The sequence below is a fragment of the Danio rerio genome, chromosome 19 (genome assembly GCF_049306965.1).
Source record: "Danio rerio strain Tuebingen ecotype United States chromosome 19, GRCz12tu, whole genome shotgun sequence".
NCBI lineage: Eukaryota > Metazoa > Chordata > Actinopteri > Cypriniformes > Danionidae > Danio > Danio rerio.
In genome coordinates, this window is record NC_133194.1 from 15907475 (window position 1) to 15979563 (window position 72089).

The 72089-nt window shown below is 37.5% G+C and overlaps 1 long non-coding RNA gene across 1 annotated transcript; it reads right to left on the reverse strand.

The window, feature by feature from the left end:
- Positions 1–24566: 24566 nt before the first annotated feature.
- LOC137488486 (uncharacterized) lies at positions 24567–27400 on the reverse strand. Its single transcript, XR_011007532.2, has 6 exons — positions 27292–27400; positions 26385–26468; positions 26209–26263; positions 26034–26109; positions 25783–25959; positions 24567–25447 (listed from the first exon to the last, which is right to left on the reverse strand). It is a non-coding gene; the product is annotated as an uncharacterized lncRNA (long non-coding RNA).
- Between the last annotated feature and the right edge of the window lie 44689 nt (positions 27401–72089).

A 72089-nucleotide genomic window follows, 5' to 3' on the forward strand; every position in this document is an offset into this window, starting at 1 on the left:
ATGGGTTGCAGATGTAAAGGCATCCACTGCGTAAAACATGTGTTGGATAAGTTGGCAGTTCATTTCGCTGTGGCGACTCCAGGTTAATAAAGTGACTAAGTCAAAATGAAAATGAATAAATGAATGGATGAGAATAGAATTATATTACTGTAATTTCTTAATAACAGATTGACCTATATAAAACACAAACTAATCAATTGATTGATCAATCAATCAATTTAATAATAACTCTATTCATATTCGCATATTTATTTACATCCAATAATTTCATTAGGAATCCACACAAAGTGGAATTTTTAATTTACAGGACAAATTTATGAAAAATACGAAAAAAATGATTTTAATCATGTGAGTAAAATATCAATACATAGGTTGCACTTTAATTATCTACAAAACTTGTGACATTTGAGAGGGCATCAAAACATATAAGACCCATTAGTTCTCCTGCTATTAAAAGTTCTGCTAAGTCAGTTGGTCTAAAAGCCACGGAATTCTCTCTCATCCCATTCATCAGCACGGTCAATAAGATTCTGAAGAGAAAGAGGTCACTTGTGCAAATCTTAAGGCTGATGCAATATCTGACATTTGAAGTGGCTTGTCTTCAAGGATGACTGAGGAGAAACAGATTCAGTCATTAATTTAAAGGTCACCCATTGATGATTTTTTGATGAAGTTGTGGCATTTTTGATAAAAGGTGTATCTTTGAAAAAGACTCAGGATTTTTGTTCTGCATTCTTCACAGATAACTTAGTCCTAAAATAATTAAAGTCACAAATTGGCTAGTGCCATTTACCAGCAATAGCTTCATTTTTTTTTAGCACACACCGGCCACACTGATTTAAAAATGTTCAATTTCACGGTTCTTCACGTTCAAGTTCTTTAAAAGAAGAAGAAGAAGAAGAAGAAGAAGAAGAAAAAAGAGATAATTTGCATTCATTTATAGGCACACTGCATTGCACCCTGAACATTTCGCTTGGATGGTGTGTTGTTCACTGAAGACATTCTGTGGCTAATGAAACAAGTCTGAAAACATTCCAAATGCATGAATGCTTGTGTGAACGTAAAATGTTTAATAAAGAAGGCAATCTGAGCCAGTGTACAGTAGGTACTGTATATTTACATGCACAGATTTTCAATAATACAAATGAAGCCGATTCTGATAGTTCCGTTTATATGAACCTTAAGCATTCTGTTCTCATATTAAGGTTTACTTTGATCATGTTAATCGCAAGGCATCATGCTGGCACAGTGGGTAACACGATCACGGTTCGAGCCTTGGCTGGGGCATTTTTGTGTGGAGTTTGTATATTCTCCCTTTGTTCGTGTAGATTTCCTCTAGATGTTCCAGGTTTCCCCAAAGTGACATGCACTAAAAGTGAATTGAATAAGCTAAATTGGCCATAGTGTATGTGTGTTAACGCTAGAGTGCATTGGTGTTTTCCATTGATGAGTTGTGGCTGGAAGGGCATCTGCTGAGTAAAACAAAAGCTGGATAAGTTGACGCGCTATTCCACTGTGGTGACCCCTGATTAATAAAGGGACTAAGCCGAAAATAAAAATGAATGAATGAATGAATGAATGAATGAATGAATGAATGTATGTTAATCTCAGTGCATGCCAGAGAACCTGCCATCCTTTTGTCACTGGATTTTTTTTCTTTTGCCTTCAAAGCATATATAAATAAATAATAGATGTACATGTCAGAGGAGACGTTTAAAATAAACATACAGTCCCATTATTTCAGATCTGCACAATCTGTTTCCTTCAAATCATGATTACAAACACACACACACACACACACACACACACACACACACACACACACACACACACACACACACATACACACACACACACACATATATATATATATACATGATCCACATATGATCCAAAATGTGTTCTAGTCACAATTCTTATGTGATTTTAAGATGTAAAGCTGATGTGACATTCACGTTGTTTTTCTGTAAGGGCCGTTGAATTAATTAGGGTCATTACATGTCATTGGTCAGATCAATCTCATTTATATTGACTTGGATATTTGCATAAATGCTTTTAAGCCTTAGACATCAATTCAAATGATTCAGTTACAAATGATTTTGGGTGCATTTAAATCAAGTTATTTACATAATTCCTTCATACTTTTACAGTGTTTAGTAAGTAAGGTGCAATATCTCCATTTTGAGAAGATTAATGTGAACACTCTTGCAGACTAAGGGGTTATAAACATGAAGAAAACTGTCCGTTAATGACCAAATGCACCATGATGGTGCTTTTTTAAATCAGTAAACATACAACATGCATTTAAAGAATATACTGCATGTAGAGGTATTTCAAAGACTTCACTTATGTACTAAAAGTAATGTGAAACATGTCTTGTACAGAGAAGAATGTTGTCAGTGCAATTCTGGTTCACACGGACTAGCAATACATACAGTGAGAGTAAAAAGTATTTGATCCCTTGCTGATTTTGTTGGTTTGCCCACTAATGGAGACACAGAATAACAAAAAGAAAATCCAGAAAATAACTTTAAAGAGGGAAATAAGTATTTGATCCCCTAGTATGCATTAGGAGTTCTGGCTTTCCCAGACCAGTTAGACACTCCCAATTAACTTGTTACCTGAATTGAACACACCTGTTCTAACTAATCATTCTGTTCACAGAATCAGACAATCAGGCAGATTCCAAACTCTCCAACATGGGTAAGACCAAAGAACTCTCTCAGGTCCTCAGAGACAGGATTGTTGACCTGCACAAATCTGAAATGGGCTACAAAAACATCAGCAAGATGCTGGGTATTAAAGTAACAACCATTGGTGCAATTGTGAGAAAATTTAAGAAGTATAACCTGACCATCAATAGACCTCAGTCTGGTGCTCCACAGAAGATTTCACCTCGTGGGGTGGCAATGATCATGAGAACTGTGAGAAATCGGCCTGCAACCACACAGCGGGAGTTAGTTAATGACCTCAAGGCAGCTGGGACCACAGTCACCAGGAAAACAATTGGCAACACTGCGCCGCAATGGATTAAAATCTTGCAGTGCCCGAAAGGGACCCCTGCTTAAGAAGGCACATGTGAATGTCTGCCTAAAGTATGCCAGTGATCACCTCAAAGATGTATAAAGTGGCTGGGAGAAGGTTCTGTGGTCAGACGAGACCAAAATTAAACTATTTGACCTAAACTCTACTCGTCATGTGTGGAGGAAGAAAAATGCTGTCTATGACCCCAGGAACACTGTACCCACCGTCAAGCATGGAGGTGGAAGCATTATGTTTTGGGGGTGTTTCTCTGCCAAGGGCACAGGGCTACTTCACCGCATCAGTGGGAAGATGGATGGAGCCATGTACTGTGCAGTCTTGAGGGACAACTTCCTCCCCTCTGCCAGGAAGTTGAAAATGGGCCGTGGTTGGGTCTTTCAACATGACAACGACCCGAAGCATACATCAAAGGCAACAAAGGAGTGGCTCAAGAAGAACCACATTAAGGTCATGGAGAGGCCCAGCCAGTCTCCGGACCTCAATCCAATCAAAAATCTATGGAGGGAGCTGAAGGTCCAAGTTGCTAAGTGACAGCCCACCAACGTTAATGATTTAGAGAGGATCTGCAAAGAAGAGTGGGCCATAATTCCCCTTGATATGTGTGCTAACCTTGTGGTTAAGTACAACAAACGTCTGTCCGCTGTGTTTGCAAACAAAGGCTGTGCCACCAAGTATTAGGTGCTTTTGGCTAGAGGGATCAAATACTTATTTCCCTCAATGAAATACAAATGAATTAAAATATTTTCTTTAAAGTTATTTTCTGGATTTTCTTTTTGATATTCTGTCTCTCCATGTTAGAATACATCTATCATTAAAAGTATAGAATGATCATGTCTTTATTAGTGGGCAAACCAACAAAATCAGCAAGGGATCAAATACTTTTTACTCTCACTGTAGTTCTGTGGTCTGCTGTTATTATTGGTTTGGCTGTCAAAGACATGGTTATTTGTATGTTTATATCTTGGTTAAATGGGCTTGCTAGTCACTTTTTTGTATGTATGTATGTATGTATGTATGTATGTATGTATGTATGTATGTATGTATGTATTAATAAATCAATACTCATAAAAAAAGAAAGAAAAAAAAAAGAAAAACATTTCAGGCCCACATCGTAAGTTTTAACCTTTCTTAACCTTAACATCTTTCTCATTATTGAAAGCAAGTAGTTCAGGAAAGCAAACCAAACATATTTCATATAGCTGAATTATTAACATCTGTGCCATTCAACACAATTTCAACTGCGCTCCAAAAACATTCCTGTTACGTATTTATTCAGCATTAAATGGCAGACTCATTTAGAAAAAAGAAAGGAAGTAAAAGAAAAAAGAAACAAAAGTGTCTTTCTCATAATGCGTCACAGTGGCAGTTTTTGACACCTCCCAAAGCCACACACCTGTTAACTCTGAATTTCAGTGTATCATCTCCATATCATTCTTTTAGCTTCCTGAATTAGAAAAGCCCAGTGAGAAGCCTAAGGTTTTTTCAGTTTGTCTTTCAACCCGCCTATAAGTCATTGAAGCAGTCCCATGCATTATTCACAACAATGCACAAATGCATCCATAACCATTCAAAGCAAATGCCATTTCAAATAAATCATGTTCCACATCAAGCACACCGACAATCATGGAGAATTTTCAAGGTCCCTCTCCCACAGACAATTCTGATTTGATCAGTGTTTCCACCACACAGAAAACCATACTTTATTGATTTTTTTTCTCAAAATTATTCTTGTTTATATGATTATATCCAGCCTAAAATGGTTTGCAACTGTAACTGGTTTCAGGGCTAGTCTTGCCAGGTCTAGTCTTGCCAGTCTAGTGTTAAGGTGGATTGATTGATTGATTGATTGATTGATTGATTCATGAGAGCAAACAGGAAATGTGTTCTATCAGACAATATATATATATATATATATATATATATATATATATATATATATATATATATATATATATATATATATATATATATATATACTCTTGCAATAGAGCAATATAGACTGTGTTAAAAGAACAGTGAACTGATCACAGTTGAACCAATCACTGATCCCACCATTGCGAGTATTTAATACATTATCAGCTGTTTTAGTGTGCATTTACAATTTAAAACCCCTAGTTTTTATTTGATGTATTTATTTATTTTTTCATAAGAGCAAGTAAAAAGGAAGTTTTACAGAGCAACTTATCTTTTTTTCTCATTGCAATAGAGCAATGTAGTGTGTGAAAAGAGTGAACTGATCATTGAACCAATCACTGATCACATCAATTACTAACAGCTGTTTTAGTGTGCCATTGACAATTCAAAGCCCCTAGTAAAAACAAGGAAAAGACTACATGAAAGCTGGTGAACTGAGCTACTGACATCTGTGTTGTGTTCACATGGGTGTATAATCAATTTGTTTTGAAGGTTGTGCTTTTTTCTGTATTGTATTTTTCCCCAAACTCAAATTTTGAATATGATTGTATACTTATAAAGCTTTTCTTTTCTCGTTACGATTTTCATCCCTGAATTGTTGGATATTGAATTTGTGCCATAAGAAGTTCAAGAAGTTTCTAGACCCCATTACAGGTTATTGTGGTTGAACAGGCCTAATGGTTTTGTTGTTCTCCTTCAGCATCAAATGAATTTTGTTATAAAGTCTCCAGGGTCATCAGTCAGAAAGTAGATGTAAAGGCTATGTGTCCACCTATTTGTTCATTCATGTGGTTCTTACCCTATCACTATTTTCCTACTACACTTCTTGTGGAAACGATGCTCAAATGTATTCTACAAATTTGACTTTAATGTTTTTTTTTTTCACCTTTATTAGTTCATCACCATTATAGGCTACTAAAAATGAATTCAGTTGTTTTACCTTTTTGATCTCTGCAAGTTTCTTTTCTAATTGTTTAAACTGCTATTACTTGTTGTGAGGGACTGTCCGGCATAAAGCAATTTAAGTATGGAGTGCTTCAAAGGTCTGCTCTTAGTCCACACTCAAATAATTTAGTTTAGCTGCTTTGTACTCCTACTTAGCTGCTTGTTCAAACTACTTATTTTTAATTAGTTGAAACGTTCGAGGTTACAGAAGTAACCCTTCGTTCCCCGAGGAGGGGAATGGAAGTGCCATAAAGTGGATTGATTGAAATCCACGAAATGGGAGGATTCGGATCAGAAGCCGCTTGTCTGAAAGAGTATTGAACAGGCCAATGAATGCGATGAATTGGCAACGTAAGCTTGCACAGGTGTGTTTCATTGCCAATTATCCCAGCATATAAGCACACCTGGAGCGAGCAAACGCCATCCTTTTAAGCTGAAGAGACTTTCAAACAGCTAAGGGACAGTCATTATGGCGACGGAGTATGGCACTTCCGTTCCCCTCCTCGGGGAACGAAGGGTTACTTCTGTAACCTCGAACGTTCCCCTTCGGTTGGGGAACTTCAGTGCCATAGAGTGGATTGATTGAAATCCACGAAATGGGAGAAGTATGGAAAGCGCCATAATGACTGCACCTTACCAACGCCCCCGATGAGGGGATTGTCAAGCAAGCGTGACGCACCCACATCATGGGAGGCGCGGTCCTCCAACGTGTCCCTGGCCCTAATTTATCCTACTTCAACAGAAGTCTTACGGATTTAGATATATTTTTTGGAAAGTCGTGAGCATCTAGATAATTCTAGGAAAATACGACAGTACGTTGGGAAGCGTGCAATCCCGATAGGAAGGACGCTGCGGAGGCCATCCGTTACTCAAGGGGGGATAGATGGCAGAATTTGCATATGGACTAGCCCTAAAAAGGGGGAGTACGCATAGCAAAGAGTGGTTAGCGAAGAGGGAAGACACGGGTCCACCCAGGGGGGTGACTTAACCGTGGCGGAATGAGCATATGGGATCGCCTAGTGGGGATCACGCATAGCAGGCACCTATACCCAAAACGCGGCTGACCAGCGGGCAGACCTGCAACGTAGTGGGCCAGCAAGTGACTCCTCCGCTGAGTCAGTGCTGGGGGCCATGGAGGAATCTGCAGGGCTCACCTGACGGGCAACTTTACTGACAGATAAAAAGGCGCACGTACCTCCGTGTTAGGGAGAATGTCGCAGCAAGCGTGTTTCAACACCCTACCGAATTGTTTCCTCAATCACCAAGGGTTACCTAATACCCTTGAGGAAACCGGCTCCACTCGCAGATTGTAAAACCTTGAAAACGTGCTGGGTGTCACCCAGCCCGCAGCTCTACAGATGTCTGTTAGAGAGGCGCCGCGTGCGCGCGCTCGAGAGGATGCGAAGCTCCGAGTGGAGTGCGCACGCGCTCTCGGGGTACGCGGCTCACCTCGGCTCTGATAGTGAAAGAAGGCATCCACAAATTAGTGGGAACTTATTTTGGTACGGCACTTCCCAGCTGCCGACCGCCATAACAGACGAAGAGCTGCTCAGATGATCTAAACTCTGAGTGCTGTCCGGATAATACGCAAACGCGAACTGGACAATAAAGAAGGGCTGGGTCTGCCTCCTCCGAGGGCAGCGCTTGCAGGCTCACTACCTAGTATTAAAACGGAGTGGTAGGAACCTTGGGCACATATCGCGGGCGGGGTCTCAGGACGTGAGAGTAAGCCAGCCCAATTACAGGCACGAGTCACTGACCGAAAAATGCCTCCGGGTCCCCGACCCTCTAATCGATATCAACGCGACCAGCAGAGCTGTCTTAGGGACAGAAGATACTGAGTCGAGGATCGAAAGGATCTGATGCGGCTTGCGAGATCCTAAGAGGGCATGAGAGGGGATTAATTCGCTTAGCGACCCTGAGGAACCGGATGATGAGGCTATGCGTTCCCACGGTGCTGCCAGCCACCGCGTCATGACAGCGGAGATGGCAGCCACGTAACCTTGAGTGTGGAGGGCGACAGCCTGCTCTCCAGCTTCTCTTGGCGTAAAGAAAGCACAACGCTGATCTGGCAAATTACGGCGGTCTTCTCTGCGAGACACACACCATTCAGTGAATAGACTCCACTTTAGGGCATAGGCGCGCTCGGGGAGGGGGCTCTAGCCCGAGTGACGGTATTAGCCACCGCAATCGGAGGTTACCTAAGTCTTCCTCGCGCTCCAAAGATCAGCGAGGGTGCCAGATGGTGCCCTGTCCCTGAAAGAGTAGGTGCTCTCTCGAAGGGACTGCCAGGGGAGGGCTATCGCGAGGGAGAGCTCTGACATCCAGGACCGGTTGAGCCAGAGGGGCGCAACCAGCAAACTGTTCCTCGTCCTCCCTGACCTTGCACAGTAACTGCGCGAGCAGGCTCACTGGGGAAAACGCGTATTTGCGCATGCCCCGAGGCCAGCTGTAAGCCAGTGCATCCGTGCCGAGAGCACTCGGTCAGGGAAAGAACAACTGGCAATGAGCGATCTCGGGGGAAGCAACAGATTGATCTGGGCTTCCCTGAATCGCGCCCATATCAGCTGAACAGACTCGAGGTGGAGTCTCCATTCTCCAGGACGTAAGGCTGCCGTGAGAGCGCATGAATGACGTGCAGCGATTTTAGCCACGGATGACTCCAGAGGAGCAGACGGCGGGCGAGCTGAGACATGCGGCGAGAGCGCATACCCCCCATACAGCTGATATACGCCGCGGCTGCCGTACTGTCCGTCCTGACCAGCACGTGTTGCCGCTCCAGCACCGGAAAAAAACGGTGGAGAGCGAGGAACACTGCCAACAGCTCCAGGCGATATGCCAATGCAACTGGGTACCTTCAACAGGTCCGCAGCCGCATGCCCGCAACGCACAACCCCCCAGCCCGTGTTGGAAGTGTCTGTTGAAACGACAACAAGACTGAACGCCTGTCCTAGAGACACCCAGGACTGTAGGAACAAGGGGTCGCTCCAAGGGCTGAGGGCGCGGCGACACAGCGCAGTAACAGAGACTCGGTGTGCGTGCGCATGCCATGCACGTCTGGGGACTCGATCGTGAAGCCAGTGCTGAAGTGGTCTCATATAGAGTAATCCGAGCGGCATGAAGTGGCTGCGGATGCCATATGCCCCAGGAGCCTCTGAAATAGTTTCAGTGGGACCACTATTTTACTGTCAAGCTCTCTCAGACAGTACAGCATCAGCTGAGCGCGCTCTCTGGAGAGGCGCGCTGCCATGGTGACCGAGTCCAGCTCCAGCCCGAGAGAAGAGATCCTCTGCACGGGGGCGAGTTTGCACTTTTCTCGGTTGACCTGAAACCCCAACAGGTGGAAGTGCCGGAGCACTTTGTCTCTGTGCATAATCAATTGCTCCGAGAGAGGGCAAATCAGCCAGTCGTCAAGAAAATTGAGTATGCAGATGCCCGCGAGCCGAAGGGGCGCTAAGGCACCCTCCGCGGGCTTGGTGAGGACCCGCGGAGACAGAGAGAGCCCGAAGGGGAGGGCTTTGTATTGCCAAGCTCGACCTTCAAACGCAAACCGCAGAAACTGACGGTGGCGAGGAAGAGTGGAGACATGGAAATACGCGTCCATCAGGTCTAGTGCTGCAGACCAACCCAGAGGACGAACGCACCGGAGTATGCGCTTCTGCATAAGCATTCTGAACGGCAGCTTGTGCAGACAGCGGTTCAAACCGCAGATCTAGGATTGGCCATGACCCACCGCTCATTTTGGGCACGATGAAGTGTGGGCTGTAAAACCCGCTCTCCATCTCGGCTGGAGGGAGCGGCTCGATTGCATCCTTCGCCAAGAGGACAGCAATCTCCTCTCGCAAGTCAGGGGCGGACAGGGGGCTGACCCTGGTGAATACACACCCGTGACTTGGGGGGCCGTTTCGCGAACTGAATCGCATAGCCGAGTCTGATTGTGCGTATGAGCCACCATGAAGAGCTGGCCCGCGCTAACCAGGCAGGCAGAGCTCTCGCTAATGGACTCATCGCTACAATCGTTGATGTACCAGCAGTGGGGCAGTGCGGAGTGGGTGTGCTGATCCGGGAAGCGCGCGGGTCCCACGGAAAAGCTGGAGGTGAGATATTTGCTCTCACTCCGCACCCGAGCTCCGGAGGGGAGGCTCGAGGGGTGGGAGAAAGGAGACCGTCCTCCCAGCGCTCGTGAGCCACTGGCGAAACGCACCGAATCTGCAAGCTAGAAGGCATAGCGTCCCAGACTGGCAGATTTTGGGCTGTCACATCCGAGGAAGTGGAAAAGTACTCTTTCATGATGTTTTGGCATGATGTGGCAGTAAAAAAGTGCCGTTGGAAATGGGACCCCGCCCGAGGAAAGAGAAAGTTCCCTCTTCTCCAGATGGCCTGTCCCAGGGACACTTCGCGGTCCGTTGCCGGACTTAGCGGCATTCTGGGCAGGGGGGCTGCCTGCTTCCGAGGTGCCCGACGCGCTTGCTTCGCCAGAGGCGTGTGCGGGGGCGGAGCAGCTCTCGTAGGCGGGCGCCTTCGGCGAGGAGCAGGTATGAATGGCACGGCGGGCGGAGCGGGCCACGGACCGCCGATAAGACATCACCCACCAACTGCTCTCTCACCGCCTTGAATTCCTGGGTGAATTCACAGACAGTGTCGCCGAACATGGCTTGGGATATGGGGAAGTCAAGAAAGCGGACTTTGTCGACTTCGCGCATATCAGCCAGGGGTGGCGCTCCTGGATCACTAATGTGGACATCGTCCTCCCCAATGCACACGCAGCGGAATCAGTAGTCCGAAGAGCTAAGTCGGCGGCGGTGCAAAGCTCGTAAGCCTGGGTTGGACCCACCCTCGTGCAGCTCGGCCAGCGCCTGCGCTTGGTAGCGCTGGTAGGTGGCTATCGCATGCAAGGCGGAAGCAGCCTGGCCCGCAGCAATGTAAGCTCTAGCTCCGAGGGAGGCAGATAACTTACATGCTTTGGATGGGAGACGAGGCGGACCCCGCCAAGAAGAGGCGCCGCACGGATTGACCGCCATCGCGCACTCAACCTGAGGAATCGCCACATACCCCCTGGCTGTTCCACCGTTAAGAGTGGTGAGGGTGGAGGGACACGCAGCACGAGCAGAAAAAAGTGCTTTTCAAGACCGCGTGAGCCTACTGTGCACCTTCGGGAAGAAGGGAACGCCCCTCTAGTCGGTCCGGCCACGGAGCTGGGGGATAAACCATCTCCAACCCACGGCCGAAGCAGCCCGGGAAAGCACGGCTAACATGTCCGTTTCAGGATCAGCCCGAAGGGGGCGAGCGGGTCTGGATCATCATCGGACAATGAAAGCCCACCCTCCGATGCCGCGGTGGACGTCTGGTCTCCGGTGTCATCGGGCGTAAGGGCTACCATCTGTTAGACGGATCGCTTCCCCCGCTCGAAGCTTGGATGGAGCGCTTAGAGGAGCGGGAGGTCCGCGGGCCCGTGGGCGACGGATTATCTCTCGCTTGAAACCCTCAGATCTGCCCAAGTGCCCGCTGCAGAGCAGGGGACAACTGGGGTGGTTCGCCCTTTTGCAAAGGCTAGCCGCGATCTTGCGCAACAGTCATGGCATCGCAATGACGACATGAACTGCCCGCGAGCAGCGCATTAACATGCTGGACCCCCCAGGCATGTAACGCAGTGCCCGTGCCCATCATCCGAGGACAGGAACCCACCGCATCCAGAAACGCACAGTCGGAGCGCCGTCCTGAAAAGGACGTGCTGCACGACTATGTTGCTCTTTCTGTGAAGTTTGCAACTTTATACGCACTGCTCTGGAGGACCGGACCCAAAGAACGCCAGGCAAGGGAGAAACCCAGCTCGACCGTCTGCCGCTGCGTGTACACACTCTGGACCGGGAGAATGCTCTCGTTCGCTCAGAATCGCTGGTCACAGCAGGAGGAACCCTCATCGACTCGATCAGAAAGTCTCTGCAGCGAAAAGGATGGCGTTTGCTCGCTCCAGGTGTGCTTATATGCTGGGATAATTGGCAATGAAACACACCTGTGCAAGCTTACGCTGCCAATTCATCGCATTCATTGGCCCGTTCAATACTCTTTCAGACAAGCGGCTTCTGATCCGAATCCTCCCATTTCGTGGATTTCAATCAATCCACTCTATGGCACTGAAGTTCCTCTACCGAAGGGGAACAACACATTTCTTTTTTACATGACAACCTAATTGTTTTATGCTCAATCCAATTAAATTTGTAAAAATGATTAAGTTAAAGAGCCCATATTATGGGTTTTTGAAAATTCCCCTCCATGTAGTGTGTAACACAGCTCTAAGTGAAGTGAAGTATCCAGCTAAGGCTTAAATCTGTAAGAATACAGTGTTTAAAACTGTTGATTCATCTATAAAAGAGTCGAATCATAGTGCTTCAAACGAGTCGCCTTGATACCGACTCATTAGGTGTTTCGCCATGACGTACGAACGAAACAAAGTTTTTCACGTGCACGCGCAAACCCGGGAGATTTCAAACCTGAGGCCCCGCCCTCTGACGCAGTAACCCAGACACACACACACACACACACCCACAAACACACGCACACCCACAAACACACGCACACAAACATGCCGGTCGATTGAAGTCACACTGCAGATGGATATATTGAGTCTCTACCCAAAGATGAAACATCAGCATTATAACCAAGCAGTTGGAAACTTCTGGAAGCTACATGCTACAAAGAATACTTCATCTGAGTTTGTTAAAGGAAGGATCAGTAAAGAGTAACTGATGGACGTCAGGATGGGTTTCTTCCTACATTTCTCAAGTGTAAGTACGTGCGGTTAAAGTTGTTGCCTCGTTTACTCTAGCTTGCAAATGTATTTAGTTGTGATTTGTTACTTGTAACCGCGTGTACTGTATCAGGTTAACTGGATATATTATCTTATCGCGTGCAAAGTCACGTTAAAAACGCGACGCGTGCTGTTTGTTTATGGAGCTCCGTGCTAGAGTTCTGCTCCCGCGATTTATTCGGAAATGTATTCCCGCGCCGCAGAAATCTGGCGCGGGGAGAGAGAGAGAGAGAGAGAGAGAGAGAGAGAGAGAGAGAGCGAGAGAGAGAGCGAACGAACGAACGAGCTTTGTGTACTTTGTGCTGTGTGTATGTGTTTATACAGACACCTTGGCTGTCTGGACTGTATACTGGGTGATATTTGGTTGTGTTCTCCGCTCTAGCGGGACCGGGCGCGGCGGGCAGAAAACGGAGCGGGTTCTCAGGCTAAAACCTGGCGGGTGCGGGCTGAAGCGGGAGCGTTGTCATCCGGAGGTGTGTGTGTGTTTTTGTGTGTGTGTGGTATGGCGAGTACACGACTGTCTCCTTCGTTCGGTTATCCGTGGCACTATCCACTCGCCATAGTGTGGCAGCTAAAGTCCACGCCTACACTATCGAGCGTGTATGAACTGTGATTACTTTTTAAATTGCTGATTAGCTATTGGCCATTTCCCTCTCTGACTGAAGGCAGTCGACCAATCGCGACAGACTGTCATCGGTCCAATCAGCGCAGATTAGCTCCGCGCTAAGGAGGGGTTTGGGAACAAATGAATCACTGGACGATTCATACAGGAGTCGCTGGGATAATTAGATAAAAATAAATGCAGATTATAAGACCATGAAAGTGTTTTTTGACCTTGCATGCATATTAGACTGTTGTTGGAGACCCTTACAACCAAGATATGACCTTATTTCATGTATAATATGGGCTCTTTAACTCAGTTTGTTTTGGGACAACATAAAGGAATTGCATGGAACCCAGCATTTTTTACAGTGCATGTGTAACTTGTCTGTGCTTCTTGTTGACAATATTTCAAAACATTGAGGTAGTTGTCACTGTTATGCGGATAAGGCTACAGCTTTATATTTAACTCCCCTCTCAGGTCATGGGAGGACTTTGGAAAAACACATTTATATTTCATAGATCTATATTCTGATAAAATCCCAATTGATTTAATTGGTCACATGTGGTGAGAGGGCTGTGTTATTTATTTTATTTTTTGTTTGCACGTTCACTTTTTTGTCATTTATCATAACCACTAAAATAAAGCAGTTTCACATAATTGATGTGTGTGTTTTTGTATATATGTTTAAAGAAGAGCTATGTACTATGTATGGAACACTACAAGGATCAGACCACCTCTTCCAACCCGGGTGGGCCTGGGATAGCTTTATACAATAAGTTTGAGATTAAGACAGAGTTGCAGAGTCTCTCTATAATCTTTGACTTTAAGTTTTGAAAACTTTTATTTGAGAAATTGTGGGATTCTTGTTGAAAATATTACAAGTCACTTTTTAAGATTGAACAATTAATTATCAGTTTATGGGTCTGTGTGTTCTTTCTGTATGTTATGTGTTGTGGTGTGTGTGCATGCGTGGGTGGGTATGTCTGCTTACCTTTTCATGGTAATGCGCATTCTGATCAGCTGACCTAATCAGAGAATCCCAGCTGATACCTGTTTTGTGGGGTATGTAACGGTCTGTGTTTCACTGCTAATTATCAGTCTGTTGTTGTTTTTATCCTATTGTCTGTGTCATGTCCAGATATTCTCTATAGCAGGGGTCACCAAACTTGGTCCTGGAGAGCCGGTGTCCTACAGATTTTAGCTCCAACCCCAATCAAACGCACCTGAGCAAGCTAATCAAGCTCTTACTAAGTATACTTGAAACATCCAGGCAGATGTGTTAAAGCAAGTGGGAGCTAAACCCTGCAGGGTCACTGGCCCTCCTGGACAGAGATTGGTGACCCTTACTCTATAGTCTAGATCAGGCATGTCCAAGCTCGGTCCTGGAGGGCCGGTATCCTGTAAAGTTTAGTTCCAACCCTAATCGGACACACCTGGGCTAACTAATTAAGCTCTTACCAGGCTTTCTAGAAACATCCTTAGAGGTGTGTTAAGGCAAGTTGGAGCTAAAATCTGCAGGACGCCGGCCCTCCAGGAACAAGTTTGGACAAACCTGCTCTAGGCTGTCGGATGACGTGTTTGTTTGCACCTGTGGGAGCTCTCTGTCCTGGATGTTCTTCAAGTCTCTTTATCATTTTGAACTCTAAGACTATGTTTACTGTTGCAATTCATTAGTCTTTCACTTGCAGTTGGATTCTCCCGGTCTCTTACATGACATAAAAATGCAAGTGAGAAATTACATTAATTACAGCATTACTTTTTTATTATATGTGCCTTCATTACAGCATCTTTTTCGCACTATTGTCCTTTACTTTTCCATTCTCTTTACACTAACCCTGTTCTACTCACAGGTGAATGCTGTGCATGCTCACATTTTGTAATATTATTCTTTTTGTAAAATAACTTTTTGTTTGTTTTTGGCTTAACTCTGTGTGGTATCAGCACTTATTTATTGATGATACATACTGAAAGTGGTGATAAATTGCACTAATAATGATTATTTGGTTCTTAATCACAGAGAAACCACTTTAAGTACTACAGTACATAGCCCCAAATCTCCTAAGTATGATTACTAGTGGTATATAGCATTTAAATTGGTTCCACTGTAATTTTGAGCTAAATAACAGCTTAGTGGTGCCATGCATTTTTTTTTTCTATAGTGCTTTTTTTGTATTTAGAGAGTTGCTAATAGTACTGCAGACAGATTTTGTCTATAAGTCTAGAAAGAGGTCATCTTTGTTCCGAAGCACTTAACCTTGTAAAGTCCTTCTGATTTTTTTTTTCTTTTTTACTTTAAAATGCTGCAGCTAGGACAGTTTTTCTCCATTGAGTTAGCCTCACACATAGGCAGTTTTAATAACTGAACCATGTTTTTTTTTTCTTTTTTTTTTTGCACATCTTGCTGTGGTCTCATTTATTGTCACACTTTCCTTTTGTAGGTAGGCAGTATTCATTAACGTTTTTTCATTCATACCTTGACTTTGGGTTGTGGTTTTATATCTGCTTATTCATGCTTGTCATCCTAAGTCATCCATGTATTGTAATTAAAATAATCCTGAACAAAGAAACAGTGATCAGACATCTTTATTAAAACATATACTATTTTATGCAACGTAAGTAAACCTCTTAATAAATGTCAAAATAATAATAAACAATTATTCCAGCTATTTATATTTAACTCCATACTCACTTTAAAAGTTGTCGAAATGCATTCTGGAACAGAAAGAACAATAAACATTGTGTTTGCAGTTTAACACCCAAAAGGAAAAAAAAACAAAAACATAAAAATTAATTAATTAATTAATTAATAATAATAATAATACATAAAATGAAAGTGACACACTTCTTCTGGAGATGCTGTCATGTTAAATCTATTGATCTACTATTCACATGCTTGGTGAAAGTTGTTTTGGCACAGCTTTGCTTTGGCAAAGGTCAGTGTTGACAGAACCAATGCATCTCCAGTGGAAAACAAGCAAATGTAAGGTGCCATAGAATGAAAAGAGAAGACAAGGAAATTAAAGGTGCTGTAGAGTGAAAATCTGGATATACATTGACATAGCTGAATAATAAGAGTTCAGTAATGAAATGGAAATGACATACCGTAAGTCTTGTTTCCTCATTCTCATGTAAATCTAATAAGTATAAAATCCCAGTAAAAACCAGGCCAGTTGGAATAAAATACAAATTCTGAGGACCCACATGACATCATTAATATGCATGCCCCAAGGAGCATTTGATTTCCAGAGTGTTTCCTAATGAGATTAGAACAGTTTTATTTATTAATTATTTTTTTACTAAACTTTCCCCCTTTTTTATTTTCAGCTTGTATAATACTATAATATGTATGTGGACTAACAGTAAATAAAACAAGAAAAGCATAATGGACCGCAATTAATGACAATTAATTTTAATGTTTGCTATGTCTGAATTTATTTAGCAAATGCATTTACATGTACTTCCAGAGTTGGCTCATGGCATAAGCAAGCTAAGCGGCTAATCTATTGGCATAATGTATACATATCCTTTAAATGAAAGACATGACCAAAACCCTTCCTAGAAGTGACCGTCCGGCCAAACTTAGATTTCTTTGGTGAGAGAGGTAAAGTATAACCCAAAGATCACTGTGGGCTGAGCTCCAGAGATGCAGTCGGGAAATGGGATAAAGTTGTAGAAAGACAACCATACATGAAGCCCTCCACCAGTCGGGGCTTTATGACAGAGTGGCCCAACAAAAGCCTCTCCTTATTGCAAGACACATGAAAAGAAACACCTGATAGACTCCTGGATGGTAGGAAATAATATTCTCTGGTCTGATGAGACCAAGATAAAACTTTTTGGCCTTAATTCTAAGCAGTATGCGTGGAGAAAACCAGCCACTGCTCATTACCTGTCCCAATAGTGAAGCATGGATGGTGGCATCTTCATGTTGTGGGGGTGTTTTCAGCTGCAGGGACAGGAAGCCTGATTGCAATCGAGGGAAAGATGAATGTGGCCAAGTACAGGGATATCCTGGAAGAAAACCTTCTCCACAGTGCTCAGGACCTCAAACTGGGCTGAAGGTTTAACCTTCCAACAAGACGATGACCCTAAACACACAGCTAAAATAACAATGAGGGATGGAATCACAGTTAAGACTTCTTTAGTCTCATAATTTAAGTTATTAAATGCAAAAAAAAGATATGCATTAGACTTTAGCAGTTGAACTTAAAGGTGTTAGTTAATGAACAGTTATTAATCAGTCTGACAAATCATGATTGTACACAAAGCATATTTATTCATTCACTTTTTTTGTTTGTTTGTTTATTTGCTTGCTACAGGAACCAATATAGTCACTGTGCTAGGCAACTGTTCATCTGTGTGTCGTAACTCCTTCAGGGTTAGTGCATATTTCATGAAAATGATCTTCATCGGTTACCTGTCTCCATCTTTCCACCCTCATACTCCTACTCTCTGTCAGGGTTCAGGCATTTTAGCTTTGTCTTTTGATCTTTTCTCAATTCATAATGTTCGCTGCCTCGCTGGCTTCTCTGACATTTTTATACCTGCTGTAAGCCAGCAAAAGGAAAGGGGAAAAAAACAAAACAAAGTTCGATTCGCCTTGATGTTTTCAAAATGGACACTTTCCACCAAAGATTGAGTTCTTTCTCCTTTTACTGTCTTACCAAACACCTGCTTTGATGTACCAGATGCACAAAATTTTTAAATGTGTATAGTGTTCATTCCTGTCTCAAATGCTTTAGATATTAAAAGTCACACTCAAAGCTTTGAAGATCTGTCTTCTGTGCATACTTAAATTAAATAAGTACACAAATATAAACATTTGTGTAGGGTTCCATTCTATCAGCACAATGATGCAATCTAATGAATGGTTGAAGGTTAAATGCATGTAGGCCTTTTATAGTGCCTATTAAAATAATTATTTTGTTAATTGGAATTAAGTAATTTATTTGTTTCCAGGTCCGAACTGTAATCCCAGTACAATTTTAAGTGATCATTACATTTAGAATTATTATTTTTTTTATTAGAAATGGATCACATTAATAAAAAGTTACAGGTTTTTATTTATTTTTTTATTTATGTATTTATTTATTTATTTATTTTATTTTTGCTTTGGTACATGTCTCAGATCAGAATTGAAATTTGCAAAACAGTAAGTGTATTTCTCAATGCAATCCCAGTCTATTGCTCAAAATCCATAGTTCCACAAAAGACATGACTTGATGATTGAACAGGTTATCTTGAGAATTTTTGTCAGAACTAAAAACTGCACCAAAGCGACTGGGGAAAACTGTAATAAACCTGAATACACTCTACCTTCAGTTATTCATTCATTACAAACCAACTGTAGTATTGACTATGTGTGTCTGCACCACTTGAGCTTGTCAGCTTGATTCTTAGTGAGAGGTTTGCAGGCAACTGGCACATTTAAAGCCAACTGCCTGCTCCTTGTTCTTTGACAGAAAAGGTAGTCTACCTATTTTTTTACCATGCAACTTCCCATATCAAAAATTGTCACCAATGAAAAGGCCAACAGTGAAATGAAGTATTCATTAGCCGCATTTCCACTGTCGGGCCAGTGCAAGCCAGGGTTTTTATCGAGTTTAAGTAGTGTGGCCAAAATCATGTTACTTTTCCACTGTCAGGCTAGTAGCTCACAGCGTATCATGCAAACCCCGCCCCCAGAACATCCCCCGAATCAAACATCACACAACCCGCCCACTTTAGCAGAAATCAGGCAGATACAGCACACAATCGCATCATCACGAAAGGAGTAAAATAAAAACAACCAAAACAAACTAATGACCCGTTACTGTACAGCATTACATTATATTTCTATACGCACAAGCCTATGAATTATTATTCATTATATTTATTTACTCACAGACCGACTGTTAGCATCGTGCATCGAGTGGTCGCGCCACCAACAGAGGAACCCAGCGCAGTGAGCGCACCCATTCATAATATAAAACAAATGAAACAAATAACACATAATAACAAACATAATAGTGCAGTTGAGTTATTTACTGTAAATAATATGCTGCACTAAACAGAAACAAATTATAGTATATAACATCTCCCTCAGTCATCTTTCAATCAAGCAAGTTTCTCGCGTCAGCCCAATGAATGTTTGGCGACGTCACCAACCAGAGCGAGAGGTGGCAGTAACACACCAAAAGGTTTGTTGTCGACCACCGTAATACAGGAAGAAGAAGAAATTGTCATTCTTGTCATACTATTGATTTACTTTTATCAGCTAGACACCGGCCTAACAGCTCTGTGAATGTCCATGCCATCACTTATTAATCTGCGATCGGTAAATGTAGCTTGTGTGGACGCTACTGTGCTACTTGCTTAAAATAAAAGCTACTTGATTTAGAAAGAAGTGACGCTACCACCATGCTACTGAGAAATGTAGTTGAGCTAGTAGCAACACTGTGTGGTGGCAATGCTTCTAATGTAGAAATTTCTTTATTACTGATAGCCAAAGCTGTTTCAGTAACCGATAAGGGCTTCGGTGCACAGAACTGCACAATAAGTGGTTGGCGCCGACGAGCAGTACTACACACGCTGTGTTTGGCACCCCTCACATGGGAGTCCAGGGCCGTAACACCCATTGTCGCTAGCTTAAAAGATTTCCGGCATCAATAGCAGTCGCAGCACAGGCACAGGCTTGACCCAAAAGTAATTCGGATTCCTTGGCCACAGCGAATTAAACAGACACTTTCTCATTTTAGCCGACAAACTTGGCTAGCGACTATTTTGTTCTGTACCTCACCTCAAGTAAACATAGTAATGGGTGCAAACGCTTTCGCGCTTTCTGCTATTACGTGGAGCTTGAAATGCACTCAACATTACGCTGCATGAATTTTTAATTAGCTTACATTAGTAACAGTTAATTTTGTTATGGTATGAACTTAATCCTAAAAGAGGTAAAATAAATGAATAAAATAAGACCTTTGTAACGAAATCCAAGACTTTGTATAATAATTCAAGGCTATTAAGGCCTTCATTTGAGATTATCAAATTTGAAACTTTTTCAATGCTTTTAAGACCCCGCGGGTACTCTGAATGTAGCCCTCCTAAATGCTATTGCAATAGAAGAAAACAGTTCTTCAAATAGAAGGAAACACAGTGTATACAAATTCCAACTAGTATGGTAAAGTTTCACAAAGTGCCAGACTGCACTCACACGGCACTTTGCATACAGGAACAGCTATATCAATATGATGAGAGAGAAGAGCTTGTGCTCAGCAATGTGAAGTGCATGTTTGACAATCAGTGACACCACTCCAACTACAGTATATATATTCCTGAACAGATCAAGTGCTTTTCCCAATCGTGCTGCACATATCAGTAGGTTTGCAAGGTAGCAGCTGATGTTCAGTGACAAATTTGCAGCTTTAACAATCAATTATAGTTCCTGTTTATTGATAAGGTGGGAATGAATTATGAACTCAAATGGCCTTGAGCACATTAAGCTTCCTTTTCCAGCTGACCAAAAGTAAAAAAACAGACAGACTAACATTAGCTTAGATGCCATAATTATTGTAACCTACAAATCCTTTTTAAGGTTTAAATTTTAAAATGGGTTTTATGTGTTGTGTGTATGCTAGTGCAAAAAACATATCTGCATTATAATCTGGATTTAAACTGACAGAATAGAGTGTCTCTACCTTTTGTTGAACAGTGTACTGTAGGTGCAAAGTGAGAAAAATGCACTGTCTGCAGTCTGCTTCTATTACCTTGGTATTATCAACTGGCCAGATTTTGGAACCCATTGGACGTGAAGAGCTGTAACGTGATAGGAGTACATCCAGGTACAGGACAGCTAACTCATTCAGGAATTGTAGGTAATCAACATAATTTATAAAGTTCGTCATCTTGGAATTATAAGGTTCTATCTAGGTTCTGAATGATTTTGAGGTATTGAGCTTCAAACTTTTTGGATTTCATAGCAAACAGTATGTGTGTAACATTTTTTTTTTTTAAAATAAAAACTCTTAAAATGTTAACAGCTTATAAAAAAAACATTCCATAATTTAAATAAGTTTAATAATCATTTAATAAGAATATGTCAATAACTCAATTTTGACAAAAATGTCAGTCATTAGAGCCTAATAATTCCAAGGTGACGATTTTTATGCAATATGTAGTCGGGAGCCAATGTTAATAGAACCGTACTAATATGATCATACATTTTAATGGTTTTAATAACCTAACTGGTACTTGAACTGCCTAAAGTATATAGTTGAAAGTATATATATATATATATATTTATGTGTGTGTGTGTGTGTGGGGGGGGGGGGGGGGGGGGGGGCGGGGGGGGAAGCAGTGGGGCAGTAGGGACTAAGGCCAAAGAAGAAGAAGATATATATATATATATATATATATATATATATATATATATATATATATATATATATATATATATATATATATATTCTTCTTTTTTGGCCCTAATCAAGACAAAGACATAGGAAATAAAAAAGAAAAACTGTACAAAATAACAAAATATAAGGAAAAATGGTTTTGCACACATATAACAAGTCTAGCAATAATATTATTACTAATAATAATAATAATAATAATAATAACAACAAAACATTGGTATTAAATGCAGTTATGTGAGGTGTTGGTCTGTGATTGTTGTGGTTATAAAATAAACATCTCTAAATCATTGTGAGTTTGAAAAGGATGAATTAAGGAGAGTATAGAAAAAAGGTTTTATGAGTAATAACAACAATAATATAGGAATAAAAGGCAGTGAATGAAACAAGACAATTCATGTAAAATTGTACCTTAAATAAGTCATTTAAAAAAGCAAGACAAGGGAAGAAAACTATATATATATATATATATATATATATATATATATATATATATATATATATATATATATATATATATGTGAATAAATAAAATAGATTTACACAGATTAATTTATGCTTTTTGATAAAAACGTTTGTCCTCCAAAATGACAGAATGAATGCATTGTTTCAGTGGTCAATCAGTTCATCTAAAAATACAGCCAATCAACAATGAAACATTTCCTCTGCTTTCATTTCTCCAATTATTTCTGAATAACTGTCTTTAGCAAAGCTGCAACAATTTTCCCATTCATTAGCATATTTTTCCGAAAGCAAACATTATGTTTATAGAGCTACAGTAAGAATCTCAGCACTGCATGAGTGAGTTGTAATAGCCTGTTCTCAAACCTGCAATTATGATTCATTTTCTAACCGCACATAACTAGGAATACAGATCGTAACAAGGCTTTGCTTCATATGCATAATGAAGAGCTTTATGTCATCTGTCAACCCCTTTCAAGTACTCCCAAGACTAGTACCAAACAGTAATTGGTTTTTGTGCATGTTAATGAAGGTGAAGAGAAACATGTTGCCACTGTTTTGCTTTATATGATGATGCATTTGACTTGGTACTTTACTGTACATATGGTATGGAGGGAAATGGTGAATTAGTTATGCATTAAAATGTATAAATGAAAAAAAGAGTTTAATGAAAAAACTAAACTTTAATAAGTTTGGTTTATGTAACTGTTTTTTTTTTAAATACTTGCTAACACTTTACGATAAGGTTGTATTAGTTATTGTCAGGTAATTTATTTACTAACATAAACAAACAACGAACAATACATTAATTAGAGCATTTTTTCTTGTATCATTCATTCATTTTCTTGTCGGCTTAGTCCCTTTATTATTCCAGGGTCGCCACAGTGGAATGAACTGCCATTTGTTCTTGTAAATGAATGGAAATACAGTTAGCATTGTTAGTTCGTTAACTCACGGTGCATTAACTAATGTTAACATGCATGAATTTGGATGTTTAACATGCAATAGTAAATGGTAAACTACTGCATGATTGATAAATGTTGCTCATCATTAGTTTATGTTAGTAAATATATTAACTGATGAAACTTCAATTGAAGAAAACTACATTTAAAGCTTCATTCACACTACAAGCAACTCACAGCGGCAAATCGACAAGCGGCATTCATTTCAACAGAGAGCGAACAACTTCTGGTAACCTTCATCTACGCGAGCGACAGCAACCAGGTGTTGGGTGACGTGAAAAACTTGAGAATCCTTCATCTTGTAAATGAAGAGCGACTTTCTTGAGCGACAGCAAGTAGGAACACCAGAAAAGCTCACGTGATCCTCTCTCAGCTCACTCAGAGGTCGGTTGTACTCGTGCTGTATATACCTAGACACCCCTGCGTTTGAAGGTGGTCACCACTCAGAGCAACAGACCGCTACAAAGTCACTGCTAGTCTGAATGAGACATAACACATTGTACAGTCTATGAAATTGCACAACATATTTAAGCCTCTTTGGGTTTTCCCTGTTTTCTATAAAAGCGAATTAGATATTATGGATGTATAGTGTCATTAGCAAGATGGCACAAGAATACTAGTCACCAGTTAAAATTGCTTATTTCTCTGGATTTGGACATTCTTCAAACATTTGGTATAATGCAAGTACCTTAGTTAACTATATATATATATATATATATATATATATATATATATATATATATATATATATATATATATATATATATATATATATAACTGTTCTATGGGTTTTTAGATATTTTAAACATCTTACAGGTTCTGTGATGAATTGCAAAATGAAAATAACATATTTAAAATCACTTGTACTATACAGTAGTTTCTTAAAATTTGAGGCTTCATCGGCTGTTTATTTGCAGACATTTACATAACATCACTGTTCAAATAAAAGGCAAGTGGCTATAGCAAGAGAACGACATATTACATTGTCTGATGGAAGCAAGCTTTCATATTCCCACTGTGCATCTCAGGGCATCTTGGTGAAATAGGATGATGATTGCCCACTATTTCAGCAGCCTTAGTTGCAGAAGGTTTTTTCTCATCTATTTTCTTCATAGGCTATTCGGGCTTACAATGGATCTATTGAAATGAGACTCTAGGGACAGCCATACACTCTCAGAAAAAAAGGTACAAAATTGTACCTTTTAGGGTACAAATGGCCCGTCACTGGGGTGGTACCCTGAAGGGTACAAATTTGTACCTCTATTTAAAGGTACAAAATTGTACCTTCTACATTTGTACCCTTTAAGGGACAATTTTGTACCCTACACACTAAAGGTACAAAAATGTACCTTTTTATATTATATAGTATTTTCAGGGTACTGAACCAGGCATTTTGATCCTTTGGTAACTGCATGCACAAATAAATAAATAAAATATTTTGGTTCACAGATGTCCATATTTATTTATTAATGTAGAAATATTTCATTACAACTCACAACTGAATGTGTTAAGAAATAAAATTACACAGCAAGTATAAAGCAGACATGTAAAACAGTAAAAAGAACAATTTAGATAAGAATAAAAACTTAATCTTAACTTAATACAAAGACCACAAGAATACTGTTTAAGATTTATAAACACATTACAAAGGCTACATCAAGTATTGCACTTCATAAAGTCCAAAGTATTTGTCTTTAGTCAGAATACTCGGTCATAATAAATAATTTGTCATCAACTTTTTCTCTGTATTTCAGAATGAAGGCAAACTTTCTCTATAAATTGCTTCAACAGTGCAGAAAACCATACATCAGTAGCCTCTTCCTCAACATCAGTAGATTACTCCTCATCATCCTCAAGTGGAGTTGTAATTTGTTGTAACACAATATGTGTTTATGCTTTTGTTAAACATGACATGTAAGGCACTCATATCTGGAAAATGTTCTTTGATAGTCATTAGGACCACAAGTTATTTAAAAATTTGCTTTATGCATGAATGATAGCAGTGTGCTGGATTAACTTGATGATTGTGATTATCCCAAGAGCATGTAGAGAAACAAAAAACAAGGTTGATCACTCTGGTAACTGGAGTAGATCGAGGCTTGTCACCGTCCACCGTTCATTCAAAACATTCCACTGTAGAAACATCAAGGTGTTCTTCTAATAAGATGGATATGTCAAAAATGTATATTCGTCCACATCATTAGCCCGGCCAATCGCAATCCCATCAACTCTGAAGACTGCCGTGACTCGTCTTGTTAACACAGTTGTCCAGTCGGTGGCCTCCTGTACTTGAACTGTTGGATGTGGTGAAGATGGTTCACTGTAAATGACAAAGCAATAATTACATTACTATCAGTCACTCCATCACTGATGAAGAGAAAATCAACATGCATAGAAAGTAAAATAATTAATATTCACTGATTAAGAAAAAAGTATCACAGATTAAAAGACTAATATAAATTTCATTCATTCATTCAATTTCTTTTCGGCTTAGTCCCTTTATTAATCTGGGGTTGCCACAGTGGAATGAACCACCAACTTATCCAGCATATGTTTTATGCAGCAGATGCCCTTCTAGCTGCAACCCAGTATTACGAAACATCCAGACACACTTATTCACACACACATTTATACACTACAGACAAATAAGCTTACCAAATTCAGCTACAGCGCATGTCTTTGGACTTGTGGGGAAACCGGAGCACTTGGAGGAAACCCTCACGAACACTGGAAGAATATGCAAACTCCTCACACAAATGCCAACTGACCCAGCCGAGGCTCGAACCAGCGACCTTCTTGCTGTAAGGTGACAGCACTACCCACTGTGTCATCCTAATATAAAGAATATCAAGCATTATAAAATGCATTAATCACAGCATATACTGAACAGAAAACAACATACGCACCGGAGCACAACGAAATGTTGAAGTGTCTCGCTTAACAAGGCTGGCAACATGAGAAGTGCTGCTGTAAAATCAATTCCTGTAACATAAGATGTGGCATACAAACAAATATGAAGGAATCCATACAAAGCTAGAATTTAATAATATTAATCAAGTGGAGAAAGTTTAGAAAGAGTACCTTAGAGTCAGGTCCATAGCATTCTTCAGTTGATCTCTCATCTTTCGATGAAAACCTAGAAAATAATTTTAAACACATGGGTGTACATTTATTGTTGTTTGTAAGTAAAAACCTACAAATTTAAAATAGTATGTAAGCCATTAAAACCATGGTAAAGGATAATGAGACATACTTACATCTTGTAACTGAGCCATGCTTTCATATGACATGCCTTCATTGGTCTGATGCTGTTAGGCTGCATTCTGTTGTTCAATCTTGTCCTGAAAGACAATTGGAAACTTCAAAAACTTCTGGAAAGCAATAAGATAAAGCAATAACTATTTACTTATTTTGAGATATTAATAAAATAGGTAAAATAGCTCAAGGTACCAGTTTCAGAACAGATGAGAAAAAATATTACATTAAAGAACAAAGTATAACTTAAAACGTCGATTTATACAACATGGTATGTTAATAATTCTACATTAACATAAGTATAACGTTAAACGATAGTAAAGCACCAACAATTCTGGACATGAGAGTTTGTGGACACTCCTCAACATTAATGTAACTTAGACACTGAAACGAAGATATGTACAAGCATACACACGCCACGTTTGTAACTAGCCACGTTTACATAATCAGTCGCTTTGCCGGTGACAAAATTGTGATTTTTCTTCACAAAATGGCGGTGTAACTTATATAACTTAATCGTCTAAAATTACATTTCAGCGGTCAACCGTGGCTAGAAAAATGGCCTCAAAATATAAAATATTATCGATAATTACAAATTTCCAGTATTAATAACAAAAGGTTTTATATCAAGGTATATAAGGACTTTAGTTGCGCGAGCTCCGGGCCATACCGCACATTACTCACGGGTCACGGCCCGATTCCGGTGCACGGATACGGCAGCGTCGCGCTTCTGCCGCCGCAGCTGGCCCGAGTGTATTTTGCTAATTGGGTTGCGATTATATTCCGCCGTGGCAACACTTATTAATAAAGCAGTAACGTAACGTAAGATATAAGGCGCGAATACGTAACGTAGGCGACAAAGGGAACTTTTACACCGAGAAAACTAACAGCATATAGTATGTTACTCACCGTCTATAACGTTATGTCCCTCGGTGACTTCGATAGCACATTGTATTAACTTCTTTAATAAGCTGCAGACATCTTAGCAAACTCCATCCTGCAGGCCAGCCCGGAGCACTTAAAGCGGGGGAAAGCCGAGACCCGAGAGTCAGACAAAATCAACAGAACACGGCTTCACATGTAAAAATGCGACTAAAAATATCTTTAATACATTCTTACCTGAAAAGTGTGGACTCCAAAATAGACTTTTCTTTGAAAAGCGTGCGAAGTTCTGTGTAAACAGCCAGCATACTCGACCGACCGCCTCAGTAACAAACACTACTATAACGTCTCAACCAGCCAAATTCTTAAAGAGACAGCAACATCACCACCTGTATGAAGATGCTGTCACTCTGCATGGTTCTTATTATACATCCTATATACTATAGGGTCTTAAACAGTAAGCAAAGACCAGTATTTACGTTTTTAATGATTAAAATTACATTCAATTATAAATTAAATTATTAACATTTTTGAGAAAAATGTAATTTAAATACATGAAAAAAATTAATTATTAAAATATTTAATTCAATCAATTGATTTATTTATTATATTTTTAAATTATGTATTTTAGTATTAATGTTTAGTATTAATAAATTTAAATTAGTGTTATATAGTGTCTTGATCTTATCATGAGCTGAGGGTACAATTTTGTTCCTATAGGGAAACAAAATATATAATTGTACCTTTAAAGGTGCCAAATTGGTCCTTTACGGTACAATTTTGTAACCAAATGTGCTATAAAAGGTACAAAAATGTACCTTTCAAACCTAAATCTGGACATTTGTACCTTTATAGCCCATTTGGGTACAGAATTGTACCGTAAGGACCAATATGGGACCTTTAAAGGTACAATTTTATATTTTGTTCCCTCGAGGAACAAAATTGTACCCTCATTGTACCTTTTTTTCTGAGAGTGTACAGGCTTTGTGGCTATGAGAAACATATGTCATCATCAGAAAATCTGAAGAATGTTATTAAAATATAAGATTGTTCCATGATGTAAAATTGGACCTTAGGTCCAAAAGTACAAGCATGACATTGTAGTTTAGTGTGATTGTAATACCAATTCAAAGTAGTCAAGCTTATATATTTTAAAAACTAATATTTTCAGCCATTTTTCAGTGTATATAACAAAATTGTTTAGTGCATTTCAACAAAACAGTTTTTCAAACAGATACTTTATATCTATTAAAACAGGAGTTTGGTAATCGAACGTCTTTAGGAATAGAAAGATAATACATTTAAACAATAAAAAATATATTTATTTGTCTACTGGTCCTTCCTAAAGTAATAGAAGTAATAGTCCTCCCTAAAGTGACTGATGAAGAGAGACACAAATGATCCATGGGATACAGCAGTGTTTCTCACCACCATCTGACATGCAGTAATGGAGCTGCCATCTATAAGTCAGATTGTGAATTTCAAAGTGCCAGACTGGAACATTCAATGTCCAGCTAGTGGTGTGAGATCCTTTACTTTTCACATTCATATATCTGTGGCATTAGTGATAATTGTGTGGTTGTCAAGTTCAAGAACTGATCTCTACAGACAAAGAGACAGGATGATTTTGGAGCAACATCATAACTCATTGCCACATGATGAATAAGTTAAAATCATATACCTTTTTCACACATCTCAACATTCTGACAGCATTTTAACTGCATAAAAGAACTGAAGCACCATAGAAAGCATAAAGTGATATATTACATTGTGTATTTCTTTTGACAGCTATACATGACATAATCAAACTTAAAACTATTTATCTAAATTATATATCAAGTCATTAAATGTCAATCTATAGATCCATCTTGGCTCTACAACTTAAGAAAGCACTACAGCCAACTAGTGCAATGTGTAGCTTTATACCCACATCATTGCTTTGAGGTCCTTGTCAGTCTGCCCTGCCCGATCTTATGAGAAAACATAAGTATTTTACGTTTTGCCAGTTTAGTGGCTAATTCGTACAAATTCGTACGAGTTCAGTCGTACAAAATTGTACAATTTTACAAAGAGGCAAGGCACTGAGACCCAAGCGTCTTTGGGGGATGAGCGAATCGTACTAAAATGTACAAATTAGATCGTATGAATTAGCCACTAGATAAAAAGTTACGAATTGCGTGAGATTGTATTGGTCTGACAGTCTCCATTTACTGTACTGATATGTATAAACGAGAAGTGTTGTAAACTGTATCTTCTTGCTCACATAATTGTTTGTAATTCTCTTATTACATTACTCTTTTTCAGTCCACTATGATGTGGCAGTGAAGCAGAAGTGACTACTGGGTTCTTAGCAGTGTAAGAATTTTTTTTTTATATCCAGGGAATATCCTAAAAAAGGACATAGGGCAAAATCCAGACATGCCTAAAACACAAATTAACTTGAGGTTAACATTAAAACCAACTGATAACAGGAGAGTAAAACAGAAGGACATATATACTGTAGTGGCAAGTACAATATGCACTGAATAAGCAAAATTAATGACAATGGGGTGGAGACAATCAACAACTGTGGTAACTAACAAGGGTAACGAAGGAGATAAACAGGGTGAACAACAGAGGTGGACAAGGGGGAGGGATGGAGGGCGTGGAGCTGAAGTGGACCTGGAGCATCGAGGTGAGGTGGGCTTTAATCAAGAGGAGCTGAGGGTTCATAAGGCTGCAGCAGGTCATTTGTCTCTGGCAGTTTTGGCAAGTCATCTTGGTAGCAGAGGTTTTGGTGGCAACCATTCATAGAATTCAAGAGGCAATTGACATTCATGGAATTCCATCGGCGGCAGTGACCATTTGTGAATGTGAATTTGTAATGTTTCGTTGAGGAAAAAAAAAAAATCTGTTAAGCAAGAAAAGAGTTTGCTCTGTTAATGTTTTCTCCTAAAAAGATTGACATATCAGATCACTTACATAATACTGTCATTTGTACATTATCTTGTACTAGACATACAAGTGTTTTATTTAAATCAATGATCTCTATTGACATATCCACAGGTTGATTTGATGTGAAATAGAAAAATGTGCATGCTGTGTAGAAGTATAAGTGGGTGATTCCCCACATCAAAAACAATTGTTGAAAGCAGCAAGGGACAAATCTTTAAGCGTTTTTTATCATTTGTAATTGTAATTGATGACTTGTAATTGGAATTGAAAAACATTTGAAAACATTTTTCACCTCAACCTTCCACTGCAATGCCACAGAACAATTTCTTACTATCAGCACCAAACAGAATCACAGAATCCCGCGCATCAGCATAGGTTATTGTATCAAAAATCAGAAAAACAACAGGACCAAACACAGCACTAGGTTGGCTATACTGTGGTGTTGTTGTGAAAGAATAGAGAGAGGGCGTCAGCGACATCTCCTAACTTTCATCCACGATAATTCCCCCACCGCTCCGGTTCTCGCTGTCGTATGTGCAATCACAACCCTGTTGTTTCGTTTTCACTTTCAGTTTGAGGGCGGCATGATCTTCTTTTGCATAGAGCACCAGTTCAGTTTGCTCCGACCCTGCCCGTGATCGTCATCTTCGCGATTGTGGAGGGAAAGCACATTTGAACGGAACTGTAAGTACATATTTGGTAATGTACTGTATTGACGTTCTCCCTGCATTTGCGTGGGATTCCTCCAGGTGCTCCGGTTTCCCCCACAGTCCAAAGACATGCGGTACGGGTTAATTGGGTAGGCTAAATTGTCTGTAGTGTATGAGTGTGTGTGGATGGATGTTTCCCAGAGATGGGTTGCAGCTGGAAGGGCATCCGCTGTGAAAAAAAGTGCTGGATAAGTTGATGGTTCATTCAGCTGTGGCAACCCCGGATTAATCAAGGGACTAAGCCGAGAAGAAAATGAATGTATGAATGAATGAATGTATTGACGTTGATGCGATCCAACAAAAGATCCGAACCCAACTCGATTCGTTTATTCGGCTGAGTCCACTGTTTTGCTAAAAATTAAATAGTTTGAAACATGCTGCACTTTTAGATTTAAACCTCAACTAGATGTTTTCATTCCCTTAGAGCTGTATTACACACTGCATGCAAGCTTATTTTCAAAAACCCACAATATGGGCTCTTTAATATAGATTATAATCAATGGTAGTTTAAATAATGAATACTAATTAATATGTATTAACATGGACTTATTGTTACATATTAAAGGTGCGATAGTGTCACGGTTGCAGGTTTGTGCGCTTTTCCGGAGTGTATGTTTGATCACGTGGGTTTGTTTTGTTTTGGTTGTCCATGTGTATTTGTTATGCTCACGTGATATGACGACACTCAGCTGGGCTGATTACTCGCCAGCTGAGGCTCATTATTAGGCCTATATCAGGGCGATGTTTCTATGTTTCTTTGTCAGTTCGTTACACCTGTTCTTATGTGTGGTGTCTGTGCTCAGGCCCCTGAGGAGTTTTACCTGCACCCTGTTTTCCTGTCTGTTCCTGCCCTGTGTTCATCGTCCTCTTAGCCTGTCACTATCATTGTTTGTTTATTTTGACTTTGTCAAATAAACTTCTTCACTCGCATCTGGATCCTCTTAGACTCTTATTTTTAAACTTTACAGATAGGTGATTGTTTTCAGAAACATTGATTGTTGTGCTGGTAAAAAGTCTTTTTCACATTTTGATAGTAATGATTCATTTAAATGATTTAAATGTATTTATATGTATTTTACAATGTTGGATAACTCATAGACCTAAAACAATGTTTGTCTATATAAACATTTTGGGCCAAAAAATGAAGATGCCCACAATTGTCTGTCAACAAATGTAGATTTGCACACCCTTACTAGGATAGATACCTGCTGCAACTAACAGAAAGAGTGACTGGCAGGCAAACAACATCAATCTGACCTCTTTCTGAAAGACCAATGTGGCCTTGTATTCATGAAAAAGAAAGATTTGAAAGGGCTTCACCCAAAAAAGCTAGATCAAAAGTGTTCTAAATCCTGAATCAATATCTGAATTGCTTTTGCTTGTTGGAAGATAATATAGTTCAAAACCACCATCTTAAGAATGACACAATGGTTGCAGTATTTATTTTAGACAGCTTTAAATGTTAAAAAAACTATATTAGTCACACACAGTTTTATTGTACGAATAGGTTTATTGCACAGAAGGGTTTTTAGACACTGAAAAAACTTTCAGCAAAGGATTTATGTGACCTTTTTCAACAACTTTAAAATTGTAAGTTAATCAAAATATAGTCAATTAAATAGACCTAAGCATTCATTTAGTTGTTCACATGTAAATCGAGATGATCAAGGCTGTTTACCAAGCGTTGTGAAAAGCAGTCAACACAGTCAAAATGAAAAGTTGATGTATCAGTTGTTGTCTTGGTAATGTAGAGGTTTATTGTAAAATGTAATATGGATGACAGGATAATTCTGTCTTTAGCACTCCTTTTTTCTGTTATTAATTTAGTTGAATAACAAAACATAAAATATAGTGCTCTTCCACTTAGCAAGTTATGGGAATAATTCCTGTACCTGGACAGCATGTCAACTACTTTGTTGGACAAAGTGCTTGATATAATGCAGTGTTTCAAAAGGTGTTTATGTTTGGAATTGCAGTATTATACACTCCTATGAAGCACTTTCTAACTGAAGATTTACATGGTCTAGAGTTATAAGGTTGTCTATGTTTATCTATTAAGAGCACATTTATGACTTTTCATTTTCAATTCACAGTCTGTTCAAGGAACACATTTGAACAAATCACGCACTGTTAAATAAATAAATAAATAAATAAAGAAACAATAAAACACAAACAAATAAAAGCTTACTCATTTACATGTTAGTTGATAAACAATTCTAATCATCTAAACTTACATCAATCAAACTAAATATCAACAGGACTGCACTTTCGTTAACCATTACCCATACTGAGGTTGAGATCAACGCATATAACTTACATTTTACCGCACATTACACCACAACACCTTTCATATCGGTCAATTTTTGGAAATTTAGATTTACCCAACATTGCATGTTCAGATTAACAATATAACTTCCATTTTATACAATTTATCTGACCCATTTCCACAAAACCAATCATAAAAGTAAATTTTTGGAAATTGAGATTTAAACAACATTGCTTTCCAATGATGAATGGTTTTATTATAATATGATGATGTTTGGCTGAGGCGACGCAGTGGCACAGTAGGTAGTGCTGTCACCTCACAGCAAGAAGTTTGCTGGTTTGAGCCCCGGCTGGGTCGGTTGGCATTTTTGTGTGGAGTTTGCATGTTCTCCCTGCGTTTGCATGGGTTTCCTTTGGGTGCTCGGGTTTCCCCTACAGTCCAATAACACAGGTGAATTGGGTAGGATAAATTGTCTGTAGTGTATGTGTGTGAATGAGTGTGTATGGATGTTTCTCAGAGATGGGTTGCACCGGGAAGGGCATCCGTTGCGTAAAAGATATGCTGGATAAGTTAGTGGTTCATTCCGCTGTCTAAGGACTGAGGCGAAAAGAAAATGAATGATATTTGGCTAAGATGCAACTATATAATTATTTTGAACCTGAGGGTTCAAAAAAATAAAATCTAAATAATAGAGAAAATCCTCTTTAAAGTTGAACAAACTTAATGGCATAATTGTAGCAATCAACTAAATGTACAAATATGTGTCACTGATGAATTGGGCATTCTATTTAGGAGACTGATCACTGTTAAAATAAAAATGGGTCAATGAAAATTGGCAAGTGAAATCTACATAGTAGGCCTCTCCCATGCATTTGCATATTTAAGTGCTTATATAAACTCATTTGCATTCATTTTTGCTTTGGCAAAAGATAACTACATTGAGTTGAGTGTGCCAGAACCACTTCTACTCTGTGCATACAATGGTGAATCCAGCAGCAGTTCTCTGGGTTAATATGCTGTTGCTGGGCACCTTGCTGAGTAAAAAACAAGTTTCATTTAGTTCCAGTTCAAGTCTTTTTTATGATGTTCTGTCTGTGCACTTTTGAATGCAATAGATTCCTACCTCTGGATGATAGTCACGAGTGCTGTGCTACAAGCCTGGGCTTCCAGCTGGTGATGCTTGCAAGTAGTACGTGCTCACACTGTAAGAACATGTCTATTGTGACACACGCTGTTACATGTGTGAGCCCCTTCTTTTATTACTCAAATGATCTATCATTGAAAGCAGCTGTGGTTCATACAGATTGCGGTCTTGTAATTACAGTGCTCCCACTCTTTGTTTTGCTCGGCAATCCCCTGCAGATCCATCTCTCACTTTATGCTTCATCCTAAAGTGTTCCAGCACAGTTTAATCTTAACATGGAAATGATCGCTTTGCATTCTCTGGCTGTAACTGAGCCCTGCCTCCTCCTTGTGAGCTTAGTTGGTTGAATGATTGTTAGATAGGCGTTGAATGAAATGTTACTGTGACTGGACCTTGGTGAGATAGGTTGGATTCATTCATTCATTCATTTTCTTGTTGGCTTAGTCCCTTTATTAATCTGGGGTTGTCACAGCAGAATGAACCGCCAACTTATCCAGCATGTATCCAGTCAACTTCCAGCCACAGCCCATCTCAGGGAAACAGAAAAAAACTCATTCTCACACACTACGGACAATTTAGCCTACCCAATTCACCTGTTCCACATGTCTTTGGACTGTGGAGGAAACCGGAGCATCCAGAGGAAACCCACGCGAACGCAGGTAGAACATGCAAACTCCACACTGAAACGCCAACTGAGCCAAAGATCGAACCAGCGACCCAGCGACTTTCTTGCTGTGAGGCAACAGCACTACCTACTGGGCCACTGCTTCGCCGAAATAGGTTGGATATTGTGCTTAATTTAACAAGGTATGAGCTGACATTTTTATAACCGGCATGCAACCTTTATTATGTAAAAAAAATGATTAAGACATTGTCATCAGACTTATTGTAAGTAGATTATTTAATTCAAGACTCTTCCTGCCTCTTTTGTCTCTGGCTTCTTGCTATTTGGCTCTCTCTTAGGGCCCTGCTTAGTCTCTTTAGTCTACGTGTAATCTGGGTACAATTAAGTATATGTTTTATCATTTCATGTTTTTTTTTCCTGTCATACAGTTACTTTGTAACTAATTCAACATGACCCTATCAAAATAATGTTTGTAAATAATGCAATTTTCAAGTATTTTGTAAATTACTTTGTATTTAGGCTTGATTGCCATGCAATACAGTCACATACTGTAATAGCAACACTCTCCCACATAAATAGCTATAGCTTTGGTTTAAGATTGCAGAAGGTAGTTTTGACTTGAAATGTACAGTTTTAGACCTTCCTTTTGATACTTTTAGTCCTTAAGCAGTACTACAATTTAAACTGGTGCAATTTAATTACCAACTTACAAACACACTTAGCGCAGTTTATTTATAAACTAATTTTGAAATGATCACGTGCTCATGATTGAGCACAGCTGGTTCTGCATCAGCTCCATATTTTGGCAATCACATGAATACTGACTCACTATAAATAACCAGAGCTTTCCACTTCAGTCATCATTGTCTTGAAGATTGCTTTCCGCTACAAAACACTGAAGCACCAAAGGCTTTCACACCATTGCACCATTCAACCTATCGACATGGGTAATAACCAAAAAAAGAAAAAGAAAAACGCAGCAAAAGCCCCAGCTGTCCTCGAGACTTCAGCTTACACCCAGTCCCACCAGGATGACAAATCAAACCTGAGGTCCTGCTAGTCGTTGCCGTCTCTCCCACAATTTTATTGCTGTCATTACAATCTCCTTATCCGTCCACTTCAAATGCCTCACTCTATGCATCTGCCTTGCTTTAAACCTAAATCTTCAGCAAGATCACAGTTCACAAAATCCTCCTGAACTTGCAGACGCCTGTATTCATGCCCTAAGCCAACAATATTAAGCCGATCTCTTACCCCTACTGTTCAACCTGTGGTGCATAGTATGCTTTAGGGAAAACCTAACAAAAATAACGACTCTTCAACCTAGACTACACATTTTATATACCATCTGAAAGCTGAGAGTCGCGTGCCTACTATAATTTCAACCATTTTAAGATACAAACAAAGCTGACATTAGTGTCCTCTGTTGAACTGCCAACAGCCAAAGAAGACAATACCAAACCAAAGAAACTCACCTCACAAGCCTCTCGTCTGTCCACAGATTCATTACATTCCAACATCATGTAGCAATTTGACTGCAAAGAGTCCAGGCAATTTTAAAGTTCAAGGTTTGATGAGGGCAGTTGATTAAAAATCTGCCACTTCTGATGGCCTTTAAACCTCTGAAAATATTTAGATGTAGCTAGTGAAAAACTTTTAACACTTTAAGCCTAGAAGTCCGATCTTAAAATGCCATAGTGACTTAATATGTACATACAAAAAAAGAGTGTCACCAACAAGTTTACAATTGCAAATTGGTTGAAGGTGAAAATGGCAAAGAAAAGAAACCTCCCACTTGACTGTGAGGAATCGGAGGAGAACGTTTCCAACAAATTGAATAATTCATCCATAACTCAGAAGTAAATACATTTGCATTTTAAGCAAATTAGAAGATTACTAAGGGGTTAAAACTCATGTCCATCACTTCGCCTACTCCTCCTTTACAAAGAACTTCCAAAATCACCAGCCAAGCCACGCCTAATATTTTTAAGCTCACCATATGACTGCTGTACATGTATCATGAAAAATCTAAATGCTGACTCTCGTTTCTCATTTCAGTTTGGCTATTGGCTCTAGAAGCGGATCCTCATCCAACACCTATCACTCCTTATTCAGAAATGATATGTAGGGGCTGCTATAAACCACCTCCTACATAACCTCCGCCAAGTTTCTATATCCCTTATCTTACAAGCAGTAGCCCCTTGAACCCTCCAATACTCTCTCACAGCATGGAATGCATTTTAACACTTTCACACTATACAAAATACCTTTATTTGATTTTTTTCCCTCCTCACCATCACCTCATTCATATCTCACCTACATGTTTCTGAAACATACAAGCCAGCTCTATTAAAAGCTACCTAAGTGGGATCCAGTTTTTCCCATAAACTAATTCACAAATCCCCACCAGACGGGGGGTTCTTCAACCCTCTGGGGTCTGAGGGTGTTTTGGGGCTCTGGAGAAGTTTTGACATGCACTGACATTTGTGTTGTTTTCAGTATCTTAAAAACAAATAAATGGCTAAAGTGTGATGACACTGTAAACAGCACAAGTTGGGCTACAATAATACCTAAGCAGCATGTTTGTATGTGTTTGTGTTTTTGAGAAAGAAACGTTTATGTGTGGTAGGGGAAAAACTAAAATTTTAAAGCCACTGAAACAAGGCCGTGAAACACAGAGAACATTTGTGCACAAGACTTTTGAGAACTGGATCTTGTAGTCTAGTGTTTTTGCTTCAAAATGATGTGAGAATCATCTTGTTCACTTGGTCACAGAAATCAATATAATGAATTAAAATTTCTAAGTCACTTTTTGGGTGAAAATGGTTTATGCGAGAAGCCGTGAACTATCATTACTATGCAGTGAGTCACACCTGAGAAGACAAAGACCTGCATAATGAGCTGCATAATAAGCCATCAGACAGGTATGTGACTAAGAGTTTCAAGAAAGATTCTAAGAAAAAAACAAGTTTATATATATTTTTTTATTTGCAGTTTATTTAAAATATATTTAACTATCACAAAAAATAAGTCGATACTAGTTAACCTAATAAACTCAGTTACCACACAGGAATTGTAAACAGAACAGCACCTGTATTGTAAACAAGTAATTATTTTTAGAATATACATATATATAACATCACATTTTTTATTATAGGCCTATGTTTATCATTATACACTATATGTTATAGGATTCACTTTGTATAGCAATGAAACTATAAGTGGCCTGTAAGGACATATTTCATATCATCAATCATAAAGGTTAGAATAAAAGACCTATCGACAGGAATTCTGTCCTTTGCTGAGTCGAGATGTTCTTTAACATGTATGCACTCGTCATAGAGTCACGCTCCTTCTCTGAGGAGAAGGTAAATTCTTTGTCGCTGTTTAGTACTGTGCTTCTTCACCTGAGTAACGTGCCATCATTCAAACAAAAATAAGTAACTATAGTAAAACTTGTCGTTTGATGCCATGTTTTGGGTCGGGGAGCATGTACATTATCACCTGGCTGGCTCCCTTCAGTTCATTTCCATATGAACTGTGTCTTCACTGCGGGCGGGATCACGTTCACTGTAATGAGGCGACAGGAGAATCCATACCCAGTCCTTACTTTTATACGGATTACATGAAAGAAGATTATTTGTTTTCGATTTGAAGTGGTTAATGCAAAAGTAGACATATCAAGCTTTCTTTAGAAACATCTTACATCTTTCTTTTTTTTTGAGTATTTGCTGAGTTTCAGTTCATTTTAATGACGTGTTTTTCCTGACACAGTCTACTGTTGCGCGCTTCTCATGCATACTATTTGTAATGTCAAAGCCTCGTGGGCGTGGCTGCATTAACTCTAATGAGCTCAGACTGAGAAACTAGACATAGCGTTGGTTTCATACTGATTACTTTATCAAACAATATCTGTTTTCAACATGCATAGCTGCATTTAAAAGTAGACACTTCAAGCTTTATAAAGATATGTGTCTCATGTCTGGGTGTTTTGTTTTCGCGGAGTTTCAGCGCATTTTACTGACGCGTTTCTAAAAACAGTTCATGGAGATAGAAAAGACAGATTGACTACACTGTTTATTATCTTTGTTTTGCAAAAGCAAACAAATTTGTTTTTGTTGTAAGTTTACACATTTAAAACTAGACACCTAACAGATTCGATTGATGTATTGAGCTTATCTGTACGATCAAAACTGAAAGTGTAATTTAGGTTCATTTCAGCTCAATGAGGTAAAAACTTGTCAGAACGCATATATGCGGTCTTCGACCCCAGAAGGTTAATACATGGCTGCTGTCCCAAGCTAAAAGCAAATTGAGGAGTTCTTGAGACCTACCTGAGCTCAAACTCCCCTCTTAACCTTCAAATGGGAGGGAGCCCCAGGCTCGAGGATAATCTAAACTCAGAGCTCTTTGCCAGGACAGCATGCCAAACAAACTTTATTATCAATCATCAGGTAAGTGTGAACACTTGAAACAACTTGTGTTGAGTCATGACTAGACAAATCCTGTCACACCTAAAATATTAGTTGCATCATGAATTAAGGATGAAACTTTTGGTTAGTTAGATTTTTCATTGATCAATAAATATTAAAAACAAAATTAGAATTTATACATTATGTGAATTTATACAGATATATGCCTGCAGCACTCGAAATGAGGAAATGGTTTAAAACGAAATAAAATAATACCAAATAAATTTATATTAGAACTGTTGCCTCACAGCAAGAAGGTGACTGGTTCAAGTGCCAGCTGGACCAGTTGGCATTTCTGTGTTTACATGTTCTCCCCTTGTCTGCGTGGGTTTCCTCCAAGTGCTCTGGTTTCCCCATACAGTCCAAATACATGCAGTAGAGGAGAACTGAATAACTGTGTGTGTGTGTGTGTGTGTGTGTGTGTGTGTGTGTGTGTGTGTGTGTATGGGTGATTCCCAATGTTGGGTTGAGGCTGGAAGGGCATCTGCTGTGTAAAACATAATGACTGCACTCATTATGATTTAATGTTTATCACACACACACACACACACAAAAAAAAAAAAAAAAAAAAAAAAAAAAAAAAAATATATATATATATATATATATATATATATATATATATATATATATATATATATATATATATATATATATATATATATATAAAAGAGCATTTGATTGGTCAAGATTTGAAGAGAAACTGCAGACTAAAACTAACATCTAAAATGTTTTATTTTAATTTAGTGGGACCTTTAAAACGTACTGAAAATGTACTAAAGCATAAAGGTGCAGCCCAAATACTGACTCTTACTGTTTTTCCTCCCTAAAAAAATATCAACCATTGTTTTATAGGAATTCTATAAAAACAATAGACATGTTTGTATTGCTAATTATTACTTTAAAAAGTCTTTGGAAAAAACAAGGTTTAGGTCAGTAAAACCATATTTAATTCGTGTTTACCCTGGTTTAAAATATTTTAATTATTTTATTTAAAATATTTTTGGCAGATGATTTTTGCTTTGGATAACCTAATAAATTACCAATACTCTTATGACAAAGTTACAAAGTTACTAACACAATATCTGAAGTGATCCAACAGAATAAAGACTTTTTCTTTTCTTTTTTTCCTTTGCAGTCAAAAGCTTTTTTCTCAGTAATTAGGTTTACAAGTATATAAGTAACTGTGGCAGCATGTGATTAAATTCAAAGGTTGTGGAAGCAGTTTATCAAATTTAGTAGTTTATCAAATTTTTCATTTCTTTCTTTTTCTGGAACACAAAGACTTAGAGATCTTAAAGAGCTCTGTGTTTTCCTGCTTGCTCAAAATAAATGAATCAACTTTTAGGCAGATCCTAATTTCATAGCAGAGGGAAACAGCTTCAAGGCTGTGTAACAAATCAGTGACAGTATTTGTGCTGACAGCAGAAACTCTGCAAGCTGTTGCCCAAGTGAGCTGAGTCAGTGTTTAAGCCTGACTGAAGTGAAGGATGTGTTGGAAACAGCAAAACTGCTCGACATACTGTGAGCCTCATACACCATTGATTCCTCTTTCTTATATAAATCTTATTAAAAAAACGACCACAGAAAAGTATGTCAATCAGAACTTAACACTGACTGTCATGTAACACTCGGGAGCATGAAAATGCATGTTCCCAGTAATAATGCTTTCTTGTGGGAAAACAATAATGAAACAGTTTTGAAGCTCTGGGTTATGCAACGGTAAGGCATGGCATCTCATCTCATCAGAATGCAGAACGCAGCTTACCAGAAAACAAAATACAGGAAAACATATTATAATTATATGCCAAAAGATTCAGGAGCATTAGAGCAGAGCTCATTCATTTTCTTAACCCTGGGTGCAAATCCCATTGCAAATGGACCACAAATAGTAAATGTAAAACTATTACTGAGATTTTTTGCACTGAACTAAGCCACGATACCTGCTAGATATCAGAGAAAAACAATAAATATACAGAATTGTATCAGTGCATTATGACTCCTTTCATATTGTTTGATCTAATGTTAAAAGAGAGAGAGATTGCATAACTGTATGTGTAAAGGATAATGTGCCATGATTACACCAGCTGATGAAGTAATACAGCCATTACTGAACTAAACTCTGACAGTATGATCAGGACCCCAGTGTGAAGTGGAGCTGACTGCACATTATGCTGGTTTTTATAGTCACTTATCAGCTAAATTAAGAATGTAATATATTTTATTCTTTGTATAATTGGGAACTGTTCACCTAATAAAAATAAAATACTGTCCATCCGGTAAGTATTCACAGCACTTTTGTATGTTACTGCCTTATTCCAAAATCAACTAAATTCATTTATTTAATCTAAAATTAGAGAGGCCAGCAGGGGGCACTCAACCTGTGGTCTTTGTGAGTCCTAATGCCCCAGTGAAAGTGAAGGGGACATTATACTGTCAGTGGGCATCATCTTTCGGATGAGACATTACACCGAGGTTCTGACTCTCTGTGATCATTAAAAATCCCATGGTACTTCTTGTAAAGTTTACGATCATGGCCTCACAATCATCGTCATTTACTGAATTGGCTCTGTCATTGTCTCTTTACTCCACCAATAGCTGGTGTGTGGTGAGCGCACTAGCACCGTTGTCCTGCGGCTACCGTCGCATCATCGAAGTGGATGCTGCACACTGGTGGTGGTGTGGAGCCCCCCTCCCCCTTTTATGATTGTAAAGCACTTTGTGTGTATGGCCATACACAATAAATGTGCAATGTAAATACATGTTACATTACATTACAAAATTCTACACACAGTACCCCATAATGACAATGTGAAAAAAGATTTTTTGAAATTCTTGCAAAATATGTTCATAATAAAAAAGCTGAAAAGGCACATATACATAAGAAATTACAGCCTTTGCTGTGAAGCTCTAAATTGAGCTCAGGTATATTTTGTTTCCACTGATCATTCTTGAGTTGTTTTAGAAGCTTGATAGGAGTTCACCTGTGGTAAATTCAGTTGATGACATGATTTGAAAAGGCACACACCTGTCTATGTAAGGTACCAGGGTTGACATTGCATGTCAAAGCACAAACCAAGCATGAAGACAAAGGAATTGTCTGTAAACATTGACCCAAAGCACACTGCCAAAATATCACTGGAGTGGCTTAACAACAAGATGGTGAATGTCCTTGAGTGGCCCAGTCAGAGCCCAGACCATGGTTACATTGTTGATTAGATCAATGGTGTAGGTGATGTTGTATAAAAAAAATTCAGGAGGAGCATGCACAAATGTTTCAACAATTCTAACACATCATTGGCAATCATTCTATGATCCAATCAGTATTAGCCCAAACCCCCATAAATACCAAACTTGTCCTACCTGCATTATCTCATGACTTTAGCATTCATCCACCACCGAGACCTCTCCTTTTAAACATTATTTATCCGGGAAGTGCGTTCTGGGACTGGGCTAGACACTTCACTCGAACCCCAGCACAAGTTGAGATGTCTTTCCCAAGTTTAGAGTCCTCTCCCAGGACAGCACATTCATGCTGTCCAGGGAGCATGGCTTTATTCTTGGTATGCTTTATTCTTTAATCATCTGTAAGTGTGAAGACGTGAAATGAGCTGTCGAGTGAATAGTTGGCACAATTTGAATGGTCCACCTCACTTTGCTGGTTGCAGCACTTTTTACTCCCTTTAACTCAGGGGTCAGCACACTCTGTCCTGAGCCAGTGTCCTGCATAGTTTAGCTTCAACTCTAATAAAACTCTAATAGCATAGTTTAGCTTCAACTCTAATAAAAAACACCTGAATATGCCAATCAGTGTCTTAATAATCACTAGAAATCTATAAGCAGGTTTGTTTGATTAGAGTTGGAGCTAAAATATGCAGGACACCGAGTTTGCCCACCATTGCTTTAACTACTTGTTTTTTTTTTGTGATGTCTGAACCTTCACCTTGAGTATAACACATGTTAAATAACATATTTTGGACTAATTTTAATGTTCATGTGACTGGCTGTAATAAAGTTTGCAATTGTTATTTAGAAATTAATTGTTTTATTTGGTTAATTTTGGTGGTGTGATTTGAACAAAGAAGGGCAAAGCATTGAGCTTCAGTCACACTGCACTTTTCTCCCCATAGACTTCCATTCATATGCATGTGAATGCATTAGACCAGAAACGCAAGCTCGTGCGACAAGTTTTGCAGATTGTTGCCTTGCAAAGTTTAAGCTTAGTGAACTCTGACCTGTGAAATCACATTACATGATTGCATGAGAGCAATCGAAGATCAAAACATGACGTCTCATGTGAGAAATTCAAAACATGGAGTAATTGCTGGCTTTTTTTATGTTTAATGATCTTGTTTAATGTCTAATCCCGCCTCAATTTACAGTGCAGTAAGACAGAATTTCGCACGCACAAACTAGTGTGACCGCAGCATTACACAGATTGATTGATTGACTGAGTAATAGATAATTAAAAAGTAATAGATTTGATTGTAGCAGCTGTGGCTCGAAAAACGCACTGTTACAGTTGAAGTGTTCTATCAATAAATTAGGTTACTGTATGTTCAGACATAATGTGCATCGTCTAGATTTGTGGCTGGCAGTATGCAATCCAGCACTCCACACCTCCCAGTGTAATGGTGTGGACTGCCTGCAAGTGCAAAACACAAAAATAGAAAATCGCAATAATGAGTCATTTATTAAAAGTTTGTTCCAAAAACAGATTTGATCTCAACAACCCAAACTTGTAGAAATCATTAAGAGAAACAACTCTTCTTGCTTCCCCAATGCAAATAATTTGCCATCCGAATAATGTACATGAGTTTATTACAAGTTTATTACAGCAGTGTCATGCAAGTTTTTTAACTGACATCAACCAGAGACACAATTACTGTCTGAAATGCTAAATAGTGCTGTAGTTTACAATTAAAATGAATTTAAAGTATTACAAAGTGCAGAACAGAAATTGATACAGCTCTCCCTCCCCCACTCTAAGCCCCGTGTAGCCTTTTATAAAAAGAGAGATTGTTTTGGTTGCCATAGCTGCCAGAGCCTAATGGAAAATGAATTGGCCTTCAACCAAAACAAACTCACCATTTCAAACCATGTATGTAAAAAAGGTTGTCAAATAAATAGAAATACACAATCATGTTAAGAAACCGATTGATACATAATTTACTAAATCAATTATTGTATGTACATTTGAAAAAAAAATATAAGCTGAAAGTAAATCATTCAAACTATGTGTGTACATCATATTTCATTTCTTTATCTTCCCTCTTACTTTCTTTTCTTTTCTCTCCGCTCAGTACATCACAAGAATAAATTGAAGTCTTTGTGTGACTAAAGGTCATGGAGACATTTTCTTTGAAATGAATGTCAAAATCCCTTGGATAAATTGTTTTAATTCAACTCTCAGGAAATGATCCTATTAAAAAATATGTTTTGCTTAGGTTTTCGCAATAAAAAATTGTCTTGACAACATCATGCATTTTTAATTCCTGTATAATAACGTTTCAATGAAGGGTGCATTACATTAAAGTAGTAGTAAATCAGTGCTAATAAATCTAGTCTGAATTTTTTCTTCCAAGGGCTATTTGGAAGCACAAAACACCTTTTTTTTTAAGTGAAAGCACAAGCTTTATTGAGAGGGCTGATTTAAAAGATAAAATTTAATGGATTTTTGCATTAATCTTAGTGCTTTTAAATCTGACAGCTTCAGATGCCAATAATTCCAAAACATGGTGACAAGGTTTTAGGCATTTTGGCTAATAATTAAAAAAATTGTTTTACATTTGCACATAAATGATATTGCGAAACAAAAAATAAATAACAACAAAAATGAGTAAGTACACTACCATTTTTATATTATGATATTTTACATTTTTTTGGAAAGATGTCTTTTGTTCTCCAAAGATCAATTTATTTGAACAAAGATTTAGTTCAAATTAGTGATAAATTTAGCAAAAAAAAAAAAAAAAAAATAGCAAATGTTTTAAAAAATAACCTGGGTGATTTTTCTTAATACCCATTACTCACTGGTCTTCGATGTCACACAATCATTTGATGTTTCATTATTATAAGTTATTATTGGCACTTGATAATAGTTAAACTATTACTGCTAAAAATACTGGTAGCTATTTTTTAAATGATTTATTTATGAACAGAAAACAACATAACGCCAATGACCATTATTCTTTCAGCCATGTCTGATTTGCTCTGATACTCGTATTGCTTCCAGACAAAGCTTATGACTTATTGTCACAAACATTAATATGACTTGTATATACTGTATCATAACGCAACAGGATACAGTGAGTGACAGTAAAGTGGTTGATAAATCCATAGAAGGGCAGGGAAATCAGATGAACTGTTTAGTGTCATTGTCATTTTTTATGCAGTCAAAGCTTCCACATTCATGCTTTTATTTGAGGAGCACCACATCACACAAAGACTTCCAGTTCTAGTGTTCATTGTCCTGTTTTTCGAGTGCTGTGAAGAGTGACAAGGGTTCATTCCTCTTTATTTTTCTCGTCTGATCTCTTGAAAACCTGTTCAGTCGGTCGATTGTCAATTCACTTTGATAGTGTATGAGATCAGGGGAGCATGGAAGCGTATTCATGTAAAGTTTTCTTGGAACAAAAGGACAGTATATCTCCTAATTGTGGGCAAAGTGTTCTAAGAAGATATCTATCATGATGAAGACTATAATAAAGACTAGGACAGAAGCACTTCAGGTCCTCATTTGCATCTAGAGCGACCATGACTCAGAAGTACTGTTCTTACATTTTATTCATTTATGGATGACATTTCCATTTATGTAATAACTTGTGTGTATATATATAATTTATGTATATATAATGTATGTACAGTATGTGTGTGTGTATGTATATATATATATATATATATATATATATATATATATATATATATATATATATATATATATATATATTAGCGCTGTCAAAATTAGTGCGTTAACGCATGCGATTAATTTTAAATAATTAACGCATTAATAAAAATTTACGCAATTATCGCAGTTGCAGGTTTTAGATAAGACAAAGGCAGCACTTTTTGAAGGCAAGTTTCAGTATAAAACAATTAGTCGCATCACCAGGCTCTCCAAAGTTTCATGCAATTTCAGGTGTTTCATTTTTAACTTTCGACTTCTGTTGTTAGTTGATACCTACGGAACCCCGGAAGGGACGTAGTGGAGGAGAAAAAAAATGGGTGGGTAAAAATAAAATAATGGGTGAAAGAAAAAAAATGGGTGGGAGGAAAATATATATTTCTAAGTTTTTTGCGTTCTCTCGCAAAGTTTTGCGTTCCCTCGCAAAGATGTTTTGCGTTCCCTCGCAAAGATGTTTTGCGTTATCTCGCAAAGATGTTTTGCGTTATCTCGCAAAGATGTTTTGCGTTATCTCGCAAAGATGTTTTGCGTTCCCTCGCAAAGATGTTTTGCGTTATCTCGCAAAGATGTTTTGCGTTCCCTCGCAAAGATGTTTTGCGTTCTCTCGCAAAACTGTTTCTCCACAAACACTTCCTGTTCACTGCACTCACGTAAACCCTCCCGTTTTTGCTGAAATTCTCCCATATTTTACCATTCTACCCCACTTTCTTTACATTACTGTGCGCTGATTGTCGCCTTTCACTTTGCAACCTCTGAACCAGTGAATGCATGTTTAAGCGCTGACTGACAGACGCGCTCCATACAATAAACTGATCCCATACCAGGGTCTGTACGCGCCATTTAAAGACTGCGGTCAAGCCAGCCGCGGTTCGGAAAAACACAGTCAAGCCAGCCGCGCTTTATATTTCGGTGCGCGCGTATTATTATCATTACGGTAATGTCAGCAGCCACACAGAGAGCGCTCCACAGAGCACCCCTTTCGCCCAGAACAGAGAGATAACAACGAAATATAAGTTTATCCCCCTTTCCTCCCACGTATGCTTTATTAAACAATTTATTAGCTTTTTTTGACTGTTGTTATTTTAAGTTTCTGGGCTTACCTTTAATTTCCTCAAGTTTATCTTTTTGCTTCAAATGATTTTATAGCAGATCAAACGGACAGAATAAATATACGATTTCTAAATACACAGAATGCGTTTCTACTTCTCCTAGCCAACTACAGTACATTGCAAGTAAGGTTAAATGCAATTTTATACAACGTGGCTAACCTCAGAAAGTGAAAACAATCATAAAGTAGTCCAACAAAACATTATTTGAATTACAAATTTATGTTTATTTCATTTAAAGGGGATTTAAAAGGTTATGCTTCTTTCAGTATATGGGATATGGGGCATTATTACACTTTAGATGACTGTAAAGACCTGATTATTTGTTATAAGTAGAATAGAACAACAATAAGATCTGATGCAGGAAGTCAAATACTAAGCATACATCATATGAAGCCTGTTTTACTGCAGCATTTTGGAGAAATGTACCATTAACACACTTTAAAGTGCTATAAAGAAATAAGTAGTAAAAAAACAAAGTTTGGTTCTGATACAGGATGTACATGAATACCTCATGTAAAAGACCTCATTTAGGTGAGCAGAAGAAAACAATGGACAGGACATCCAATATTATATGCATACCTCATAATAACTTACTGCAGCATTTTGGAGAAATGTGCTATTATTGAGCTATAAAGTCTTTAAAGTGCTATAAATACATTGTTTGACATAAGTTAAATAAAAGACTGATCTGGTTTGATACTGGATGTCCCATGCTATATGCATATATACTACATCTGAATACTTTTTACTTCAGCAATTTGGAAAAAAAATTGCTCATTTAAAATATGTAGAAAAAAACAATAGTCAGGTCTGATACAGGACATCACATTCTAAACTTCAAATAAAGACTTGTTACTGCAGTGTTTTGGAGAAATTGGGTATTAACATTACTCAGTGTTATAAAGACCCAATTTCCAATAAGTAGACAAAAACAATGATCAGTTCCTGTACAGAACATCCCATGCTATATGTGTACTTCATATGAAATCTTTTTACTGCACTGTTTTGGAGAAACGGGCTAATAACCTAATAAAAAGTGCTATAAAGACTACATTTCAAATAAGTAGGAAAAAACAATGGTCAGTTCTTTTACAGGACATACCATACTATATCTGTACTACACAAGAAAACTTTTAACTACAGTGTTTTGGAGGAACAGGGTATTAACATATTTTAAAGTGCTATAAAAAACCCAATTCAAATAAGTAGAAAAAAACAATGGTCAGTTCTTATACAGGACATCCCATACTATATGTGTACTTCACATTAAATCTTCTTACTGCACTGTTTTAGAGAAATTGTATATTAATATGATTTAAAGTGTTATAAGGACCCTATTTCTAATAAGTAGAAAAATAACAATGGTCAGTTCTTACACAGGACATCCCATACTATGTGTGGACTTCACATGAAACCTTATTACTGCAGTGTTTTGGAGAAATTGATTAATATTACATTTCAAAGTGTTATAAAGACCCCAATTTAAATAAGTAGAAAAAAACAATGGTCAGTTATTGTACAGGACATCCCATACTATATCTCTACTTTACATGAAACCTATTTACTGCAGCATTTTAGAAAAATGGGGTATGAACATAAAATAAAGTGCTATAAAGACCCCATTTCAAATAAGTAGAAAAAAATAATGGTCAGTTCTTATACAGGACATCCCATACTATGTGTGAACTTCACATGAAACCTTATTACTGCAGTGTTTTGGAGAAATTGTATATTATTATATTTCAAAGTGTTATAAAGACCCCAATTTAAATAAGTAGAAAAAAACAATGGTCAGTTCTTATACAGGACATCCCATACTATATATGTACTTCACATGAAAGCTTTTTACTGCAGCATTTTAAAGAGACGGGGTATTAACATAATATAAAATACTATAAAGACCGCATTTTAAAAAAAGTAGAAAAAAACAATGGTCAGTTCTTACACAGGACATCCCATACTATGTGTGGACTTCACATGAAACCTTATTACTGCAGTGTTTTGGAGAAATTGATTAATATTACATTTCGAAGTGTTATAAAGACCCCAATTTAAATAAGAAGAAAAAAACAATGGTCAGTTATTGTACAGGACATCCCATACTATATCTCTACTTTACATGAAACCTATTTACTGCAGCATTTTAGAGAAATGGGGTATTAACATAAAATAAAGTGCTATAAAGACCCCATTTCAAATAAGTAGAAAAAAATAATGGTCAGTTCTTATACAGGACATCCCATACTATGTGTGAACTTCACATGAAACCTTATTACTGCAGTGTTTTGGAGAAATTCTATATTATTATATTTCAAAGTGTTATAAAGACCCCAATTTAAATAAGTAGAAAAAAACAATGGTCAGTTCTTATACAGGACATCCCATACTATATATGTACTTCACATGAAAGCTTTTTACTGCAGCATTTTAAAGAGACGGGGTATTAACATAATATAAAATACTATAAAGACCGCATTTTAAAAAAAGTAGAAAAAAACAATGGTCAGTTCTTACACAGGACATCCCATACTATATATGTACATCACATGAAACCTTTTTACTGCAGCATTTTAAAGAGACGGGGTATTAACATAATATAAAATACTATAAAGACCGCATTTTAAATAAGTAGAAAAAAACAATGGTCAGTTCTTACACAGGACATCCCATACTATGTGTGGACTTCACATGAAACCTTATTACTGCAGTGTTTTGGAGAAATTGATTAATATTACATTTCAAAGTGTTATAAAGACCCCAATTTAAATAAGTAGAAAAAAACAATGGTCAGTTATTGTACAGGACATTCCATACTATATCTCTACTTTACATGAAACCTATTTACTGCAGCATTTTAGAGAAATGGGGTATTAACATAAAATAAAGTGCTATAAAGACCCCATTTCAATTAAGTAGAAAAAAACAATGGTCAGTTCTTATACAGGACATCCCATACTATATATGTACTTCACATGAAACCTTTTTACTGCAGCATTTTAAAGAGACGGGGTATTAACAAAATATAAAATACTATAAAGACCGCATTTTAAATAAGTAGAAAAAACCATGGTCAGTTCTTATACAGGACATCCCATACTATATATGTACTTCACGAGAAACCTTTTTACTGCAGCATTTTAAAGAGACGGGGTATTAACATAATATAAAATAATATAAAGACCGCATTTTAAATAAGTAGAAAAAAACAATGGTCAGTTCTTACACAGGACATCCCATACTATGTGTGGACTTCACATGAAACCTTATTACTGCAGTGTTTTGGAGAAATTGATTAATATTACATTTCAAAGTGTTATAAAGACCCCAATTTAAATAAGTAGAAAAAAACAATGGTCAGTTATTGTACAGGACATCCCATACTATATCTCTACTTTACATGAAACCTATTTACTGCAGCATTTTTGAGAAATGGGGTATTAACATAAAATAAAGTGCTATAAAGACCCCATTTCAAATAAGTAGAAAAAAACAATGGTCAGTTCTTATACAGGACATCCCATACTATGTGTGGACTTCACATGAAACCTTATTACTGCAGTGTTTTGGAGAAATTGATTAATATTACATTTCAAAGTGTTATAAAGACCCCAATTTAAATAAGTAGAAAAAAACAATGGTCAGTTATTGTACAGGACATCCCATACTATATCTCTACTTTACATGAAACCTATTTACTGCAGCATTTTTGAGAAATGGGGTATTAACATAAAATAAAGTGCTATAAAGACCCCATTTCAAATAAGTAGAAAAAAATAATGGTCAGTTCTTATACAGGACATCCCATACTATGTGTGAACTTCACATGAAACCTTATTACTGCAGTGTTTTGGAGAAATTGTATATTATTATATTTCAAAGTGTTATAAAGACCCCAATTTAAATAAGTAGAAAAAAACAATGGTCAGTTCTTATACAGGACATCCCATACTATATATGTACTTCACGAGAAACCTTTTTACTGCAGCATTTTAAAGAGACGGGGTATTAACATAATATAAAATAATATAAAGACCGCATTTTAAATAAGTAGAAAAAAACAATGGTCATTTCTTACACAGGACATCCCATACTATGTGTGGACTTCACATGAAACCTTTTTACTAAAGCGTTTTGGAGAAACAGGGTATTAACATATTATAAAGTACTATAAAGACCGCATTTCAAATAAGTAGAAAAAAACAATGGCCAGTTCTTATACAGTACATCCCATAAAACCTTATTACTGCAGTGTTTTGGAGAAATTGTATAATATTATATTTCAAAGTGTTATAAAGACCCCAATTTAAATAAGTAGAAAAAAACAATGGTCAGTTAATATACATGACATCCCATACTATATCTGTACTTCACATGAAACCTATTTACTGCAGCATTTTAGAGAAATGGGGTATTAAGATAATATAAAGTGCTATAAAGACCCCATTTCAAATAAGTAGAAAAAAACAATGGTCAGTTTTTGTACAAGACATTCCATATTTTGTGTGTACATCACATGAAACATTCTTACTGCACTGTTTTGGAGAAATGAGGTATTAACATAACATAAAGTTGTATAAAAACCCCATTTCAAATAAGTAGAAAAAAACAATGGTCAGATCTTATACAGGACATGCTAATCTATGTGTGTACTTCACATGAAATCTTTTTGCTGCAGCATTTTAAAGAAACAGGATATTAACATAATATAAAGTACTATAAAAACCGCATTTTAAATAAGAAGGAAAAAACATTTGTCAGTTGTTATACAGGACATCCCATACTATATGTGTACCTCACATGAAAACTTCTTACTGCACTGTTTTGGAGAAGCGGGGTATTAACATCATAATATAAAGTGATATAAAAACCCCATTTCAAATAAGTAGAAAAAACAATTGTCAGTTTTTATACAGGACATCCCATACTATATGTGTACTTCACATGAAACCTTTTTACTGCAGCCTTTTGGAGAAAGGGGGTATTAACATAATATAAAGTGCTATAAAGACCCCATTTCAAATAAGTAGGAAAAAGACAATGGTCAGTTCTTATACAGGACATCCCATACTATATCTGTACTTCACATGAAACCTATTTACTGCAGCGTTTTGGAGAAAGGGGGTATTAACCTAATATAAAGTGCTATAAAGACCACATTTCAAATAAGTAGAAAAAAATAATGGTTAGTTCTTATACAGGACATCCCATACTATATGTGCACTTCACAAAAAGCCTTTTTACTGCATCATTTGGAGAAACGGGGTTTTAACATATAAAGTTCTATAAAAAACCCATTTTTAATAAGTAGAAAGAAACAATGGTCAGTTCTTATACAGGACATCCCATACTATGTGTGTACTTCACATGAAACCTTTTTACTGCACTGTTTTGGAGAAATGGGGTATTAACATAATAATATAAAGTAATATAAAAACCCCATTTCAAATAAGTAGAAAAAACAATGGTCAGTTCTTATACAGGACATCCTATACTTTCTGCACTTGACATGAAACCTTTTTAATGCAGCGTTTTGGAGAAATTGGGTATTCAAATATTATAAAGTGCTATAAAGACCGCATTTCAAATAATTAGAAAAAAAACAGTGGTCAGTTCTTATTCAGGACATCCCATACTATGTGTGTACTTGACCTGAAACCTTTTTACTCCAGTGTTTTGGAAAAATTAGGTATTAACATATTATAAAGTGTTATAAAGACCCCAATTCAAATAAGTTGAAAAAAAAACAATGTTAGTTCTTATACATGACATCCCATACTATATATGTACTTCACATGGAACCTTTTTACTGAACAATTGGGTATTATTATAATTCAAAATGTTATAAAGACCCCATTTCTAAAAAGTATAAAAAAACAATGATTAGTTATTGTACAGGACTTCCCATACTAAATGTGTACTTCAAATAAAAACCTTATTACAGCAGGGTTTTTGAGAAATGAGGTTTAACATAATTTAAAGTGTTTCAAAGACCCAATTTCTTGTAAGAAGAAGAAAACAATGGTCAGCTCTTATGCAGGACATCCTATATTATAAGCATACTTCACATGAACACTTGTTACTTCAGTTTTTTGGAGAATTGGGCCATTAACATAATATAAAATGCTTTATGTTTTTGTACAGAACGTCCCTCACTGTATGCATAATTTACATGAAACCATCCTACTGCGGCATTTTGTCTTTATAGAACTTCATATTATGTTAGTGCCCCATTTCTCTAAAATGTAGTAGTAAGAAGGCTTCATATGATGTATGCAAATTTTATGAGATGTCCTCTACAAAACTATTTTTGTATTCTACTTCTCAAAAATGGGGTATTTAAAACACTTGAATTTTGTTATTTCCCAATTTCTCCAAAATTATTTGGTGAGAAGTCTTCACATAAAGTATGTGTATAGTATAGGACGCCCTGTATAAAAACTGGCAATTGTTTTCTTCTACTTATTAGAAATTGGGTCTTTATAGCACTTTGTAATATGTTAATATCCCATTTCTCGAAAATGCTGCAGTAAGAATGTTCCATGTGAAGTACGCATATAGTATGGGATGTCCTATATAAGAACTGACCAATGTTTTTTTCTACTTATTTGACATACGGTCTTTGTAGCACTTTATAATAGGTTAATACCCCATTTCTTCAAAATGCTGCAATAAAAAGGTTTCATGTGAAGTACACACATAGTATGGGATGTCCTATATATGAACTGACCATTGTTTTTTCTACTTATTTGAAATGGGGTCTTTATAGCACTTTGTAATATGTTAATACCCTGTTTCTCCAAAACACTGAAGTAAAAAGGCTTTATGTGAAGTACCCATATAGTATGGAATATCCTGTATAAGAACTGACTATTGTTGTCTTCTACTTATTTAAACTGTGGTCTTTATAGCACTTTATAATGGGTTAATACCCCATTTCTCCAAAATGCTGCAGTAAAAAGGTTTCATGTGATACACATATAGTTACATATATAGTATTGGATGTCCTATATAAGAATCAACCATTAATTTTTTTCTACTTATTTAAAATGCGGTCTTTATAGTACTTTATATTATGTTAATACCCCGTTTCTTTAAAATGCTGCAGTAAAAATATTGTATGTGAAGTACACACATAGTATGGGATGTCCTGTATGAGAACTGACAATTGTTTTTTTCTACTTGAAATGCGGTCTTTATAGCACTTTATATTAGATCTATACCCCATTTCCCCAAAGCAGTGCAGTTAGAAGGTTTAGTGTGAAGTAGACATATAGTATAGGATGTCCTGTATAAGAATTGACCATTGTTTTTTCTACTTAAACAATGATACTGACCATTGTTTTTTTCTACTTATTTGAAATGGGGTGTTTATAGTACTTTATATTATGTTAACAGCCAGTTTCTTTATATTGCTGCAGTAAAAAGGTTTCATGTGAAGTACATAAATAGTATGGGATGTCCTGTATAAAAACTGACCATTGTTTTTTCTACTTATTTGAAATGAAGTCTTTATAGTACTTTATATTATGTTAATGCCCCGTTTCTTTAAAATACTGAAGTAAAAAGGTTTCATGTGAAGTACATATATAGTTTAGGATGTCCTGTATAAGAACTGACCATTGTTTTTTCTACTTATTTGAAATTAGGTTTTTATGTCACTTTATAGTATGTTAATACCCCATTTCCTTAAATGCTGCAGTAAAAAGGTTTCATATGAAGTACACATATATTATGGGATGTCCTGTATAAGAACTGACCATTGTTTTTTCTACTTATTTTTTAATGAGGTTTTTATATCACTTTATATTATGTTAATACCCCATTTCTTTAAAATGCTGCAGTAAAAAGGTTCATGTGAAGTACACATATACTATGAAATATCCTGTACAAGAACTGACCAATGTTTTTTTCTACTTATTTAAAATGCTGTGTTTATATTATGTTAATACCCAATTTCTTTAAAATGCTGGAGTAAAAAGGTTTTATGTGAAGTAGATATATAGTATGGGATGTCCTGTATAAGAACTGACCATTGTTTTTTCTACTTATTTGAAATGGGGTTTTTATATCACTTTATATTATTAAGTTAATACCCCGCTTCTCCAAAACAGTGCAGTAAGAAGTTTTCATGTAAAGTACACATATAGTATGGGATGTCCTGTATAACAACTGACAATTGTTTTTTTCTACCTATTTAAAATGCGGTCTTTAAAGTACTTTATATTATATTAATAGCCCATTTCTTTAAAATGCTACAGTAAAAAGGTTTCATGTGAAGTACACATATAGTATGGGATGTCCTATGTAAGAACTGACCATTGATTTTTTCCACTTAATTGAAATAGGGTCTTATTAGTACTTTTTTCTATTTTAATACCAGTTTCTCCAAAACAGTGCAGTAAGAAGGTTTAATGTGAAGTACACGTATAGTATGAAATGTCCTATATAAGAACAGATCATTGTTTTTTTCTACTTATTTAAAATGGGGTTTTTATAGTACTTTATATTATGTTAAATCCCCCGTTTCTTTAAAATGCTGCAGTAAAAAGTTTTCATGTGAAGTACATATATAGTATGGGATGTCCTGTATAAGATTTGACCATTGTTTTTTTTTACTTATTTAAAATGCGGTCTTTTTAGTACTTTATACGTTTACATTTAGTCATTTAGCAGACGCTTTTATCCAAAGCGACTTACAAATGAGGACAAGGAAGCAATTTACACAACTGTTAGAGCAACAATGAATAAGTGCTGTAGGCAAGTTTCAGGTGTGTAAAGAGTGTGAGAAGCAAAACATTAGTATTTTTTTAATAGTTAGTGGAGGAGTCAGAGAGGTAGTTGCATATTAGTAAGGAAAGTGGAGACTAAATTGTTATATTAAGTTATATTATATTATGTTAATACCCCATTTCTTTAAAATGCTGCAGTAAAAAGGTTTCATGTGAAGTAAATTTATAGTATGGGATGTACTGTATAAGAACTGGCCATTGTTTTTTTCTACTTATTTGAAATGCGGTCTTTATAGTACTTTATAATATGTTAATACCCTGTTTCTCCAAAACGCTTTAGTAAAAAGGTTTCATGTGAAGTACACATATAGTATGCGATGTCCTGTATAAGAACTGACTATTGTTTTTTTCTCCTTATTTGAAATGGGGTCTTTATAGCACTTTATATTATGTTAATACCCCGTTTCTCCAAAATGCTGCAGTAAAAAGGTTTCATGTGAAGTACACATATAGTATGGTATGTCCTGTATAAGAACTGACTATTGTTTTTTTCTACTTATTTGAAATGCGGTCTTTATAGCACTTTATATTAGGTTATTACCCCTTTTCTCCAAAAGAGTGCAGTAAAAAGTTTTTATGTGAAGTACACATATAGTATGGGATGTCCTGAATAAGAACTGACCATTGTTTCTTTCTACTTATTGGAAATGGGATCTTTATAGTGCTTTATATTATGTTAATACCCCATTTCTCCAAAACAGTGCTGTAAGAAATTTTCATGTCAAGTACATAGTATGGAATGTCCTATGTAAGAACTGACCATTGCTTTTTTCTACTTATTGGAAATTGGCTCTTTATAGCACTTTATCATATGTTAATACCCTGTTTCCCAAAAACGCTGCAGTAAAAAATGTTTCATGTGAAGTGCACATATAGTATGGAATGTCCTGTATAAGAACTGACCATTGTTTTTTTCTACTTATTTGAAATGGGGTCTTTATAGCACTTTATATTATGTTAATACCCCCTTTCTCCAAAATGCTGCAGTAAAAAGGTTTCATGTGAAGTACACATATAGTATGGTATGTCCGGTATAAGAACTGACCATTGTTTTTTTCTACTTATTTGAAATAGGGTCTTTATAGCACTTTATATTGGCTTAATACCTCGTTTCTCCAAAATGCTGCAGTAAAAAGGTTTCATGTGAAGTACATATATAGTATGGTATGTCATGTATAAGAACTGACCATTGTTTTTTTCTACTTATTTGAAATGGGGTCTTTATAGCACTTTATATTATGTTAATATCCCGTTTCTTTAAAATGCTGCAGTAAATAGGTTTCATGTGAAGTACAGATATAGTATGGGATGTCCTGTATAAGAACTGACCATTGTTTTTTTCTACTTATTTGAAATGCGGTCTTTATAGCACTTTATATTATGTTAATACCCCCTTTCTCCAAAACGCTGCAGTAAATAGGTTTCATGTGAAGTACAGATATAGTATGGGATGTCCTGTATAAGAACTGACCATTGTCTTTTTCCTACTTATTTGAAATGGGGTCTTTATAGCACTTTATATTATGTTAATACCCCCTTTCTCCAAAAGGCTGCAGTAAAAAGGTTTCATGTGAAGTACACATATAGTATGGTATGTCCTGTATAAGAACTGACTATTGTTTTTTTCTACTTATTTGAAATGCGGTCTTTATAGCACTTTATATTAGGTTATTACCCCGTTTCTCCAAAACAGTGCTGTAAAAAGTTTTTATGTGAAGTACACATATAGTATGGGATGTCCTGAATGAGAACTGACCATTGTTTCTTTCTACTTATTGGAAATGGGGTCTTTATAGCACTTTATATTATGTTAATACCCCCTTTCTCCAAAATGCTGCAGTAAAAAGGTTTCATGTGAAGTACACATATAGTATGCTATGTTCTGTATAAGAACTGACTATTGTTTTTTTCTACTTATTTGAAATGCGGTCTTTATAGCACTTTATATTAGGTTATTACCCCGTTTCTACAAAACAGTGCAGTAAAAAGTTTTTAAGTGAAGTACACATATAGTATGGGATGTCCTGAATGAGAACTGACCATTGTTTCTTTCTACTTATTGGAAATGGGGTCTTTATAGCACTTTATATTATGTTAATACCCCCTTTCTCCAAAATGCTGCAGTAAAAAGGTTTCATGTGAAGTACACATACAGTATGCTATGTTCTGTATAAGAACTGACTATTGTTTTTTTCTACTTATTTGAAATGCGGTCCTTATAGCACTTTATATTAGGTTATTACCCCTTTTCTCCAAAAGAGTGCAGTAAAAAGTTTTTATGTGAAGTACACATATAGTATGGGATGTCCTGAATAAGAACTGACCATTGTTTCTTTCTACTTATTGGAAATGGGATCTTTATAGTGCTTTATATTATGTTAATACCCCATTTCTCCAAAACAGTGCTGTAAGAAATTTTCATGTCAAGTACATAGTATGGAATGTCCTATGTAAGAACTGACCATTGCTTTTTTCTACTTATTGGAAATTGGCTCTTTATAGCACTTTATCATATGTTAATACCCTGTTTCCCAAAAACGCTGCAGTAAAAAATGTTTCATGTGAAGTGCACATATAGTATGGAATGTCCTGTATAAGAACTGACCATTGTTTTTTTCTACTTATTTGAAATGGGCTCTTTATAGCACTTTATATTATGTTAATACCCCCTTTCTCCAAAATGCTGCAGTAAAAAGGTTTCATGTGAAGTACTTAAATAGTATGGTATGTCCTGTATAAGAACTGACCATTGTTTTTTTCTACTTATTTGAAATAGGGTCTTTATAGCACTTTATATTGGCTTAATACCCCGTTTCTCCAAAATGCTGCAGTAAAAAGGTTTCATGTGAAGTACATATATAGTATAGTATGTCATGTATAAGAACTGACCATTGTCTTTTTCTACTTATTTGAAATGGGGTCTTTAAAGCACTTTATATTATGTTAATACCCCAATTTTCCAAAATGCTGCAATAAAAAGGTTTCATGTGAAGTACACGTATAGTATGGTATGTCTTGTATAAGAACTGACCATTGTTTTTTTCTACTTATTTGAAATGCGGTCTTTATAGCAATTTATATTATGTTAATACCCCCTTTCTCCAAAACGCTGCAGTAAATAGGTTTCATGTGAAGTACAGATATAGTATGGGATGTCCTGTATAAGAACTGACCATTGTCTTTTTCTACTTATTTGAAATGGGGTCTTTATAGCACTTTATATTAGGTTATTACCCCAATTCTCCAAAACAGTGCAGTAAAAAGTTTTTATGTGAAGTACACATAAAGTATGGGATGTCCTGAATAAGAACTGACCATTGTTTCTTTTTACTTATTGGAAATGGGGTCTTTATAGTACTTTATATTATGTTAATACCCCATTTCTCCAAAACAGTGCAGTAAGAAAGTTTCATGTCAAGTACATAGTATGGGATGTCCTATGTAAGAACTGACCATTGTTTTTTTCTACTTATTGGAAATGGGCTCTTTATAGCACTTTATCATTTGTTATTACCCTGTTTCCCAAAAACGCTGCAGTAAAAAGGTTTCATGTGAAGTACACATATAGTATGGTATGTCCTGTATAAGAACTGACCATTGTTTTTTTCTACTTATTTGAAATAGGGTCTTTATAGCACTTTATATTGGCTTAATACCCCGTTTCTCCAAAATGCTGCAGTAAAAAGGTTTCATGTGAAGTACATATATAGTATGGTATGTCATGTATAAGAACTGACCATTGTCTTTTTCTACTTATTTGAAATGGGGTCTTTATAGCACTTTATATTATGTTAATACTCCCTTTCTCCAAAAGTCTGCAGTAAAAAGGTTTTATGTGAAGTACTTATATAGTATGGTATGTCCTGTATAAGAACTGACCATTGTTTTTTTCTACTTATTTGAAATGCTGTCTTTATAGCACTTTATTTTATGTTAATACCCCCTTTCTCCAAAACGCTGCAGTAAAAAGGTTACCTGTGAAGTACATATATAGTATGGTATGTCCTGTATAAGAACTGACCATTGTCTTTTTCTACTTATTTGAAATGGGGTCTTTATAGCACTTTATATTATGTTAATACCCCCTTTCTCCAAAATGCTGCAGTAAAAAGGTTTCATGTGAAGTACACATATAGTATGGTATGTCCTGTATAAGAACTGACTATTGTTTTTTTCTACTTATTTGAAATGCGGTCTTTATAGTACTTTATATTAGGTTATTACCCCGTTTCTCCAAAACAGTGCAGTAAAAAGTTTTTATGTGAAGTACACATATAGTATGGGATGTCCTGAAGAAGAGCTGACCATTGTTTCTTTCTACTTATTGGAAATGGGGTCTTTATAGCACTTTATATTATGTTAATACCCCATTTCTCCAAAACAGTGCAGTAAGAAAGTTTCATGTCAAGTACTTAGTATGGGATTTCCTATGTAAGAACTGACCATTGTCTTTTTCTACTTATCAAAAATGGGGTCTTTATAACACTTTAAATCATATTAATATACAATTTCTCCAAAACAGTGCAGTAAGAAGGTTTAATGTGAAGTACACATATAGTATGGTATGTCCTGTATAAGAACTGACTATTGTTTTTTTCTACTTATTTAAAACGGGGTCCTTATATTACTTTATACTATGTTAATTCCCCCGTGTCTTTAAAATGCTGCAGCAAAAAGCTTTCATGTGAAGTACACACAGAGATAAGGGTGTCGTGTATAAGATCTGACCATTGTTTTTCTCTACTTATTTGAAAGGGGGACTTTATAGTACTTTTTTTCTATGTTAACACCCCGTTTCTCTAAAATGCTGCAGTAAAAAGGTTTCATGTGAAGTACATATATAGTATGGGATGTCCTGTATAAGAACCGACTAATGTTTTTTTCTACTTATTAGAAATGGGGTTTTTATATCACTTTATAATAGGTTAATACCCAGTTTCTCCAAAACGCTGCAGTAAAAAAGATTTCATGTGAAGTACACATATAGTATGGGATGTCCTGAATAAGAACTGACCATTGTTTCTTTCTTCTTAATCGAAATGGGGTCTTTATAACACTTTATATTTTGTTAATGTCCCACTTCTCCAGATTGCTGGAGTAAGAAGTGTTTATATGTAGTATGCATATTGTATGTGATGTTCTGTACAGGAACTGATCATTGTTTTTTGTCTATTTATTGAAAATTGGGTCTTCATAACACTTTGAGTAATGTTAATGCCCAATTTCTCCAAAACGCTGCAGTAACAAGTCTTTATATGAGGTTTAGTATGGGATGTCCTGTATAAGACCTGACTATTGTTTTTTTTCTACATCTTTTAAATGAGCATTTTTTTTCCAAATTGCTGCAGTAAAAAGGATTCATATGTTGTATATATGCATATAGCATGGGACATCTAGTATCAGACCTGATCACTCTTTTATTTAACTTATTCCAAACAATGTATTTATAACACTTTAAAGACTTTATAGCTCATTAATAGCCCATTTCTCCAAAATGCTGCAGTAAGTTATTATGAGGTATGCATATAATATTGGATGTCCTGTCCATAGTTTTCTTCTGTTAACTTAAATGAGGTCTTTCACATGAGGTATGCATGTACATCCATCAGAACCAAACTTTGTTTTTTTTTCTACTTATTTCTTTATAGCACTTTAAAGTGTGTTAATGGTACATTTTTCCAAAATGCTGCAGTAAAACAGGCTTCATATGATGTATGCTTAGTATTTGACTTCCTGCATCAGATCTTATTGTTGTTCTATTCTACTTATAACAAATAATAAGGTCTTTACATTCATCTAAAGTGTAATAATGCCCCATATCCCATATACTGAAAGAAACATAACCTTTTAAATCCCCTTTAAATAAAACCAACATATAGTAACTTAAACAATGCTATGTTGGACTACTTCATGATTATTTTCACTTTCTGAGGTTAGGCACGTTGTATAAAATTGCATTTAACCTTATTTGCAATGTACTGTAGTTGGCTAGGAGAAGTAGAAACGCATTCTGTGTATTTAGAAATCGTATATTTATTCTGTCCGTTTGATCTGCTATAAAATCATTTGAAGCAAAAAGATAAACTTGAGGAAATTAAAGGTAAGCCCAGAAACCAATTTCTTAAAATAACAACAGTCAAAAAAGCTAATAAATTGTTTAATAAAGCATACGTGGGAGGAAAGGGGAATAAACTTATATTTCGTTATCATCTCTCTGTTCTGGGCGAAATGGGTGCTCTGTGGAGCGCTCTCTGTGTGGCTGCTGACATTACCGTAATGATAATAATACGCGCGCACCTAAATATAAAGCGCGGCTGGCTTGACTGTGTTTTTCCGAACCGCGGCTGGCTTGACCGCAGTATTTAAAAGGACACTTCTGTTATCAAACAAGTGCGCAGCAAATGAATCTCATGTTTTGTTTAGTTTGATAACAGAGTGTCTCTGTAAGAATGCACAGATCTATAATGAAAGCAGTCCATTACTTTAGAAACTGTTTGTGCTCATTTAAGAGAAAATAAGCTGTTTAAAATAAAACATGCAGGACGGAGATGTTTCATATTATTCAGTGTATTTGTCTGTTTAAACATTCACCCGCTCCTCTGTAAATGGCGTGTACAGACGCTGATCTGGGATCAGTTTATTGTACGAAGCGCGTTTGTCAGTCAGCGCTTATACATGCATTCACTGGTTCATAGGTAGCATACGCACAGTAATGTAAAGAAAGTGGGATAGAATGGTAAAATACGGGAGAATTTCGGCAAAAACGGGAGGGTTTACGTGAGTGCAGTGAACAGGAAGTGTTTGTGGAGAAACAGTTTTGCGAGAGAACGCAAAACATCTTTGCGAGGGAACGCAAAACATCTTTGCGAGGGAACGCAAAACATCTTTGCGAGATAACGCAAAACATCTTTGCGAGAGAACGCAAAACATCTTTGCGAGGGAACGCAAAACATCTTTGCGAGAGAACGCAAAACATCTTTGCGAGAGAACGCAAAACATCTTTGCGAGGGAACGCAAAACTTTGCGAGAGAACGCAAAAAACTTAGAAATATATATATTTTCCTCCCACCCATTTTTTTTCTTTCACCCATTATTTTTTTTTCACCCACCCATTTTTTTTCTCCTCCACTACGTCCCTTCCGGGGTTCCGTAGATACCGCATGGGGAACAGAAAGAAAATACTCTGCATTTCGTGACTCGGTGTTCCATTAAGGTAATAAAATCACTGCTTAGGCTACACAGTAGAATTTTAACAAGAGAATAATCTTAATCATATTAAAATCGGAGTATTGGTGTCTTATGTAAATACACAGAAAGTCTCTGGTGAAGTCGCGAGCTGTCAAAGACAGGGCATTACTCTGCCTTTCAGCATGAGCCCTCCAAGTTTAGCGTGTTTCCTCATTAAACACAACGAAAGCGTGTTTCACATTGTTGTGTCAGAATCCTTGTGAAATAAAGTAATACTTTAGGACGCTTAGTTTAAGCAAATTTGATGAACATGATCATGCGTGTTGAATCTGAGGGGAGTCGCTTCAGTATGGAAGGCCGTTGGGGCCAAAACGTCTGCAGCGTGTTGTGTGTGTGTCTTCGTCAGGCCCGTTGAGGGGTGAGCAACGAATCTGAGTAGGGGCGTGTGCGCGCGAGACGTACCTGAAGGACGGTGGGGGTGAGTTACGCGCGACATAGGCTACCTGAAGAGCTAGGAGGGATGCGGGGGAGAGGGGTGTGCAATGTATCTAACGACCGGTTTGTGAGATATTAAAATTCATTTGTGGGCATTTGGGAGTCTCTGTGCACTTGCGGGATACGCCTACTCTTAGCAACTGGATGAATGTAAAGGAGGATTAGGCAAAATTGTTTCTACTTTATAATTAATGTTCTCAACTCACAGCAATAAAACTTTACAATGAGTGCAACAGTTTGTATTCTATAGTTTATTATAATAATTTTTCATTTTCCATATCTGCAATTCATGTATTTTGGCATTTTTTTGCAGTCCACTTAGAATTCAACATGGAAATCAATGTTTTCTTTATTGGCATTGATTGTTTTGAAATTTAAATACCATTAACATGCCTGTGTTTTAGTTTTTTAAATAAATATGGCTGTCAAGCCAGGATCTTGATGGTTTATTGTAGGTATGTTGTTTACATGAAGAAATCTGTTACAAGTTAACAAAAAATTCTATTAAACAATTATATTTTGAATTTTAATTAAAAAAAAAAACAATTATATTTTGAATTTAAATAGTTTTTGTCTTGCGTTTACATTAATTTTACATTTGAATAGCCAAATCTACAAGTTTCAGTATTTTAAATGTGATTAATCGTGATCATTTTTTTTAAAAGGTGCGATTAATTAGTTAATTTTTTATAATCGATTGACACCACTAATATATATATATATATATATATATATATATATATATATATATATATATATATATTTTTTTTTTTTTTTTTTTTTCCTACTTTTTGTTTAACAGAGAGCTGATTTTTTTCAACACATTTCTAAACATAATAGTTTTAATAACTCATCTCTAATAACTGTTTTATTTTATCTTTGCCATGATGGCAGTAAATAATATTTTACTACATAATTTTCAAGACACTTCTATACAGCTTAAAGTGTAATTTAAAGGCTTAACTAGGTTAATTAGGTTAACTAGGCATGTTAGGATAATTAGGCAAGTTATTGTATAACGATGGTATGTTCTGTAGACTATTGGGGAAAAAAATAGCCTAAAGGGGCTAATAATTTATTCTTTAAATGGTGTTAAAAAAAACGCTTTAATTCTAGGTGAAATAAAACAAATGACACTTTCTTCAGAAGAAAAAAATTTCAGACATACTGTAAAAATTTATTTGCTTTGTTAAACATCATTTGGGAAATATTTTAAAAAGACAAAGAAATTCAATGCGGGATATATACGATATACAACCATATGGCTGTCTCTCCAGTGACAATATACAGCCACATTGCACTGCTATGATTGTGATATTGCATTTATACAACAGTTCAACAGCATAATTGTTTCCAGAACAAAGAAAATAAAAGTCGACAGTCTAAAAATACTTTCATATGAGGAATTACTTTCTTCCGCCATTCATTCACATCTGCAGCTGACGTCAAAACAGCAGAAACTATTGCTACTTCACCAACATCACTTTAGAGCTATCATATGAATGATTCTCTAGTGTAATGTCTAAAGTGATGACAAAACATGTGATTTTGCAGACATTGTAAGATTATAAGGATGAACAGCATGATATGCCAACAGTCTAGATACATTTCCCAGTACTCTGTTACAATCTGTAGATCACAATAATTATCCCCAAAAAGCCAGAGTAACACAAACATTACCAGATTACTGTTGTTTTTCCGATAAGAACAACCACATGTGGGCATTTCTTCTTTCTTTCTTTTTTTTTTTTAACTGAACTAGTCTGCTGTAACAAATGTTGTCCCACAACAGAAATATTTGTCAAAATGTAGAGTGTCCTCTGCTTGTAGCTGTATGTGGGTGGAGTAATACTGAAGGGTGAAGAGGCTGGTTGAGTGCTGTTATTTTCAGAATATCGCACGGCTATCAGCCAATCAGATTTAAGAACCAGACAGATCTTTTGTAAATAAAAAGTTGAAGTCAAAATATTAGCCCCCTTTAAATTTTTTTTCTTTTTTATATATTTGCAAATTATATTTAACAGAGCAAGGACATTTTCACAGTATGATACTGTCTTAATTGTTTAATTTTTTAAAAACTCATTTTAATGTTAAAACTATTAGCCCCTTTAAGTAATTATTTTTTTTTCGATAGTCTACAGAACAAACCATCATTATACAATAACTTTTCTAATTACCCTAACCTGCCTAGTTAACCTAATTAATCTAGTTAAGCCTTTAAATATCACTTTAAGATGTATAGAAGTGTCTTGACAAATATCTAGTAAAATATTATTTACTGTCATCAAAGCAAGGATAAAATAAATCAGTTATTAGAAATGAGTTATTAAAACTATTGTCTTTAGAAATGTGTTAAAAACATCTTCTCTCTGTTACACAGAAATTGGGGAAAAATACACAGGAGGCAAATATTTAAGGATTTCTGTTATAAAGAATGACTGTTTTAAATAATGTTTAACACACACAGCATTGTTGGTTAAACATGTTAAAACAAGAAAACATCTTAATTAAAAATCTGAAATATTTTTGGCATACTTTAAAAAATAAAGATTATTTAGTATTCATTTTTTTATTTTGAGAATTTTTAAAATAAATTTAATATTTTTAAAAATAAATTGCACTTCATATTATTGTATATATTAATTTTGGTACTTTTACCATAAACAGACATATCAATCATTTGGTAGAGATTGATATTTAAGAAATGATGGGATGTTGAAAAAAAAATGCATTGAGTTTATTAACTAGCGACATTAGGAGTTATGAAATGCATTGCATATATTTTCTTGGTGGGTTAGTTAAAGGGATACAGTGCTTTGATTGTTATCTGGGGCTGGTGGAGCTGCATGTGCAGTCTCACCAAAAGACTACAGACACCACTCTCCAGACACATTCTCCAGTTCCTCCAGGGGATCCCAAGGCAAGCCAAAACACAATATTCTTCTAGAATGTCTTGGGTCTTCCCCAGGGCCTCCTACTGTTGGGACAAGCCTCCCCATTTAAGCATCTATGAGGCATCCAAAACAGAAGCCTGAGTCATTGTTTTAATGATCTCTTCTCTATGCGGAGAAGCAGTGACTCTACAATGAGCTTCTCACTCATGAACAAGGCCCCAGGATACTTGAATATTTCCACCTTAGGGCAAGGGCTCTCCTTCAAACTGGAGAGAGTAAATCACACTTTTTATGCTAGAGCAGCATGACCTTGAACTTGGAGAAGGTGATTTTCATCCAGTTCTCTGTTGGTTTTAAATGATCATCTGAGCTATGAAGCTAAACTCGTTGAACCCAATGCAACAAGATTGATAGATCAAAGGTCTTCATACAACTCACAAAATAGTCAAGTTCAATAAAAAAATAATTGCTTCACCTTCAACAATGTGTTGATCAATCTGTAAACGTTTTTTTTTTTCTTTTTTTTTCTTCAGGATGCAACTGCTGATGTCAGATGGCATTGACTCATGAAGGCAACACAATAGATTTGATTGCTCTCATTATTCAGCCCATGTGATTATGTGACCTCACACCATGTTTGATGAAAACAGCTTCATTTAAAAAAAAAATGCCATAGATGACATGGGACATGTGACAATTTGTGCTCATATGAACCCTCATATGGAAAGCAAAGAATAAAACAACCAAATATAAGTTTATTGGCATTATTGAGTCCATGAAGAACATTTAGAGCACCCAATTATTCTTTTTATTGTGATTGTAAAGTTCCAAAGATCAAAGGACTTGATAAATGGAGATATTGTCTCCCAAAAGTAAGAACTGATTCTCAACTGTGAAATGACTCATTGAAAATTTCAGTCATGCCTATGTAGGTTTGAAATAAATTAGCTTGATGTTAACCTTTGGTCTTCACTGGCCGTCTGCAAACAATGTCGACTTTGACTCTCATTCACAGAAGTTGTTAGTGAAGCCTGGAAGAGTTTGGCCTGTCTCAGAAATTGCTTTTTCCTATGCTAAAATATAAATTCACTTTGTATGCACATCTGAAGGACACTCAACACCATTAGGCTCATTTGAGGTGTGCCTCGCCTTGATTGCATTGTAGACGAGAGCAGGCAGCTGCAGTAAGAAGAGGGGCTCAAAAAATACATCAGAAGTCGGACACTTCCGGAATCTCGCTGTTTTGCCTGGAAACGTCACCAGTGGCATCACGTTCACGTTTTTTTATTGTGGACGAATGACTTCATGAAACAAATACTACGGTGATTTAAAATAAATATAATAGCATTTTTGAACATGCTTTTTCAGTATTGGGTTGTGTTTATAGTTGTTGTGATACCAGGGCAACTAAATAATTTAAATAGGCTATTTTTGTAATATAGTTTAAAACATTACAGTATTCCTAAATTACTTTACTTATTTTTTTTAATGTGGGAGTGGATGCAATAAAAATATCACTGTTTTTACAAAAAGATGGTCACAATCACAGAAGATGAACAGCTCATTACTTAAAAGGGTGTATTTTAAATATAAATCTGTATTTTAATCGAACGTTCAAAGAATGACAAAATAAATAACCTATACAGCTTGTGACAGGTCATAACAAATGTTTGTTTGACATAAAGACATTCTTAAGGGGCTTATTATATTGACATGCTTATTGGGCCTATATAATCTGCTTTTACTCCAGCCTAAGATTTTCTCCAGAATAAAAAAACTATTAGACTGTAGGACATTTTTGAAAATGAAATTGAAAATGTTTATAAAAATGACTTTTGACTTCACATACATATGTATGTGTTTTGTTTACTACCCACCTTACACTTCTCATATGAAACCACACAAAGATGAGGCATTATGACATAGCAGTCAGATTACCTTTGCATGTGTGTATGCATATATGCATGTATTGGATTGACTTTGCATAAACATTCAATAATAAATTTACACAAACATACAAAAATGAAAACAAACAAAACTTTAAACTAAGAGAGAAAAAAATACAGCATATGCACATCCTAATGATTTATTAGTAACATTTATTTAGATTAGATAGGTCATGTTGTGTTTTTAAAAAGATGTGTTTTGTTTTTGTTTGTATGTAAATCTAAATAAATAACCATATGTATGTGCTCTTTATCAAATTTTTTTTTTTATTATCAACGAAAATACAAACAAAGGTATTCAACAAAGGCAGGGCAGGTATAAACCTTGGTAAAAACAAGATATAGAATATGATGTCATTTGCCAACCTTATCCAATAAGCATTCAACTGTGTCGTCACCCAGTCATTTCCCATCATGCTTTTGGTGGGTGCAGTCTTTAGAGAGCATCTGCTGCCGACTGCTCAAACCAAGCTAGACGTTGTGGGAGTTTTTTGGCGCACGTCAGCATGACATCAGAGCGAGGCGAACGCAACTCAGACACATTTCTAACCGCCATGCATCCTGCAGTGATCACCAGTGATCAATTCTGCGCAGATTTTGGCTATCTCAAGCGAGCCTATTGTTAATGTTTATTTAATTGTAGACAAAAGTGCAGAAAAAGCCTTCTGATCTGAAATTTAGAAATGCAATGCCCTCACTTATTCATTTTAGTGTTAAGCAGTAGACCAGTCATAACAGACTGGGCCATTTGACCTCTCAGAAAAGAACATGCACTGCAAGAATTAGGGTTAGGTACTGAAACCCGGTGCCATTATAGCATCAGTACCTTTGAAAACGGTATGTACCAGATCAAATCAGCAAATGAATTTCGGTGCCACTGGTGCTGCGACAAGGACGTAAGAAGCATCAAAGGGGTGCATCAAAGGGATCTCTAAACATTTTATTCTAAACAACTTTGAGGAATACGGACAGGCAATGTCAGGCGTTTGTTATTGTCGCTCGGGAACGGACGCACACAACACACGCAGCACATTCAGCCTGGTTTTCGGTGAGCGGGAGCGACACTCTTCAGATCAACATGCATGATTGCGTTCATCATATTTGTTTAAACTAAGCGTTCTAAAGCATATTTTGCAAGCAAGGATTTGGACACAGCAAAGTGCTTTACAAAAGTTGCATGTAAGGTGGAAACATGTCAAATTCAATGACTCATTTGACTCATGTCTCTCTCGCGTGGTCTAGGTGTTACGTGCAATTACTCCCTTGGGCATTCACTCCCTCTGCTTTCGCATCACTTATCACACTAGTGGTCCAGGAACGCCACCTCTGGCTAAACCTGGCCGATATGCATGATGTCGACAAAGTTCGCTTTCTTGACTCGCCCATATCCCAGGCTGGTCTGTTCGGCGACACCGTCGGTGAGTTCACCCAGGAATTCAAGGCGATGAGAGAGCAGTCGGATGCGATGGGTAGTGTCATCTATCGGCGGGACTGTAAGCCCGCTCCGCACATCGAGCCATCCACCTTCGCTGCTCCTCGCAGGCGCATTCTCCAATGCGTTCGTCCTCGGGATTGGTTTGCAGCCATAAACCTAAAGGACGCGTACTTCCATGTCTTCATTCTTCCACGCCACCGTCAGTTTCTGCAGTTTGCGTTCGAAGGTCAAGCGTTGCAATACAAGGTCCTCCTCTTTGGGCTATCTCTGTCTCCGCGGGTCTTCACCAAACTCATGGAGGGTGCCTTAGCGCACCTTCGGCTCGCGGGCATCCGCATACTCAATTATGTCGACGACTGGCTGATTTTAGCCCACTCGTGGGAGCAATTGATTATGCACAGAGACAAGGTGCTCCGGCACCTCCGCCTGTTGGGGCTTCAGGTCAACCGAAAAAAGAGCAAACTTGCCCCTGTGCAGAGGATCTCTTTTCTCGGGATGGAGCTGGACTCGGTCACCATGGTAGCGCGCCTCTCCGGAGAGCGCGCCTGTTGCTGGACTGTCTGAGAGAGCTCGACAGCAAACTAGTGGTCCCACTGAAGTTCTTTCAGAGGCTCCGGGGGCATATGGCATCCGAAGCCGCCGTCACGTCGCTCGGATTACTCCATATGAGACCACTCCAGCACTGGCTTCACGATCGAGTCCCACATGACACGCGGGCACACACCGAGTCTCTGTTACTGCGCTGTGTCGCCGCGCCCTCAGCCCTGGGAACGACCCCTCGTTCCTACAGGCCGGTGTGCCTCTAGGACAGGCGTTCAGCCATGTTGTTGTTTCAACAGATGCTTCCAACACGTCTGGGGGGCTGTGTGTCGCGGGCATGCAGCTGCGGGCCTGTGGAAGGGTGCCCAGTTGCATTGGCATATCAACCGCCTAGAGCTATTGGCAGTGTTCCTTGCTCTCCACCGCTTTTTTCCGGTGCTGGAGCAGCAACACGTGCTGGTCAGGATGGACAGTACGGTGGCGGCAGCGTATATCAACGGTAGGGGGGGTATGCCCTCTCGCCGAATGTCTCAGCTTGCCCGCCGTCTGCTCCTCTGGAGTCACCCGCAGCTGAAATCGCTGCGCGCCATTCACGTTCCAGGCACGCTCAACTGTGCAGCCGATTTGCTCTCACGGCAGCAGATACGCCTTGCAGACTCCACCCTGAGTCTGTTCAGCTGATATGGGCGCGATTCGGGGAGGCCCAGATCGATTTGTTTGCTTCCCCCGAGAATGCTCATTGCCAGTTGTTCTTTTCCCTGACCAAGGGCTCTCTCGGCATGGATGCACTGGCCCACAGCTGGCCTCGGGGCATGCGCAAGTATGCGTTTCCCCCAATGAGCCTGCTTGTGCAGTTACTGTGCAAGGTCAGGGAGGACGAGGAACAGGTTCTGCTAGTTGCGCCCCTCTGGCCCAACCGGACCTGGATATCAGAGCTCTCCCACCTTGCGACGGCCCTCCCCTGGCGGATCCCTTTGAGAGAGGACCTACTCTCTCTTAGACAGGGTACCATCTGGCACCCTCCCCCCGATCTTTGGAACCTCCACGTGTGCTCCCTAGATGCGAGGAAGACTTACGTAACCTACCTAGTGCGGTGGTTAATACAGGCGCCTACGCCCTGAAGTGGAGTCTATTCACTGAATGGTGCGAAGACCCCCGAAACTGCCAGATCAGTGTTGTGCTCTCTTTCCTTCAAGAGAAGCTGGAGAACAGGCTGTCGCCCTCCACTCTCAAGGTTTACGTGGCTGCCATCTCCGCTCATCATGAAGCGGTAGCTGGCGGCACCGTGGGAAAGCATAACCTCATCATCTGGTTCCTTAGTGGTGCTAGGCGAATTAATCCATCCCGTCCCCCTCTCATGCCCTCTTGGGATATCGC